Consider the following 72,089-nt stretch of genomic DNA (forward strand, 5'->3'; position numbering starts at 1 on the left):
CAAATGTCATGACTTATCTTATGGCTGTATCCTTACAAATTACAAACAGTGTCTATTTGTCCCTTTGTTTGCCTACGTGTAAATGTACCTGCCCGTCTCTCTCTCTCTCTCTCTCTCTCTCTCTAGTATAAAAGTGTGTGACATAAAGTAACATCTTTTCTGTTTACCAAAACACTTGAATAAAATGAGAGAGAGAGAGAGAGAAAGAGAGAGAAAGAGAGAGACTTGGATAGATCGTAGAGCATGTTACATATCGAAAGAAGACACGTCTGTAGTTGTTCATTGGGAAATAAATCTAGACTGAGTGAGTGGTCTAAGGTGCGGCCTAATTAGTGTAGAACGGTTGCCGTGGAGCCATGCTGGGTCGTTTTTGTATTAGCATAAACAGGTCGGTCCGCGCTATAGAATTGTTTCAGATGTTTACAAGCTTTGCATTTCGAGGATACAAACAACGTATTTGGTTACTGCATGTAAATCATGGATGACGAGGAGAAAAATCCTAAGTCAAAGGTACGTTTTTAAATTGTTGAAGTTAAAATATAAGGAGAAAATAGACTACTTTGAATACAAATTTTACGTCACGAATATTTTGCTTTTTTTCGAACCAATAAAAACGTAATCCTAAGAATTCCCTACATTTATACTAACGATGTGGACGCTGAAAAAATGGGTTAAGGAACAGACGATTGTGAAGTTTCTCTTTTGGATAGCGGGTCATGCCGAGAACAATCCGATTGTGTCAGAACATTGGAAGGCTTCAAAAACCTATCATGCCTGTTGGCAAATAACTCTATAGTTAAATTTGGAATTTCTATTTCATGCAGTGCATTTTTAGGAAAAAATATCTCAATAACATTGGTGGTAATCTCGGCATTTCTATCGGCGATTTGTCAAATACGTCTGCATTGACCATGTTAAGACACTGTCAAATTATTCTAATGTTCCTTTTTTCCGTTTAGAAGACTCTTACAAAGCCTCCTCCGTTATGTGCCGTGATTTTCTCGAACACCACGTAAAAGGCTACACGCTCGGACTCGGAAGTTGCTGTGATCATATTCCTACGTTTGAATCAGATGTCACAATACTAATATTCAAGCGCCCGTTAATGAATCTACTGGCTGAAAGGATCCATTCAAAAGCATTACCCGAAGGTAAGTTGTCATACACTAAACGTTTATAAATATATCCTTTTATATAGTAAAGATTATGTTTATAGTCTTCCTTTAAATACCGGTATTTATAATGATATATTTGCTTCTAAGATTATAACACATGTTTTGATGTTGATGTCTTTTACGGTAGATTGCTTTGCTTATATTTATGAAAGAAATGAATTGCAAATATTATTTGCAATATTTGTTTTTCATATTTTGATTCATAAAACATGGATCTCGAATCAAACTTTAAAATGCCCCCCCCCCCCTCCCCCACAAATTAAGTGTCTTGTTTACATAACAAAAACATGTACATGTAGTTGGGATAAAGACAAAACCGTTGTATGGATTAAGTGAAAATAGCTCTTTCTATTTACGTATGACCACTGTTCTCTATCATTTAAATAGTATTGCCATACAGAAAAATTTTATTCATGTAAAGTTTATATACAAAAAACTGCATTTATGTATAAATCTCAACGTCACGTAGGATCCCATATTCTACAATAATGTATGACAGATAATGATCACATGTTAAATAATTCAAGGTCACTTGAAGTATTAATGAAATTTAGAATTGAACAACATGAATGTACAATCTCCCAGAGCTCTGATGCAAAACAGAGTACTGATTTTGTATGCATCATACTGATCAAGTTTTGTGCGCAGCGATATTCATTTTTTTTCTGTAAAAATACGAAATATACAAGGCAAATCCCTGTTGAAAATCAAATAAATGAAATAACATATGTTCAATTATATGAAAGTTGCAATAAAAAAATATTTTAGAACTTGTAGTATACAATGTCCTTATAGTAAGTAAAAAGTAAAAAAAAAATAAAATAAAATAACTACTTGTCTATTAACTAAATTAATATTCTGTCGAAATGAGAAATTAATTTTTGTCATCCAAACAAATATCGGACTTTTATCTTATCCTTATTCGTGTTATTTACGTGCCTTGCCAAGCTCAGCCGAGATACGCACTGCGCATTATCTCATTATTTCATCTAAATTCAAGTTGATGTTGAACATTGATTTAGATACTTCTTAATATTAACTTAAGTCACAAACTTAAATTAGAATCATTAAGATTAGCTGGACTAGAAAAGAAATAATATTATTTATGCAGACGACCAATTTGAACTTCATAACGATTGTTAATTGTTGAAATTTGTGCTGGGGGATAATCACGACAATAATGTATATCTGGTCATTTTTGCGATAATCAAATACTCGCTTTTTCGCAACAATTATATTCAAATTCGAATGCTACTGCCTAGTTTTTTTTAATCGCAGAAAATGGCTGACGATTATACAAGAAGTTACAAAATGTTCATATTTTTTGCAAATTTTGTGACATACGAAAAAGGTTGGGATATAAGGTATAAATATAGCTTCGAAAAAATCTCCAATTTCACAGCATGGCTAAAGTTACTCATATAATCGTTTAGGTCGTGTGGCCTCTTGTGAATAAAAACGTTGTTTCCCCAGCTTAGTTTTTTTTATAACAGAAAATAAATATGACGTGTACACAAAACAATGAAATTTCATTTCAAATTGCTTTTTATGAATCAAACTTTGCGACATTTTGATGTATAAAGTTAAACGCTAAATTTTAATTAATGCATCAGCTGTTTGTAAAAGTTTTTACATTATAAAATTGTGTCCTATTCAAGATTTGATTTTCATCGAAAAATTGATAACAACTGATAAAGAATCTGTTTGTGCTATATTAATTAGGTTTATGCTGATTTGCGTTAGTTAAGGAAAAAATATTCTTGACAGTCTCTATGTATTCTGATTATTTAAGTCATATGTATCCAAATTGACCGCAGTTGAATTGAAAGTCAGATTTTATTGATTTACCCAAAATATCTTAATTATTCAATTAACAACAACTTCTTTTATAAATAGTAAAATGAATTCACAGGCAGTTAACATGTAAATTATGGGATGGAAGTAGTAAAATAAAATCCATGTTTAACAAATGATATGTATTTGATATACTAGATGATAAACATTAAGGGGATTTGTGTGTTCATCAACATTTTTTTGTACGTTATTCTATTCCGAATTTTTCCTTATTTCTTTTCCTTGACTTATGGTTTAAAAATAGAATGAAGTAGCAACTGGTGTGATATTCTGAGGAGTTGACAATGCTTAAAACTTAACTGAAATTGATCATATATAATTGTATTTAGCTGATGTACATGTATGTTGCTTAGATTTTTTTTGTTGCATCTGACGGGAAAAATACAAACTTTTCCGGCTTTCCACTGTTCAATATGCAGTTTAATGATGCAGCTGAAAATATTACCGTTTTTGCAATATCTATTGTATCAAATATGAACCCATTATCGCATAAATACAGCTGTACATGCATTAGGACATTGATTACAGACGGGGAAGGGGATGATTAGTGGGACGTATCTCTTCTAGATTTTGTTCTTTAGGTTAAATGTCGCTATTGAGTTTTATCACTGTCCCAAATTAAATGTATCAGATAAAAGACTGTTTTCGAGAAGAAGAAAAAATCCCCCACACCCCTGGTGCCCGTTGAAGGTGTAAACAGTTACTTCATTATTTTATTGGCAAAATGTATTCATTTGTAAGGATAGAAATGCATCATCACTTTTGATATAGGAAACATAGATTTTTTGCCTTTATCGAAGATCTAATTAAAAAGATTGAAAAAAATATGTATTTTCAGGTGCCATTTTCTTGTGTACATGAGGATGTATGATTCAGCAACGAGGCTAAAAAACTGAGGAGTAAATGATGCCGGAACGTTCTATGATCCCATTGAGCTACTTCTTAACGTCAACATGATTATTAATTTAATTATGACATTAACACCCTGGTGCAAAATAGTATGTGTGAATTGAGAAAATTTACTCGTCCACTTCACTACAAGATTACAAACAACGGTTAGATAGTGAAAACGTTCTATATAAGGATGGATGACTCTCCTACATGTAACAAGAAACCCAAAGGAGGTAAACAAACATAGTTAAAGTGTCGCAAAATTCGTAGCATAAGAGGAATACCAAAACTTTTCCCATTTATCTTTAACTGCATTTTGGAAGAAAGAAGTTTAATCCACTTGACTGATTGGAAATGGTCAATAAGTTGTCATATTGATTACTACAAATCATCTGTGAAAAAAACTAAGCTATATAAGAACAGTAAGGAACAATGCTGTGAATAGATAGAGACATTGTTTCGCACATGCGCAGGAAATATGTCAAATGTTTTCTAATTAGTCAACTCTTCATGAAAAATGAAAAAGAGAAAATACGTGCAGACACAATACAAAACGTGATCATGGATGATGAAAAAGTTACAAGTAAACCCTTTGTTTAAAGCAAGTAATAAAATGTTTCACGACTGTAATTCAAAAATACTTCATGATATTTCAATATTCTTTGAAATTTCTTTCTACACTTTTTTCCCTTTTTGATGGCTTTGTAAATCCAAAGGCAATTATGAGTTATGATGATATGTTGATCTTTCTGGTGGATTCACAAACTTTCTGATCTTTTATGTAAACTGAACATAGCATTCATATTGGTGGGCCCACCAATTATGTATTCAACAGCAGCAATAAACTAATTGTTACCGGCCGGGGGTTTCTTTGGTGAGTCCACCAACTTTGTAATCTGTTTTTTTAATAATTCGTATAACTTGATATCTGGTGGATCCACAAAGTAGGGGTATTTTGAATTTTGTCAATCTTTTTGGTGGCTTCACCAACTTTCTTGTTTTGTATATAAACTGACATGTATTGTGGTGTTTCTGTTTATTTAGTCGATGAATGTTTAGAAACTTTTGGTGAATGCACCAACTTTGTACTCTTTATTTATTTGTATAATTTCATTTTGGTGGATCCACCAAATATTTGGATAAGGAAAGTCTGAGTTCACCAAATTTAATCAGTAAAGTATAAGACAAAACGATTATTGCATATTTGTATTTAGGTGGAATCACCAATTAAGGTTTCATTAAAACGGAAATGTTTGATAACATGTGTTGCTATCATTGCTCTGTTGGTGGGTTCACCAAATCTTTGAATGAAATACAAAACTGTATGCAGACAAATTCACAATTGAATTTTGGCGGAACCACCAGGGCCCTTTGTGAATGAGATATTTAATGCTGTTTAAAAAATAGAATCGCCAATATTTTATCATTGGTGGACCCACCAAGTTTATTTGTAAGTGAGATATTCGATGAAATAAGTTGGTGGAGTCACCAATGTTTTGACTGTTATTGTGGAATATGAAGGTTTAAAGGTACTGTAAAATGTGCTTTTGTGTGAAAAAGATGGTGGGTTCACCAATTTATGTTGTATTCAACGACCAAAATGAATAAAATTCATGTTCATTTCTGTTATTGCATTGCGTTCATTTTTCATTTTGCACTGAAAAAAAGAGGACACGAATAGAAAATCCTCTTTCTTAATAGAAACAGTTAGTTATACTTACAAGGTTAGCTACAGCCAGTGGAATACTAATTTTAGGTCAACAATGATTACCCAATCTATTAAAATACAAGATAAATAGAAAAGGCAAATATTGCTTGTGACATGTACGTAGTTTTTTGATATATCTTTATGATAAAGCAGAGAAAGGCAAAAAACAAAAAACAAAAAAAAACAAAAACAAAAAAAAACCCACAAAAAACAAACATGGAACTTACATCAAATTTACTTCATGTACAAGTTACCAAAAATCCGACCGAATATGCGCCTTTGTCACATTTAATTAAATTAACTGGAAATAAAAACCGTAACACCATTATATTTCGCTTATTTTTATTGAAGTTTCTCCCTTTTTTTTAAATACATACGTAAACTTTCTCCGAGAGAATAACTGTTGATCCGATAAAGGAGAAAAAAATGACCTAAAAATAGGGATTTTGAATATTATTGCATCGTAGAAAGAAGTAATATTTATTTCTGTAAATAATGTTATTAAATTGTACGTTACATAGCGGTGTCTGTATATCAGGAGTAAAATTTAGACGCTCACTTATGCATAAATTCTCCCGATGATCTCTGATAGCTGATTATTATTTTAAATGTTCAAGTCTACTCGTATTATCAAATAATATCAGCCCTGAATCAATTTTCATAGATGCCATCAATTTTGGCTATTTACCAAATTTTGACAGCACGAAACAAATTCAAACTTGCACATAGTCTTAAAAAAATTAGAAAGATTTATTTACAGAAGTTCCGTGTTTTTTATGCACGTTTTTACGTACATTTCCAGACATGAATCATGAGTACATGTTATATATAACTATCCATGCTACCCTGAAAAATTTAACTCGCCATTAAACTTCTCATTGTTTAAACCCATGTCACACTCGAGCTGCGTCCTCACAGCGATCCCGCTGCGTAATTGAATAATGTAAAAGGCCATGGTAAACGAACTAGAGTCTTCTACAGCGCCGTAACAACTCAACGGCATCTTCGTTCGCCGCGGTGGGATATCCTTGCGTAGAACATTTTAGAACGCCATGCGACGGCGCGCACTTTGAACATGCACAAAGTACGCACCGTGGCTCTGCGTTCCGATAAACACGCTGTAGAAGTGGAGTAAGGTCGCCATGACAGCGCCGTAAAGACTCCAACAGCGCATGTGCACGCAGTCAGCGCGCAGAGCACGCAGTGGAAGCGCGGTAAAAACTCCTAGCACGTCATGAGTACTCGGCGGATACCCAGCGAGAGGGCAGTCAATCGCCAAGTAGAACTCTGTGGAAACGTAGTTGGGAGCTCTGTAAGAACGCCTTTCTGAATTTTCCTTGCAATCCTACGGCGATTCCATGAATTTTACAACGCCGTGAACACGCCCTGGGAACGCAACTTCGTGTGACAGGGCCTTAAAGAGTTTTCAAAACAATTACACAAACTGTGTTCGACAAATAGTTTTCCTAAAACATTTTCTTCCTGTCTTTATACAGGCTTTCAATCACAGCACGTTTTTATAACAAAAGCAGAAGTGAAATTTTAGTCATTAGTCATTATAATCGTTTGACACCAAATCACATAAATTTTCATCTCGCAGCAACAACGGAAGACCTACTCGTGGCTTTGCCACGAGCTCTGCTCTAGTTAATTCTATATTTATTTATTTTTTATTTGGTTTATATTAATTTATTTTTTTTACATAGGGATGACACTGTATTTGGGTAAGTTTACATTTAAGGTTGAAAATAAGATAGATATAATGGGAATATTATTGTCACGAATATATATATATATATATATATATATATATATATATATATATATATATATATATATATATATATATATATATATATATATATAAGACTGATGAAACAATGGCTAAGATATTTGAAAAACAAAAATTTATAAACAGCAAAAGACAGCCGAAGAATCTTCGACGCATCCTTACTAAATCCAATTTCAAAGAAAAATCGGAGTTTAAAGTTACTAAATGCCAGGATTCGCGATGTGGCACTTCTCCCTATATCAAACAAGGACATCATTTTAATTTTGGTGGGAAACAGTTTATCGTTAACAACAACATGTCGTGTCAAACAAGAAATCTATTATATGTTATCACGTGCTCAGGTTGCGGGGAACTATATATTGGAGAAACGGGAAGTACCTTACGGGAAAGAATCCGAATTCACAAACAGCACAACCAACCGGAATACCGCAAACTTAAAGTTAGTGAACACCTGGACCGACCTGTGCAGAAAAAAATCATTTACTGTTTCTCCGTTCTATAAAATGTACAATTCTAACACTGTTGAAAGGCGTGATAAAGAAAAACATTTTATAAGAACTTTTAAACCTAAATTGAATAGCAGCATGTAACCTCAGAGTATTCTAAATATTTTATTCATGTTTTAACCGTGTTATATAATCTGTTATTATTAGTATTGTGATATCTAAACATACGGGAAAATATGACGTCATTCAAAGACTTGAAGACGCCGTTAAACTATTATGACGTCATAACAAACGCTACCATGTTAGTATTTTAAAACATCTGAAGAAAATGAAAGCGCTTATGTTTTACTCGATCTTTGTGTTTTCATTTATTTAAGTTTTATTTAAGGAATGAATTCAATATTTATTTGTTTTATACGATATAAAATGGTTTGGGGCAGTTTACGCTTTATAAACCGCGAAGCGTAAACTGTTACAAACCATTTTATATCGTATAAAATTAATAAATAATGAATTCATTGCTTATAATTTAATTTTTTTACTCTTCATTGTAGATAAAAACGGTCATTTTACCTTTAAAATGACGTAATATTGTAGAAAATTCAAACGTAACGTCAGGCGTATTGATACGTTTTTTGACGTTAGTCTTACTATGACGTGGGCAACATTCTTTATACGATATAAACCAATTTTTTAGCCAATCAGAAAGCGTGTTACAACCAGAATTAAATTATATATATTTCACCGACCACTGAGGTTTTTCTTGGATTTATATATATATATATATATATATATGTTAATGAATTAGATAAAAATTTCTCTAACTTAATGATTAGGTTTGTGTACAATGAATTTCAGATCGCTTGAGGGAAATACAAGCATGGCCTCGGCCAGCACCTCCACCGCGGCGATGGAGCCCGAGGAGCCCGAGAAATGATTGGAAAAGTAAGTCTATGTTGATGATTGAAAATAAAATTTTTTTTGTCATGAATTCAAAAGTATTCTCTTTGATTAAATGTCTTAGATAAAATTAACAAACAAAAAAAATTAAATATAACTTCAAAAAAAAAATGTATTTTATTTTGTCATGACTTTAACAGTGTTTTGTTTGAATAAACAAACAAATATTTCAAAGACATGAATGAAAAAAAAAACAAATAAATAAAATGTATTTTTTTCCCTATGAATTTAGTAATATTTTGTTTGATATAATTTCAGATTAACAGAGGTCCCCTTCCCCCCAGACAGGAGGAGAAAATAGACATGTTTTAAAATTAATAAATATTTTTTAAAAGTGTTTGCATTGTTAGTTGTGTATATTGCAATTGAATTGCTTGAAAGAAAAAAAAAACTGGTATCTATAGTTCCAGAAATCTGGAGACTGAGCAATGGATTGATTAATTAAAAAAAATTTCTGCTTTGGGGTGATGACTCATATTTCCAAGCACATTTAAAGCCACCTATGTAGTAAGTCTTGTGTCTTCTCATTATTACGATGTGTGGCCAATGCATAACACTCGTTTTCTAGTCATATATGATTTTTTAACTGTCATATTGAGTCGATGAGAATTTGGCGCGGTTTTGTCTGTCTTTGTTTTGGTCGTTCATTTTGTTTGCAGCAATTGATTGATTATTGCATCTGCAAACATGCTAGGGATACACTTTTAGCAAAACAGAGGAAATTCGGACTAAATTTTTCAGATGTTGTTTTCCACCTAAATATTTTTGGTAGTACTGTAATATTTAAAGTTAAGATTTTATTTGTTAGTCAACATAATTTTGCATATTTTTTGTTGGTTTTATCTTGCTTTTTCGTTTAGATAATCGTAAGGCACACACTACAAAAATATTGAAAAATGCCTAAAAATGATAAAAGACACCATATCTCAAAATTTTGATCATTGACCTTATATAAATTTTATGCCAGCAGAGAAAGGTCAATAAAATTCGTTTAATACTATAAATGTTTTAGCATTATCATCATTCAGTTTTTCGTTATATTGAATCAAAAATGGGTAGTAATTTGAAAACTGATAGAGGAAATTCGGACAAGAATATCTATAAAAATTGTGAATGAAAACTTTATGCATTGTACATGTATCTATTTAATGACACTACCATTCATAAACTGTATTTCATTTGTTAAAGAGTTAGGCAATTTGTATTATTTTCACAGTTAAAAAAATCTCAATCATAGTGTAAAATTTTTATGGGTTTTTCTTAAATTTTCAAAAAAATATTCAACGGCCATTAACTAAAAAAGTAGGTCATTGACCTACTTTTTTGAAAGTGAAGATTAACACTACCATGTAAGGTCTATAACACACAATAGTTGGTTTTTCATTATCATCAGTGGAATTTTTTTTCATTCTGAGTAAACGTCATCCTTAACTCATGGAAATGATTTCGATGGAATAAGCTGTTCTTTGAGATGTGTTAAAATTTAAAACCATGGAAACCCACTCTTGTCATATTTTTTTGGGGTCTGTTTCATATTGAGATTGTTTACATTTTGTATTCTTTGTTTGTAGTTTTTTACCCTCTCCGGAGAATTTCGTTTTCTTTTTATGCAAAATTTGTAATCGAAACATTTCTTAAGGTAGTCCTATACTCGGCACTAAATGGGCTCAATCATTAAAAGCTTAGCTTTAAATAATAAATATACATTCTAGCAATACATATACAAAAGAAAATATGTATGTTTACATGCTAGTTTGTTTGTTATCACCTCTCAGACGGGTGTACCCCCTTGCGAAAATTATTGACAATTATGACATTTGCCAGACGTCCGTTTTTCCTAAAAATAATTACCAATTTTGGGAAAATTAGAACTGAACATACAAAATAGAGTATAAATATTTATTTAAGCCATATATCATCAATAATTTTGTGCAAATTTTTGTAAGTAAGTACGCTTTATGGACCTGATGTATCAAAATAGAATACAAAAAATGCAATGCTAGAATCGCGTTTGGTAATTTTTTTTTACTATTTTATGGACTCAAACTTCAATTCATGGTGTTTATTCTATAGATTGACATCTTAGAAAAAAGATTTGGTAAAATAAATTATATGTTGACGGATTACTTTTCACGCTATAAGCTCTAACCCAAGTAGACCCTGACGAAAAAAGTTAAGTACAACATTGAAAACTCGTCAAAAACACATACGCATAGCCGACTTGTCACCCGCCGGATGGAAAACCGTCAACAAATATCAGTGCAATGAAATCGCAGACAACTTTGATAATGAAAAGAATATTCGCAGCGCTGAAAACAGGGCACTTAGACACCAAAAACAGAATAAGACATTTCAGTCATACGGGACACGCAAAACACCTCCAGCGGAGACAGCGGGATCCCCAGCTCAACTGTCTTTTCCTGGTGTTTCTAATTCTTTTCAGCCCTTTCCTGCGTTTTAACAGCAGCAACAACAGCCATTTCTCTACGGCCAGGGCAGAAACAAACAGTCAAGGAGGCAGCCTATGCCGTATGACGTCTGTTTCAACTGCTTCGCAACAGGGTACTGGAAGTCCAACTGTCCAAAGGGAATGGCCACACAAAGTCAATGATAAGGATACAGGTTGTTCAAATGGCGCTGAGGGAGAAAGTAAAACGGAATGTAGTATAAAACATAGTTTACAAAGGCATTGCAAAAAATGGGAAGACATTGGGGCTTTTTAATATATATTGAAAGTCATTTATTCTGGTTATGAAATTCCTTTTGTCTCTATTCCACCGCCGATGCCTGTTCGAAACAATAAATCTGCAACAAACAACGCCAACTTCGTCACATCATAAATATCTCAATTAAATAAGACAGGCTGTGTTGTAGAAGTTACACATAGACCATATATTGTAAGTCCTCTCAGCGTAACAGAGAACAGATCGAAAAAGAGGTTGATACTAGATTTGACTTAATAATTATGTGAAATATGAAAAAATTAAGTTTAAAGAATGGAAAACAGCTATGGATTATTTTGAAAAAAGATTGTTACATGTATTGCCTAAAATTCGATCTCAAATCATATAGATATTTCCGAAAGTTTTCAGAAGTACCTTGGGTTTTCATGGAATGACAAGTATTATTGTTATACTGTCCTGCCATTCGGCTTATTTTTACGAAATATCTTAGACCTATTGTCAAATTTTGGAGAAAGAGGGGTATAAAGATAGTACTTTACCTAGATGATGGTTTTGTATTTGCTCCATCAAAACATGAATGTTTGTCAGTTTCTGAATTTATACAAAACAGCTCATCAGAATTCGGACTACTCATCAATTTTAAAAAATCTATATTTTACCCAACGCAGAATTTAGAAAGGTTAGGAATTTTGTGGGATTCAAAGTCTTTTTTTCTATGTCAGTGCCCACAACACGGATTGATGACACAGTTGGTTTATTGCAGAAACTAGTAAAGAGTTTTCCTAGAGTGACGGCTAGAGAGTTAGCGAGAGTGGTTGGAAAGATTATCTCAATGTCATCGATTATAGGTAACATATGTAGCATAATGACAAGATTCTCTTCAATTGCGATAGCATCTAGAAATTCATGGGTCGATATTATTGTATTGAGGTTCTGAACGAATGTAATTTTTGGCTACAATGCATATCTTCTGCAAAACACGGTATCTAAAAACACCGACTAAGAAAGGTGTCATAGTTTACTCAGATGCGAGTAGTTTAGCGTCAGGAGCTTACACTGTCCAAGTTGATTCAAAATGTTATCATTTAATGTGGAAAGAGTCTGAAAAGAGTATGAGCTCTACTTGGAGAGAGCTGCGAGACATCAAACTAGCGTTAGCTTCTTTTAAAGATAGTTTGGTGAACAAAGATGTAAAAATAGTTTGGTGAACCAGGCACGTAGCATCGTTTTTGAAAGTGGGGGGGCCAGACTCATCCAAAAAATCTTGACAAGCAAAAAAAAAAAAAAAAAAAAAAAAAAAAAAAAAAGGAAAAAGTTACGTTTCCCAAAATCTTCAAAATCCTAATCCGTGGGGGGGGGGGGGGGGGGGGGGGGGGGGGGGGGGGGCTGGGGGGGGGGGGGGCTGGCTTACTATGCTTACTATATAACTTCACTTTCACTACTCATTTCCTTCTTTTCATATCAATTTTTTACATACTCCCAAAAAAGTGGGGGGGCCAACTCAATGATAATTCCATTTTCTATATGTAAATTTTAAAAAATTGGTTGCTGCGAGAAAAAGTGGGGGGGCCAGGCCCCCCCTGGCCCCCCCTGATGCTACGTGCCTGTGAACAAAGATGTAAAATGGTTCACTGATAACCAGAGTTGCGGTAAAATTGTACAGTCGGGTAGTATGAAACATCACTTACAATCTCTTGCCTATAATATTTTTAAGATGTGTGTAGAACAAAAAAATTTTTAACAGTTACAAATTCATAATCCTCACCCCCCTTTTTTGTAACTATCCCCCCCCCCCTTTTTTTGTAAATATTTTTTTACATAAAAAATATGATATCTTTGAATAAATATTATCAAAAAAATACCTTGACACGGCATCCGTGTATAGATGGTGGTGCTCTGCTGATGAATAATTAGCCTCTCTGAAGCAAATATTCTGTGGGTGGCCCGACCAATATCCACAATGGCTTTGTCCGCCACCCCGCATAAAAAGATACAGGAGCATGGCTCCCTCTTCAAGGCGCAATCAAACCCACGAGCGGTTTCCCGACAACAACGGTTCACATTATTACAATGTTGGGCCGACAGTCCAACAAACCCGAACAGGAGAAAAACAGCAAATTGCATTTTTACAATTCAACACGTAACAAGTGAAAAGCTGTCAATGTGACAGCAAACCGGGTTTTCTTTTATGTGAACTTTATCCATAATCCATGTCAACCCATATCCAGTGAAATGGTGTACCCCTATATGCAATATTTTGCCAAAAAGTGACTAAGTTCAAAAGCTAGTATTTTTTTCATAAATTATCAGAAATCAAAATCCTAGCGATATGCACACCTCTGATATACCCTATGTACAATTGATCTGCAAAACAACAACTTTTTATCTTGAAATCTGTAGGAGGAGTTATACATACAATGAGGGTACCCTATAAGCAATATTTTGCCAAAAGTGACTAAGTACAAAAGCTAGTATTTTTTTCATAAATTATCGGAAATCAAAATCCTAGCAATATGCACACCTCTGATATATGTACAATTTATCTGCAAAACAACAACTTCCTATCTTGAAAACTGTAGGAGGAGTTATCCGTACAATGAGGATACCCTTTTGGCAGCCGCCCGCCCGCCATTTTAATAACCGGATTTTTCAACGGAATATTTACATAACGGAAAAACCAAGTTAATAAAAGATACTCGGTGTGAAATGAAGACAAAGTGCGGTACTGATAAAGTTTTTACCTTTACTTATATAGTTTAATTGTGACCCTCATAACATTAGAGGGTCAAAAAAGATAATGGAAAATCGGGTGTAGCAATTGATCCTATAATTGAAGAACCCCCAAAGTTTCAAAACTTGAAGAGAGCTGACCTATACATGATGACACAAAATGTGCCCTTTTTGAGCAACAGTTCATTGTATTAAGTGAAGTGTAGTAAATCTGTGTTAAAATAAATTGAACCAGCACAATTATTTGTCAACAGAAATCACTAATACAAAAATATTGAATAAAAGTAGAAATTAACTTGACCCATAAGGTCAAAAAAGTTTCTAATCGAGCTGATTTTATTGTAAATGCAATTACTTTTATGGTAAATGCAATTACTTTTATTAGGTCAAACCTTTCCAAAAGAAGTGAAAAATACAAAGTCAGCAGCTTTGTGCCCTTTTACCAGAGTCAAAACATATCACATCCATGGGGTGATTCATTCTTACAAATAATTGCAAAAAAAGGGGGGGGGGGGGGTGAGGTGTAATTTGCACTTATCAATCAATAAGGTCATCCTATTTGAAAAGTTTAGTTTCGGTTGACGTTCCAATTTAGTTTAGGATATTCATCAATTTCATCTGATCAGTGTTTGTCAAATACTAACATATATGTATCTCTAGCAGATTTTGAAAGTATTAAATGCACATGGATTTTAAAATGTGATAAATATCATAAATTTACTATACTGTTTGGCTCATTTATTTAATACTATTTTAGTTACTGAATTTGGATCATGAGAACTCTATGCTTATGTTTGTCTGTTGGTATGAAATTGAATGAATGAGGTATTGGGTTTATAAATGTACTTGTAGGTATGAATGTGTTCATGTATATGTTAACATACCAACAAATTAACTTATAATTTATATATGACAAAGTCAAGATTATTATATAATATCCAATTATCCCCTGTCTCTTAAAAATATCAATTACAATTTTTAACTCTGTAAACTGGTAATGCTGTATTCTATAGATTGTTTTGTGTCACCGCTGCTTGACTTTGTGCTTTGGAAAAGGGTTTGCATAGGCTTTGCCTGTTGCCCAATTGCAATCCATTTGATTATTCAATATAATATGTTTAAAATAAATTATAAATTTACTTTTTATATAGAATTTGGGAAGAAAGAAATAAGGTTCCAGGCCAACAAATTTGAAGCATTTTTTTATTGTGATTTGGAGGATATGTTTCAGGAATGGACCCTATTGAAGGCAATGTATGAAGGTATGTATTATGCTTCTCTTTAATAGAAATGCAGCAAATAATATAACTTGTAACTTAGTCTATAGAGTGTTGAACAAGGTTTTTGTTTTCCCTAAGGTACCAGAGCAGGATTTCTTTGACCTGGCCTACAGTTCATACCCAGTTAGCTAACTATGGTGTTCGGAACGTGTTTAGGCTTTTGGACTTGATTCTTTGTTTTCCCCCAACATATGTTGCCAATGAGTGTACATTTTCAGAAATGAAATTCTGCAAGGGCAAGCGAAGACGAAGGATGAAGACAACCACACTGAATGACTTGCTGACCATTCAGCTTCAGTCCAAATATGTTCCGGAATTTGATCTTGACAAAGCAATTAAACTGTGGATGGTAAGTTTATTTTCTGACTCTTGAGATCTTTTGATTAATCATATACATGTATATCAAATGGAATTGGTTAATTGTTACTCTCATACCTACGCCGACTCGATATATCACATTAACCAGTATAGCATGGGAGGTGGTGTAAACTAAGGACTAATGATTTAAGAAAACAGTAGAATTTGCAGTGGGGTGCTTACCTGAAGACAATAACATTAAAAAGTGGACATTTTAAAGACAATCTGAAAATTGGAATACAGATACACATGCAGCAATAGCACTGAGAAAATTGAATGAAGCTAATCTAATGAAAGTTTCAGTAAGATTCAGAAATGCACATGCAGTTGCCAAATTAGACAAATTGTTCAAAGACTATGTATGGTTGTACAAACTTGATAAAGCAAAAGGGTTAGGCATAGGTACAGTATATGATAATGATAAAGCAGGGCGAGTATTTAAGAATTACATAGGCAGAAACCACTAAAACAGTGCTTTTTGTTGGAAATGCTAAATTTTACTCATTTATTATAGATGGGGCAAAAGATTCTGGAGTGATGGAGCAGGAGTCTTTATATATTCATACTTGTGTTGAGGTAGAGAGAAAACAACGGTTTTTGCTGTTCCTGAATCCTAAATCAATATCGTCACAATATATTTTTATACCCCCGCTCCGAAGGAGAGGGGGTATACTGTTTTACCCTTGTGTGTCTTCTGTCTGTCTGTCCGTCCGTCTGTCTGTCCGTCCGTAACAAAAATTTCTGTCCCATTTATCTCAGCAACTGTTTATCGCAGATGCTTGAAATTTTTACACAGTGTTTGTTAAGGCATGCCATATCGTGGGATATATTTTTGTACCAATCGGACATCAACTTCTTGTTTATTGAGTAATTTGTTTATTTTTAGCCAAAATTTTCAAACAAATTTTCGTCAAAGATTTCTCGGCAACTATTTATAGCAGATGCTTGAAATTTTTCAGTGTATGTTTTGGCATGCCATATCGTGAGATATATTTTTGTACCAATCTGACGTCAACTTCCTGTTTAATGAGTACTTTGGTTTTTTTTAGCCAACATTTTAAAACAAATTTTCGTCAAAGATTTCTCGGTAGCTATTCATCGCAGATGCTTGAATGCTCAATGATGTTGCTATCTTGGATAGCCAGCTTGGAAAAAGTATATGCTTAAAACTTTCAGAGAACGAATAATTTCATGAACGGGTGCACAACTTTGTTAGGGAGCTCTCCAAAGGGAGACAACAATTCATCAACCTTAGTTTTGTTTACATTATACCTGCATTTGTGTGGGAATAGAGTAGGATCTATTCGTTGCAGGTCTACATGTGGCATCAACGGCATCAATAAGTTCTAAAAGAACTCTCCTCGGAAATCTATACCGTGAGATCAAATCCACGTCATCCAGAGCGTTTAGCGGCTGACTCCTATCGCGGAAAACCCTTTCTCTTCTAAGTGCAAGTTGCAACAGTAGGTACGTCGCGGTTTTTATTACGCTGCGTACATTCCTACGTCTGCTGCACGTGACCCGTAGATTTTGACGTAAATCTACGCCAAAAAGTAAGATACGACCTTCAGTAAAACGCAAAATCAGCCTAAGTTACGTCTACGTTTCGAGTTACGACCTTTAGTAAAACTGGCTCCTGGACGAATCCCTTCCGAGTGTAAAATCTAAATTTAAGGGGGGGGGGGGGACACATTATAATTTGCAAAATGAAAATAGAAAATATTCCGCCATGAGCGTATCCAGAATTTTTTTTTCAGAAGGGGGGGGGGTGTTCCGAAGGATAATTGTTTACCGGGGGTGGGGGGTGCGAGGCATAACTTCACTATATAAATCTAATTATTTTTCATTAATCAAGGAGAATGGGGGTTGGTTGGTTGGGACCCAACCCACTCCCTTTAGATCTGCGCATGTTCGACAATAATCAATTGCACTCTTCTCTACTCACACGAACAGAGGAGTGTATACACAACACCAAGAATAAAAAGTTGTCCATAAGTTTTTATTACTTTACTTTTTCAATCTCTAAATTAAAAATATTTCATTTTTACACCTGTCCTTGTGTGCGCTCGATCGAAATCATCGAACGTGTGGGGAAAAAATAACTGTAATGCAATGTTAGTTTTCCCACGACAACGATAACAGAAATCTAAAACTTAATCGCCCAGTTTATGGTATTAATCAAAAAGAAGATACAATGACAAAAGAAGAGATTACTCACGCTACTCGCTGTTGATCTGCAAGACTGGTCTCATCGTCGTGATCAAATCTTCAGATAATGCTTGATCATGTAGAAGCCTTAGTACCTCTGGTCGTAGGCAATGTGGAAGGACAAGTTGTCTAATAAGCCCCTCGTTTGGATCATTTACTTGTCGAAAGAGTACATTATCCATCAGCTTCATACGATCCATTGTCGCAACATGTCCAGTACTGGTGGAGATTCCTTCTGTCGCTCTGATCCTTTTGGCTTAGATGCAGACTTGAAATATGAGAGAAACCGACCAATGACAGAATATTCTTGCTGCATACTTTGGATATCCTCGGTGCTATACTTCGGTAAGGTGTAGATTGCATTACAATCCACAGTCATGTTGCTGTGTTCATTTGAAGTCTGCATAGCTTCTTCTAACATGATCATAAAAAACCTTCGCTGGAATCTCTGTTCCTTGTCTGGGTAATCTTGACAGTGCGGTGGCAGCTTGGTTGGTTTTTCCTGTTCTGTATTTGATTTCAAAGTTGTACATAGCTAGTTGAGCAGCTCATCTCTGTTCCACTGCACCCAGTTTTGATGTACTTTGAAGGTAGCACAGGGGGTTGTTGTCTGTCAAGATTTCGAATTTGGCACCATAGAGGTAGTCTTTAAACTTCTCCGTAACTGCTCACTTAACAGCTAAACGTTCCAGTTTGGCAGAGCTGTAGTTGGCATCATTACGCTCAGATCCATGAAGAGTTCTACTAGCATACGCAATGATTCGTCGACCATATTCTTGATCCTGCATAAGAACAGTACCTAATCCCTGTAAGCTTGCATCAGCTTAAGGGGTTACTTTTCATTCAGAATCTTGTTTCTTGATATTTCATATGACATTCATTACATTGCTTTGATACCAGCTATTGTTGCTTAGGCTAGCGATGTGACCCATGGACCTCTAACTAAGTAAAAATTTGAATGATAGCAAAAACCAATCCATCAAAGTATCTTTCCATCATAAGCTTATGGATTTTTTATTACAGGAACGTCTATAGAGGATTTCAAGGAGAAGTTCCAAAAAGCTATGAATTCCAGTGATGGAAAAAAATCTTATTAACAGACAAGGTCTTAGGTAACTACTACACATTCATTATAATTTTATGTTGTTTAACTGGAACAGATATGTTGAATGATAATTGAAATATGATCCTTTCCAAAACCAAACAATTTTCAGAAGTTTAATTTTAAAAAGTAACTAAAGATCAGCACAATTAACTGATTATAATTAAAAAAGGAGCTGTTAATGCATGTCATATATTCATTTTTTTACCCAGTTGTCAAATGTCTAAAAAATATTTTAAATTTTTTTCTTATAATTGTAAGATTTTTAATGTGGGCAATTGCAGCATCAGTCGCCACACCCCTAGTCATTTTGAGTAAATGGCTCTCTAAAAAATGCTGCAATAATATAGACGGAAAGAGTGATGAAGACATCCAACAAAGACCACCTATTCCAAACCCCAAATTTTCACCAGGACAACTGAGCTTGGTCCTACTGATGGTGATGCACACCCCACCATCTTTCATCACTAGTACAGCAGAAATTGAAGACCAGGAGAAGGAGGAGCCAGTAGGGCACAGAACGAGACATTCATGTGCCAAGAAGCTCAACTTGTCCAAGACCAGTGTAGTGTATGAACGGTATTTTTTCACCCTGTGTTTTTTTTTTGTTCATAATTAGTTTAAAAAATCAATCATGAATATTGTGGGTCAAAATAAAAATTATTAGATACTAGTAATCAGATTGATTAAAATTAACATTTGTTCAAAACTACCAGAACATGTACAAGTACATATTTATCACTTATATTGTCTTTCTTATTTTGAGATATAATCTTATCTTTATTCAATTTGTGTCCTCTTGAAAAATTGAACAACCCACAAACTTATACTTCTCGAAACTTACTTATCGGTAGGTCCTTTAACAACAATTTTATCTCCTTTCCTCTTCCAATTGATTTGTTTCGCAAGGTCATTTTTTATCATATATGTTAGTAATATTCTAACTGTTGCCTTCAGGGTTTCTTCTCCGATTCCACTCAGTATCTTGATCTAAAAATGTAAATAATAAATATGTAAACATGTATTTGATGACAAAATAACCATAAGTTAATAAAACAAATTGTTTTAGTAAATCATTTAGATGTATACACATATATCTTTATTAGTTAAATTAATTGAAATAGATAAATATTTAGACAATGATGATGATGGTGATAATGATGATGAGCCTATGACTCTCAGCGAATCAGAATTTGATGAGCGTTAGAGGAAAGGTAATGGTTGTTTTTTTTTTTGGAAATAGATAATTAGTCATAAATTAAGAAATAGATGCTGGTGCGATATATTCATCTATATTAAATAATTAAGGTGGAAAAAAACATCAACATAATGGCTGCTCAATTAATTCAAATAATGAATATCTGTATGACACCTTGTGTGCGATGAGGCATGGATAAGTGTGATTACTTCACATTGTGCTGAATTATTACCATGCAATATCAATCATCATGTTAACTAACCAAAACTGTTTTTTTTTTGTCGTTCCATTTAAGAATTTAGTAGCTATATGGTAACATATAAACAGTTATTCATAGACCCAAACTTTTAGAACTTTGGCTGCATTTGTGCAAAAAGAGCAACATGTTTAAGAGTGATTTTTTATGAATTGTTTTCAGATCACTCAGTTCAAAGTTGAAAATTATTGCTGCGCTTGTTTGCGACTTTTAGTACAAATGCCCATTTAATACAAGAGTATGATTGAGTAGCTAAATAAACCTACTTCAGGTAGGTAAATAAAGCTATGTAGGTAAATCAAGCTACGTAGCCAAATTCTAGTGATTGTACTGGATCTGTTAACAATAAAATACTAAGTTACTGACTTTCCCATAGAATTTTCTATGTATTCTTTTATTTAGATAATTTGAATTTAACAATTGCTAAATATATATGGAGTACTGACATATTTTTGTTGGATCTATAAATATTGGAACAATTAAGAGGCCCCGTACAAATGCTGTACAAATGTAACTACAATGACTAGATTTAGTGACCAGGTTAGTCTATGTTTACAATTTGATGTTGCTTGTGTTTTCTTGACATTAGTGAATACAAGTGTATCATTCCCAGTCGTTAACAGTAATGAACATACCTTGCGGTCATCGATATCCGTGTCTTGGTAATTCTGGCCTTGGTAAGACAATCCCTCGTCGGAGACAGCAATTCTACAGTTATGAAGATGTTTCTCGGTATTATTGTGTTTCTGTAGATGACTACTGACAGTCATTGAAAAGTTGCATAGCTTACAAAAAAGGAGCTCTTCCGCTCGTCTCTTCATTGTTTACAAGATACTCTCGTCTGTCAGATTGAAATACCGCGCGAAAATAATCAAACGGACATTCAGAATTGAGACAATTGAAAAATGAAAGATAAATTATTTGTTAAATTTTCATCCCTATTATTTTTGATTATGTTGTTTTGTAATGATAATAATCACTGAAATTAGGCGAGAAAAGGTTTAAATAATATCTGATCAATTTTTAACATAGAGATAGTTCTTAAAATACGCTTCCCTTTGGTTCTCACTTTTGACATTTGCACGCGGTATCTGACGTCACAGATCATCTGTTCGTGAGAGATTACAGTAAGTAGAAAATTATTATGTAAATATTGTTGAAAACTTATTTATATTTTAAGTCTTATTATAATTAACACAACTTATATAATTTGCATAGCTTGTATTCATCAGACAGCTGCAAGAGTTTTCTTGCAGATGATGATCTTTGTAGTGTTCGTAAAGAACTCAAGGAGTGCAGGGGTGAAGTTACAAAACTTAAAGAAAGCGTCAACACCTTGTAAAATATGAGAACAGGATCCACTAGTAACTTCCAACATGTTCCAAATAGAAGGATCTAATGTGAAGGTAATTAAAAATTTTTTTTACAATAAACGTGAAGTTGAAATTAAATATAAATGTTGATCGCATGTTTGTATTAATATGTTCTTACTTTTCAGTAATTATTTTAAGTAACTTTACCAAGTGAATTTAAAAAAAACCCAGTAGTTGAATTATCTAGGAAAGGGGAGGTTTTGATCCCCCCTCTAGATAAGTGCATAAATAAATAATTAATTCATATCTTTGACATACGCCTCTAATTGCTTTCCTAAAGAGATTATTTCTGCAATGTCTATGGCTATGTGAATCTGACGAAGATATGAAGGTAATGCTTTAAAATAGCCAAATTCTTTTGGACTCTTGTAATTTTTTCTTCATGTCTTTACAAATATCGAAACTTCTCATCCATCTTGGAGCAGTGTGGTTGGGAGGTAAATGATAGCATGTTGATTACATGCTTCCCATTTGCCTCCCACTCCTTCACAAATTGGAGGAACCAAGTAAGGCAGAAGGTAAAACAAGAGATGTTTGTGAAACACTTATGCCCCCCTCCTATGGAAACATCCACAAAGAAAATAACGTAAACTTCAAATAACTTGAGATTTTCTAAGTCCAAGGGCCATAACTCTGTCGAAAATTGCTCTATTATACCCAAAATCAAACTTGACCTAGATATTATCATGATAAACCTGTATACTAAATTTCATTTCAATATGTTCATCCTCTGCGAAGAAAATAAGCAGAAACTGCAAACAAGAGGCCTAGGGGCCACATCGCTCACCTGAGCAACAATTGCCTTAATTCTGATCAAATTAGCATTACAGTATCAAAATATCTTGACAACTGAGTACAGTAGATCCTGCTAAAAAAATTGAAAATCTGCCAATTTTTATCCACCTCATATTTGTTGGTAAATACCAAGCCCCTTTTGTTGTTGTACCTGTAAGAAGATTTTTCTCTATTCCTATAACCCCCCCCCCCCTCCCCATTTCTTGGCCCCACTATTCTCTAGGGAATCATGGTTTCATCAAACTTAAATCTACCTTTAATCTTATAACCTGTGCTTTCACACAAAGTACTGAGTTTTGGACCGAAAACTTTCCAAGAATATTTTTAAAGATTGTAAAACTTGATCCCCTTATTGTGGCCTCACCCTACCCCCGGGAACAATGATTTGAACAAACTTGAATCAACACTTCCTGAGGATGCTTCCATTTTAATTTGAGTTTTTCTGGTTTAATAGTTTTTGAGAAGAAAATTTTTAAAGATTTTCTCTATATATTCCTATGTAAAACTTGATCCCCCAACTGTGACCCCACCCTCCCCCCGGGGGGGGGGGGGGGGAGGACAACAACCAAAAACATTTCCACGTTCAAGAAAACGCTTATCGAGTCCCTGAAGCCGGGAAGGCATTATAGGCTCGTAAATGCCACGTGCCACCCTACCTTCGGCATCGAACTTAAGGCTGACTCAATCGTAGGTTGCTTTTTTTTGGTTTTGTTTTTAATTTACGTCCTTATAGTTTAAATTAAAAACATATCAAAAGAAACACAAATACACACTCCCACTATGTATATCTATATGACTTATAGGAATATTGTGTAGTTTTTTTGAATATTTTTTTGTAGATCATGGACACCCTGTTTGAGTTGACAGAAGATGAGAAGAAAATGAGGACAAATTTCTTTTCTCCTCCTACATTCACTATGGCTGAAGCATCCTCGTTGGCTTACTGCACGAGACTCTGCCTTGGCCCGGTCAAAGTGAAAAGTGTAAGTGTATAAATAATGTACATCGATGTCTTTTTGAGTATGTACAAGCGTACATAATATATTCATATTTGATTTCAAATTCAGATTGGTGAGACCGGTGTAGTTTCTACCGGGTCAAGGCGGAGAGAGGTGCAGTTGGCAATGGAGGGCAGATCTGCTCTCCTTACCCTCTGGGGTAAGGACACAGATCTTGAAGTCGTTACTGGGGAGCTGTACATCGTACAGAATATAGTCCCCAGTAACGACTTTAACAAACAGCGTTGTTATCCTTCTACACCCCTAACAAAGTTTGAGGTAAAATGGATATAAACTATCTCATTGCAATATCTTATCATTTTTTTTGGTAAAATCAATGCATTTAGACAAACATTACTTGAAAATCAAATAAATTATATATTTCTAAAAGCATGAAATTGAAATATTGTAAAAAAAAAAATCTTCATAAGACAAATGTTATTTAGAATTTTGAGCACACTGTTATAGCTATTGGTATTGGTCTATAATTTCAGACTTACGAAAGCGCAGATTTGATGGAACATTTTGAAGGGGTGGTGCAATCGGTATCGTTTACCAGGTCCCAGATAGCAAGCTTACGTTGGCCCAACGTTGGCTTATGGTTGTAAGGTTGGCTAAATATCGCTGTTGGTAGAACGACGTTGGACCAACATTGGACCAACCTTGTATTTATCACTGTTGGTGCATTGGCATCGCTCCAATATTAGATCAACGTAGTTCATCCAACGTTGGAACATAAACATTGTGCCAACATTGGGCCAATATCAAATTGATCTCGGTGGGCGCGAATACACTGCACCGATGTCGGGCCGACGGACTAAAATGTGTGAAATGTGTAAAATATAACGGTTACTATAAATATAAATGTAACTATTCAAATTAATTTCAGATTTAGAATTTTAGTTGTTTATTTTTTTTAAATGTACATGACTATATTATGTGTGTCCACCATGAATCATTTTACTTGTCTACACTTTGAATGAAATGCAGTATCAATGCATAGTAACTTTTCTGCACCCGTGAATGAAACATTACCGCCAAAAGAACTGTCATGTCATTTTTGACAAATCCATCAGAGTAACTTGATCTTATGCTATCATCATGGCTGCCTGTAGGAATAATGCAAGTATGCAGATGTTCTTTTACAGATTTTTATTATATATGGGTGATTATTATACAATAATGTTCTCAATACTTTTAAATGAAAATTTGAAAGCAAATTAAAGGCAAGTTTTTTGTACAGACATCCTCCTGCTGATGTTCAAACTCGGTGACATGGCTGTCTCCTATATTATTTGTGAAGATGAATAGAACCATGCAGTTTATCGGCTCAAGTTAAGGAGCATCTAAGGTAAATGAATTTAATATTATGATAATATTCAATATTTAGGGTAGGAATTAAAGGCACAATTTTATCAATGATGTGAGATGATCAGAATATGTCATGGCAAAATGATATAATTATCCTCAATGCAGCTTTATTAAATACTTCTCTCGTATGTATTGTTTGTATGATAAATCATCGGCATGATATGCTGAGAATATTAGATCAGAAGCTGTGGGTCTTGCACGGATCTAAAGAAGGTCGGATATATCCAGACACACCCCCCCCCCCCCCCTGCGCCCCTGGCCTCCTCCCCGGAAATTTCAAATTGACTTATTCACAGTAAAAAAGCAGTAATATTGAAAAAAAAAATCTGATACACATATTAGAACTGTGCACAGTAAAATAGACCCCCTTCCCGCAAACAAATTTTATTGTCTTAAGGTGGCTCTATACACCCACAGTTTATTCAAATTTTCAATAGAAGACCACAAAACATATACTTATCAAATATCAAAATGACGATAGTGATACTATAGGTATTTTTAAAGAATTTTTTAATGTTTTTTCGTGTTTTTGTAAAATATTTTTTTAAAAAGACAGCTATCAACAAATTGAGAGAAATTATTTTGTCATATGATGGATATTTCCTTCGGACACATAAAAAAAAAAATATAACACTTCTTAACATTCAAAAATGTTATTATTGCAATTTTTTTTAGTATTTCCCCAAAACATATTTTTTCATATTTTCTTACTCTGATGACAAATCATCTGAAAAAGTTGCTTGATGTTATAAGAAAATGTATTTTAATAAATGTGAAATAAAAAATTGAATGAAAACAATTGCAAATAAACACAAAAATATTTAAAATTTTATTTGGTATGAAAGTTCCTCATGTAAGGGTTATCGTTCCTAAGTCCCAAGGCCCAAACACCTTGGGGACTTTTCATTTCTGAGTTGAAGAAAATTTCCTAAATATAATGTTGGAATGATGAATACATGCATATTTCATTATAGACTTTGCCCTGTATAAGTGAATATATTCGCTTTAGTGCAAAACTAAGTCAAATAAATAAAGGGGAACATTGACTAGGCTAATAGGATTTATGTATCCCAACCTGAGAGAAATTCAAAGCAACCCTCTCATCCCCGTTAGGTGTCGATATTAATGTGCATTAAAGTATATTATAATTGAAATATTTTCACCTGTTTAGAATTTTCTTTCACGGTATTCAACCAAAAAATACGTTTTAGAAATTTTTGGAAAGTTAAAAAATTTATTGTTTTCAACGGGAATCGAACTCATGACCTACTGGTTTGTAGTGAACCCACTAACCCACTGCGCTACGGTGTAACATATCGATGATGCTAAAGAAACTCTTTAAAAATTTATACTTGATTTTATTGTTTATTTCGATAAATAATACCACACAACGTGAAGGTGTCACATACCACATTACTTGTAAGTAATGAATTTTCCAATTATCAAATTAAATCTATTCATTTAACACATTTTTCAAAATAGCGGTTCCCATACAATTCACCTCAGTTTAAATCAGCCAGTACCGGAAATGCATGTTTCCAGATTTACTTTTTTGCGTACTGCGTCATCAAAAAGTGGTGTACCACCTTAAATATTGAGGATTTTTTCTGCATTATTACTTTTATAATGTAAATGCAATTCTATTTATATCAATTTATTTTTTCCATTTTATATGATTATTTTTTTTTAATTTACAGCAGCATTTTGCGAAAACGGGCTTTTGAAGTTATCAACGAGGTCAGAACTAGTAAACTAAACTGGAACTGAACTAAACATAGTGACCAAACGCATTTACTGTGATTCGTTATTCATCTGATTGGGAAAGGGGATGAAAATAGGAGTAAAGAAAACAAAGGGATGTGGAAGTATATAGATCGACTATAAAAACCATTTGAAAATTTGAATATTGATTATATTTCTGTGAGAAAACAATAAAGATTAGACTTACTGTTAATCTTTGTGAGTTTGTTTTATAAGGACAAAGTTTGGGGAATATTGGTTGGATTAATTCGTTGCCCCAACATTGGGCCAACATCAAAACTGTCAATCTACTGACAATGGGCCAACGTCACGCCAGCGTGTTGGTTCAATGCTGCGCCGATGAGCAAAATTACATTGGGCCGATGTTATTTTCCATCATCGGGCCAACATAAATGATAACATCGGGCCAACGCTGGGCCAATATAAGCTTGCTATCTGGGGTATTACTTACAGTTTTTTCTTTCGTTTTATTTATTTTTAAATTGCATTTCCCGTTCTTATAGACTATAAGAATACTGCTGGTGTTTAGTGCATTAATTAGTTTTATTCTTTTGCTTATATTATAACTATTATCATCATTATTATCATTTTTATTATTGTCTGATTTTTAAGGTTACATATATTGACGTAATTTTTTTATAGTTTAAACTTTTACTGTCAACATTGACGTTCAAAATTACCAATTTATTGTCGCAATCTGATCAAAATCCAGGATAACATGTTAACAATATCCAATAACAACCTGGCGAAGATTTTCCCTGAGGGAAAATTCAAGTGCGTAGAGGTGGTGGGGAAGAAAAACAGCAGTGAAATTGATTGCTTTGAGTACATACCAACATTGGAAGTATTAAACAATTCAAAATCAGCAACTGTTAGTTACAATGCTTCTTTGCAATAAAATATTACACACATATTCTAACACATTTTTGTTGTATACACCTTTGAAATGCATAGTAAATATGTCGTGAATGTCGTTATGCGCTATGACCAGATTTTTTACTTTCCAAATCTGGTCATGACCAGATTTTTACATGTTGAAGGTTGGCAAGTATGCTGGCATAAAAAATTCAAGTGACCTCGAATCTTTACAAAAGTGGGAAAATCAGGCAGTTTACACGTTGCTTTTTATCTCATAAAAAACTACAGTTCCTGTCGCTGGCGGAAAACCCCTAAAAACGAAGAGAAATTCGGGAATTATTTTCTTCGGAAAAATAGTGTTGTAAGACCATAAATGTATGTCGCTTAAGGGCTAAGGATGTTAAAAATGTGTGAATTACCTTTTATTTTTTCAGGATAGAAATGTTTCTATGGGCGAAGATAAGAGGGGTGCCCAATCAAATGAGATGGCCTGTAATTAATTAATAGTTCTAGTAGAATCTATTCTAAGTAATTAACAATGATTATTGATTTAATAATGGTAAATGGATATTTTAGTTTGTAATAAATCCATTTCTATATTGCATTAACATACATATAGCTCTATTCTCTAATATGATTCTGTGTGTCTTCATTTGTGAAATGTGCAATATATTACATGTATTTTGACTTCATTTGGGCAAAACCAGCAGGCATTTCATGTTTGCTTTATTTGCAATGATGTCCACCTCTCTGAATATTTTTATATTCCGGTTTCTTAAGAGGAGATTCTCCTATATAATGATATATAAAAAAAAAATAAATTATTTTGGCTAAATTAAGGTGATTATTGTAATTCATATGACTTGTCACTGTAGATTTTCTCTCAAGAGAGGTGATGTAGAACCATTTGAAAATATCCCGAAATGGGAAGAAAAGGCAAAAAGTATATAATACAATTCAAGGGTTGAATTTGTATTATAATTTAAAGAGAAAGGAAAGTCAAACATATATTTTATTTATATCAATAAAGTAGTTTAAATTATCACATGTAGTAAAGCTGTTTTGAAAATAAACTAAATAGTTAAGCTTTAATGCATGTTTGAAATTAGAGAAATCGTAATTAATGGAAGCTGACATGATGTAGAACTCTTTTGTATTAAAAACCAAAAAATTGATTATTTTAACGTCACACCATCTATTCTGGTTTGGTTTACATATACAATGTACAAAGTGCTCTGAATAAAAATGCTTACTTGTGCATTTCTGTTATTCAAGTAATCGACTGAAGAAAATTGAAGATGTTTAGGTTCACACGTCAATCTAAAGAATAAGTACAAGTATGCATAAATATATGCATTTTTATCAAATAAATGACAGCTGTTAATCTCCTATCATTCAAGGTTGAAACCGGCCTTGAGTAAATTTTTATCCCAAGTCAAATTCTTCGCTGTAAGTATGTTATAATTGTAATTGGGCTGTTTAAATATTTTCTCTAAAGTCGGAATTACCATGTCGAAATAACGACGGCAGGCATTTTCTACAATACTTGTCATCTACGTGGAGATTTCCTTTGTCTCCAACACTTAACTTATTCAACGAACATGCTGTTTGAGGTTGGTTTGTAATTTAGTGGAAAGTCAAAGGTAAAAGAATGGTATCAAGTCGATATTGTTTCAGAGTTTCCAGAACTTGTTATTTAGAGTGAATATCATGATTTACTAATACTGATGCTATGTTGATAAAACAAACCTGAATAGATGGTGGGACGTCATAGATTAAAGTTCAATGGCAGCTCCCATAGTGGCGGGAAATTTAAATAAAGCGATCGGTTTTCTTTATTTTTTCTTTGTTCCGAGGGTTCTTAATAAAAATAAATACAATTTACAACTAGAAAACTGACCAGTCAGGAAGGGCCCCGTTATGACAATTAATATAGAGAAGTGAAAAAAACTTTGAATTCCATCCTCTTTATATTAACAATGATGAGAAATAAATGCCCAGCATAAGATGTAAAGAACTGCAATATATAGGATCTCGTGATTTGTAGTTGGATATGATTTTCATCCAACAATTAAAGTGTTTTTTTATTGAGCCTTAGTGAGGGGATAAAACACACAAGTTGGATAAAAATCATATTATACTACAAATCATATGAGATTCTATTTATCCCATGTTTTATACACCACAATCAATGTTTACACTGTTTATTAAACTCCACATTATTTTACTTCATTATGCCTACGCAAATCCCGTTGTAAAGTCACAACTGTGGGATATCCAAAAAATATCCAATGAGTCATATATCCATGGGATAAAGGAGGTTAACATGGGATGAAATAAAATTTGTTAGAAAAACAAAGAATTGATACCAATGCAATGATACCTAGACTTTGCCTCAACTTCAAACAAACCACTTGCATACACATGTGTACGGTAATACATATAACAGATAAAGACAGACCTTAGATTTTCTGAAACAGGCAAGATAATTAATCTCAGGGGATTAATTATCCTGCTCTCATACATTTATTGAATTTAATCAGGGCTTACAGAAGGAACATTTTCAGGTACTATTCTTAAGTTTCCTTTAATATAAACATAGCAACCAAAAACAACAACACCAAAACATCTATTAAAAAGAAAAAAAAAAGAATCAAAAAACTGATATCTAAGGCCTAAGAAAAAAAAGTGTTTGTTTCCTCTTTCCCGACCGACCCTAGCTTTCACCCCCCGACTCAAAATTTTTTTTTAAGGATTTTTGATGGAAAATCGTTTATTTTCGTTTTTATCCGATTTGGAAAAAAAATTACTCAAAATTTTGGTCACAAAAATGCTTGAAGCAGTTACTCTTCTCAAATCAGTGTAACTCAAACGTTTTGTTTCAAAATGGCTGTATGTTTCCATGTGTTGTAGATTTTAATAATGCTCTCATCGTTGGCAGAGAAAGTATCTGACATATAATATCATTTTTGTGTTTTCTTAAGACCAGCTGAATAGTCAGGAATGATATTAAAAGTATTTCTCATTTTATACCATTCAGCAGTGTCAGTATCTAACCGGCATGTATGGATACTGCAATATTAAAGGGAAAAAAAATATTTGAAAAAAAAAAAAATTCCGACCGACCGACCCTACTTTTTTTCAGCATGAAAGCGGAAACAAACCATTTTTTTGTTAGGCCTAATAAAAAATTTTTTTTTTAAATTTATTGTAATTCATATATTTTTTTTTATTTTACAGAATATAAGTATTTGGACTAGAATGAAATATATTCATTATCAAATACCATCCTTTAAACTGAGGGGTAAAAATATTAGGATTATATTATCATGGAATGAGAGTTTAATTTGCTTCAAAACAAACATCAGTGCAGACAAAGGTGTTCATTAATCTCGATATGACAGATAGAGATAAGCCTCTAAATTTTCTGCAGCAGGCAAGATAATTAATCCCAGGGGATAAATTGTTCTGCTCTCTCATCCTTTTCTTCTAAATTTAAAATTAAGATTTTTTTTTTCAGAAATGACAGAATGGGGTTATAATCTGATTACCTGTTAAGATTAACAGCATTAAGGCAGAAAAAATGAAATAAATAATTAAAAAATAAAATAGTGTGGAAGGTTAATTAATCCCAAAGGACAAATATTGCACAGCCTTCAATGTATACAATGGTAACATTCTCAGCAGTTATCTCTCTTTGCCCATTCATTCTTATGCATAGTTAGGAATCTACCCCACCACCCCAGCTCCAAACCAGAAGACATAGAGAACCAAACTTAGCATCAAAATATGTATTTCTGCCTACTGAACTACCATACCAAATTTGAACTTGATTGGGCAACCATAAAAAAAGTTATTAGAAAAAAACACGAAATGTGTGGACGGAAGAGTGACAGACGGACGGACAGAAGGACGGACGGACAGAGTGATTACTATAGGGCACCCGCAAATCCTTGCGGGGCCCTAATTATAGTAGATGAATATAAATTGATTTAATATACAACATATTTTGAGTTTCCTTCCCCTTTGACAACAAAATGCTGTCCAGAGTTTTACGAAAGAATGTACGAATGTTACGAAGATTTAGAAACTTGTCGACTGAACGAATTTTATTTTTGTGTGATTATACAAACGTAATATCAAATAACTTAATATCTTTTTAATTAATAACATTAAAATCACAATTCCATCAATGTAAAGAATACTAAAAAAAATTGCAAAAGAAAATGTTGGTCTGGGTCATAAGTTTCTCTGAAAAACATGGACCAGGTATATTAAGTTTATTATGTGTTTTCAAATGTTTATATTTAAAAGAGTATACAACTCGACAGCAAAGCAGTTTTAGTGTAATTTTTAATCGGTTGCCAAAAACAAAACAATCGCAAGGTGTGTAAACATCTTACGAAAAAACACATACAAAGGATTTGGGTTATCCTTCTTTGACTTTTGATTTTCCAGGGATCAGAAACGTACCTCTTCACCCTCCCGAAATCTTCCAGATTTCGAAGAGGAATGTCTGCAAATAGGTCGTGACTTTTCAGTCATTTTTGATTCGGGGTAATTTTGTCATCTTAAAATTAGTCGCTTGTTAAAAAAATCAACCTTTTCACAAATTGAAGAGACATTTTTCAAAGGATAACTGCTTACCAAGACTGATGATAAATACATATTCATTGTTTTGTCATGTACAATCTTTAATTTTCTTTACTAAAAAGAGTATTCATAAAACATTCTCTTTAAATAAAAATTGCCCAGTTGGGTGACTCAGGTGACCTAAAAAGGGAAATTTGCCTTTGTGTTAGAGAAGAGAGCAGACAAACGTTTTCTCTGTGATGTGTTTGCACAAACGTCTTTGGAAAACCTGTTCGAAAACCCATGCTCCTCTTTGGTGAATATTCAAAAATTACAAAATATGCGCAGACCAGCCAGGCGAATGTTGCTCAAGTATGATGAGTTAAAGAGGAAAGCAGCTTGTCTACCAGATGGTACGGGGTATGTTATGACCCCCCTGCGCCATGAGATGGAAAGATGGTGATAGAGGTGGAGAATATGACATGTTTCTGATCGAATACTGCATATTTCTGGCATGATTAGTCTAATGTCAATAAAGTTACTCAGCTATGTCAATGTATTTTATTTGCACCAGCATGTCAATGCAGTTAAGTGCACTTGCCAATCTTACTTAATATTTGATAGCTGAGTGAACATGCTAGTTTAGTATTTAATTTCGGATGTAAACAAAGCATTTCATGGTTGAATTAATTAAATGTAAAGATATCTCATCTTTTTTTATTGCTTTTTTCAGGTGTTCATAAATGGCGGGGCGCAAAAAATGGTCATTGCGGTTTTGGAGAGGATACCAGGAAGATAAATTGGTCATCCCTTCTTGGATTGAAGGTAAATTTATTCGATGGGCCGACAGCAGTAATGCAGTAGCTGCACTCAACGAGATGTGAAAGCCCGAGAAGACATGCCTTAAGTTCAACCTGATAAAGGTAAAATTTTCCTTTGGTATGTTATGTATAGAACCACTCACTGTCACTCAGTGTAAACAAAATTTAATTTATATGTATGTTTTTAGACAATCTGTAAGTTAATTTGACTCAAGCTGAATTTTACTTTTAGATAGCAAGAAAGAATGTGAGCAATATGATTACACCACAACTGGTAAAACAACTGAGGAAGAAAGTGGTATTGAGGAGGAAATTATGCCTAAGAGAAAACCCAAAAAGAGGATCTTTTCTGACTTCATACTAGATTAAATACACTGCTTATCAAACAATTATTTGTTTTGCATATGGAAGTTGGCATATGTTTAATTAATTACACAAAAACAAATGTATATTTTTGATTTTGATATTTGATTATGTTTTTGATAATCTTACATGCTCATGTAACATAACAAACAAATTAACATAAACGCACTGATTTGGGTACATGTTTATTAAGGTCTTCCGTTTCCAACGGAAGACCTTATTGTTATTGCTTTGTTTCTTTTTCCCTATTCTTATTATTAAGGTCTTCCGTTTCCAACGGAAGACCTTATTGTTTTTCTTAGGTTTCTTTTTCCCTATTATTATTATTTTTTTTTTTCTTACCGATTTTGTGCACGCGATTTCTCGGAAACGGCTCAACCGATTTACGTCAAATTTTCAGTTCTGATAGGCATTGATCTGAACCTTGTTGGAAATTTTTTTTGTTGATGACGTCACTTCCTGTCTCGAGATATCGTGGATTTATCAGTTTTTATAGGGGTATTTTGTACCGAGAACTCCTCTTTTACCATTGAAGATATGATGTTGAACTTTTCAGGGCTGATAGACGAAAGACTGAAATAGTGTCTAATGGTCATTAATCATCTTTATCTCAAAGAGCGCCGAAGCTCGCCCGAGCTTGAAAATTAAGATAAAAAAGGCGTCATGATTTTTCTTGGTTTTCTTTGAATATCTCTTTTCTTCAAAGCATTTTGTTAAAACATGTAGAACAAAAAAACCTAATTAAATCAAGAGCTTTAATTTCAGATCATGAAAAAGGGGCTAGCCCTTCAAATTAGGGGCTGAGGGGGCTCTAAAGTCTTTTAACGATAACTTTTTACCGTGAAATATTTTGTGATGCGTTATAGAAGCAATTATGTTTATTCTTAGGTTATTAACCTAATCATGGCAATCATTTACTCCTATGTTACGTAATTAGGGATTTTAAGGGGCCAGAAGTCCAAAACTTTGATGTTCTATATCTCAAAATTAAGAAACATTTGGATAAGCAATATTTAACAAAAGATGCTCGAAATATTGAGCTTAACAATCTGAAACCATAATTTCCTTGTTATGCGGTCCCTAAAAGGAGTTACAGGGTCGGCCCCTAAAACGACCCTCTCAAGATATCTCGAGAACGGTACAAAATTTGTAAACACTTTTTGTACAAAATGTGTTTGAATTGACAAGAGCTTTCATTTGAAATCATGAAAAAGGGGCTGGCCCTTCAAATAAGGGGCTGAAGGGGCTCTAAAGTCTTTTAATGATAACCTTTTACCGTGAAATATTTTGTGATGCGTTATATAAGCAATTATGTTCATTCTTAGGTTATTTACCTATACATGGCAATCATTTACACCTATGTTACGTAATTATGGATTTTAAGGGGCCAAAAGTCCAAAACTTTGATGCTTAATACCTCAAAATGAAGAAACATTTGGATAAGCAATATTGAACAAAAGATGCTCAAATTATTGAGCTTAACAAAAATCAACCATAATTTATTTGTTATGCAGTCCTTAAAGGGAGTTACAGGATCGGCCCCTAAAACGACCCTCTCAAGTAATCTCGAGAAGGTACAAAATTTGTAATTACTTTTTGAAGAAAAAGTGTTTGAATTGACATGAGCTTTCATTTGAAATCATGAAAAAGGGGCTGATCCTTCAAATAAGGGGCTGAGGGGGCTCTAAAGTCTTTTGATGATAACTTTTTACTGTGAAAGATTTTGTGATACGTTATAGAAGCAATTATGTTCATTCTAATGTTATTTACCTATACATGCCAATCATTTACTCTTATGTTACATAATTAGGGATTTTAAGGGGCCAGAAGTCTACAACTTTGATGCTCAATATCTCAAAATGGAGGAAAACTTTGGAAAGCAATATTGAACAAAAGATGCTCAAAATATTGAGCTTAACAATGTACAACCATATATTGTTTGTTATCTGGACCCTAAAAGGAGTTTTAGGACCGGATATCAAAACGATTTTTCCCAGATATCTCAAAAACGGTAACCAATTTCTAAACACTTATTAGTGGTACACAAAAATACCTTTTGACTAGACTGAATGAAAAGGAGCTGATCCCTCAAATAAGGGACACCAAAGGGATAGATAGTCTTTCACCCATTACTCATAGATCCCGCCTCATTTTCCGGATCATTCCGTTGGCGAAGATCAAGCGTAAGGTCATTCCATATTCTAAAAATCGGACGGAAGACCTCCTCGTTGCTCGCAACGAGATCGTGTCTAGTTATTATTTTTTTTTTCTTCCTATTTTTGTGCACGCGATTTCTCAGAAACGGCTCGGCCGATCTCAATGAAAGTTTCAGATATGATAGATATTGGTCTAAACCTGATTAAAAAAAAATTGTGTTGATGACGTCACATCCGTTTTTGAGATATTGAGATTTTTCTAATTTTTATATGGGTATTTTGTCTTCTGTTGTTCTCCTAAACTATAAGAGATATTAAGCTCAAATTTTTACGGTAGGTAAAGGAAAGATTGAAGTTTTGCATGATTGTTGTTTTGTATGTTTAGCACTACTGGCGCCAAAGCTCGCTAGGGCTCGAAAATTGACATTAAAAAAGCGTCGTGAATTTTTGTGCTTTTCTCTCTTTATCTCTTTTCTGGAAAATATTTTGTTAAAACATGTAATGTAAAAAAAGTTTATATTTCCAAGACCTTTCAGCTGATATCAAGAAAAAGGGGCTGGCCCCTCCAATAAGGGACCTAGAGGGCTCTAAAGTCTTTTAACCATAACTCTTTACCGAGGGATATTTTGTAATAAATTATAGAAGCAAATATGTTTATTATACAGTTATGAAGCCAAGCAGTATAAGGATTTTCTCATATGTTACGTAATTAGGGGTTTTTAGGGGCCAAAAGTCCAAAATTTCGATCACCCATGGCTCACAAAGGAAAAATATTTTGTAATGCAGTACAGAAGAAAAGTTGTTCAAAATTATGTTCCTAACAAAATGCAACCGTCAAAATTTCGTTAAACGGCCCCTAAAAGGAGAAAAGGGACCGGCCCCTAAAACCTTCTTTCTCATATATCTCCAAAACGGTAACGAATTTCTAAACACTTGTTGAACAAAATTTGTGTAGAATTAAATGACCTTTTATTTGATATCAAGAAAAAGGGGCTGGCCCCTCAAATTAGGGGACCAAAGGGCTCTAAAATCTTTAATCTGTAGCCCTTTACTGAAAGATATTTTGTGAAATATTATAGAAGCAAATGTGTTTATCTTATAGTTCTGTATTCAAGCAATGTAATTATTTTATCATGTGTTACGTAATTAAGGGTTTTTAGGGGCCAAAAGTCAAAAAATTTGATCACCCTTATCTCAGAAAGGAAAAATATTTTGTAATGCAGTATAAAAGAAAAGTTGTTCAAAATGATGTTCTCAACAAATTGCAACCGTCAGAATTTCGTTGAACGGCCCCTAAAAGAAGATAAGGGACCGGCCCCTAAAACCTTCTTTCTCATATATCTCCAAAACGGTAACGAAATTCTAAACACTTGTTGAACAAAGGACTATATATGATAAGGGCCTAAAATGGCCCCCTAAAATGAACATCATAATTTTACTATCATTCTTTGTTTTCTTAGTACAGATATGTATGTGATGTGTTTACATAATATTCATTTTGGTTCAAGTGCCCACAATTTAGAAATATGACATTGTAAAGACAACCTTTTCCCGCCATTTTTGCATTTTTAGCTTAAAACAGCTTGTTTTCAAGCAGTTTTTCCGTCCGAAAACATAGAGCGCATTCTTGAACAAATAAAATAATTTAATCAGAGATGTATCTAGCCAAGACCAATAAGTGACAAAAAAATTTTCCTTGTTCAAGCATGCGCTCTATATTTCCCATTCGTAAATAGATAAGAAAAATGTCAATTTTTGGCTGATTTTGTTTGAATTATAGAAATGGCGTCACTTCTGACGTCATGTACTGCCAGTGAGTGCAAATAAATCAAATGAATATGTGAAAAATATATTTTATATTAACTCCTCTAAAAAATAAGTTAACATTTTATTGTACCCGAAACACTTAAAAAATGGTGAATTTTGGGGGCAAAATTTAACTCTTATCATATATAGTTCTTTGTGTAGAATTAAATGACCTTTTATTTGATATCAAGAAAAAGGGGCTGGCCCCTCAAATTAGGGGACCAAAGGGCTCTAAAATCTTTAATCTGTAGCCCTTTACTGAAAGATATTTTGTGAAATATTATAGAAGCAAATGTGTTTATCTTATAGTTCTGTATTCAAGCAATGTAATTATTTTATCATGTGTTACGTAATTAAGGGTTTTTAGGGGCCAAAAGTCAAAAAATTTGATCACCCATATCTCAGAAAGGAAAAATATTTTGTAATGCAGTATAAAAGAAAAGTTGTTCAAAATGATGTTCTCAACAAATTGCAACCGTCAGAATTTCGTTGAACGGCCCCTAAAAGAAGATAAGGGACCGGCCCCTAAAACCTTCTTTCTCATATATCTCCAAAACGGTAACGAAATTCTAAACACTTGTTGAACAAAATTTGTGTAGAATTAAATGACCTTTTATTTGATATCAAGAAAAAGGGGCTGGCCCCTCAAATTAGGGGACCAAAGGGCTCTAAAATCTTTAATCTGTAGCCCTTTACTGAGAGATATTTTGTGAAATATTATAGAAGCAAATGTGTTTATGTTATAGTTCTGTATTCAAGCAATGTAATTATTTTATCATGTGTTACGTAATTAAGGGTTTTGAGGGGCCAAAAGTCAAAAAATTTGATCACCCTTATCTCAGAAAGGAAAAATATTTTGTAATGCAGTATAAAAGAAAAGTTGTTCAAAATGATGTTCTCAACAAATTGCAACCGTCAGAATTTCGTTGAACGGCCCCTAAAAGTAGATAAGGGACCGGCCCCTAAAACCTTCTTTCTCATCTATCTCCAAAATGGTAACGAATTACTAAACATGTGTTGAACAAAATTTGTTTAGAATTTAATGACCTTTCATTCCATGTCAAGAAAAAGGGGCTGGCCCCTAATAAAAGGGGACCAAAGGGCTCTAAAGTCTTTAATCTGTAGCCCTTTACTGAGAAATATTTTGTGAAATGTTATAGAAGCAAATGTGTTTATCTTATAGTTATATATTCAAGCAATGTAATGATTTTATCATGTGTTACGTAATTAAGGGTTTTTAGGGGCCAAAAATTTTCTAACACTTGCTGACAAACTGTGTTCAGAATTAAATGTCTTTTCATTTGAATCCAAGAAAAAGGGACTTGCCCCTTAAAATAGGGGATCAAAGAGCTCCAAAATCTTTTATCTATAGCCCTATAATGAGATCCATTTTGTGAAAGGTTATTAAAGCTAGATTAGGTTAAAAAAGCAAGAGAACTTATACAAAAACAATACAATAAAGCATTAGTACTTCACTCCTTTTCCATAACATGTTTGCTGTCGAAAATCAAACTCGATGATGTCATATTTCATTCTAAAAATCGAACGGAAGACCTCCTCGTTGCTCGCAACGAGATCGTGTCTAGTTTATTATATATTATTCAATTCCAAAAGGTGTTGAAAGCACTGAGGAGGAATCGCGTGGGGCAGGTACATTTATACATGTATAGTCTTAGAACAAACAAATGCAGATCAGATCATAACAGTTGTTGTAGTCCACTTCAGGTACATAATTACTTGACCGTCTAAAACGCTATCAAGCAAAGAAAACGCACGGAAAATGAGTTCCATCTTTATTGAATATGGTTTACTACAAAACACTCAATGATACAAAGGAAATGAATTTGAGGGCGATTTTGAAAACCTTAGTCAGAGATATGATAGAAGTCAAACGAGGAAGACCATGCCATCCTTAAAGCCAGAGTACAAGTGACAAATCTCACAGGTCACTGAGAAGAAAAATATACGGTTAATGGCATAAAAAACCCAATTAACTGGGTCAAGTGTCTATCACAAGATCAATTGTATTTTTATAGTGTATATTTTAAACATACATTTGACACATATTTAAAAAAAATGCAGAATATTATAATTATGTATATTGACATGTACATGTATATCCTGTAAAGATAACTAGTTTTTAAATTATATGCGTGTAGGGTAGATATTATTCTATTAATGCACACATATTATTCTTTGTACAAACTGCAGTGAAGAACATCCATGATTGACAGAAAAATTGAATGGGTGAAAATAAGACGTGTATTAGTGATGCCTTGGCTACAGTATTACATACATGCTCAGAGTAAGAGGGGAATAATGACGACCACTCTTTCATCATAGTTTAACCTCTGCCATGGAGATCTAGTGGAATCATGAGAGCTGGACTCAAGTTCAGGAGGACCAAGTCAAGTCCTTTTCGGGGACACAAAAAAGAGTAAAGGACAGTAACACCTCTGATTAGCCAACGCTAACTCTAAAAGTATAGTAAAACGAGGTTATAAAAGTTTTCATTATAAATTTACCAGATATACATTATTACAGTTAAAATGAATCATTACCATTCTAGGAAGTCTGCTATAATTCTGTTCTCTTTTAACAGGATAGTCCACATAAATCAAAACCAAACTGCATGAAAACAAGGCTTCATCAATTTAATATGTGTCGGTGTACATAAACCTTAATATATAACGCGTCATCCGTGGACCCTGTCTCTGTGTACATGAACTCGGCATAAATAACGCGTCATCAGTGGACCCTGTTTCTGTGTACGTGAAATCTGCATAAGGAACGCGTCATCAATAGACCCTGTTTCTGTGTACGTGAAATCTGCATAAATAACGCGTCATCAATAGACCCTGTTTCTGTGTAAATGAACTCTGCTTAAATAACGCGTCATCAGTGGACCTTGTTTCTGTTACATGAACTCTGCATAAATAACGCGTCATCAGTGGACCCTGTTTCTGTGTTCATAAACTCTGCATAAATAACGCGTCATCAGTGGACCCTGTTTCTGTGTACGTGAAATCTGCATAAATAACGCGTCATCAGTGGACCCTGTTTCTGTGTACGTAAACTCTGCATAAATAACCCCCATCAATGGACTGTGTTTTTGTGAACTTTATATATAAAGTATCATCACCTGGATGCAAAATAATTTAATACTGTGCTACATGTAGAACAACAAGCTCAGATCCTGGGAAGTCTTAAATGATTTGAAAAAAGGAGAGAATGAAAGACTTAAAAAAAGATGAGATTAATGTGCCTCCTAGTTTTGGGGTACGCATGCATATCAATGTATTTAAACTCTTTTGTCCCAAACCGGTTTTATCGGAGGGATCTATAGTTTTCCTCTGCGTCCGTCAGTATGTCTGTCCCGCTTCAGTTTTTACATTTTTTTCGTTGTGCGTTTGATAAATAATAAAATAGTATGATACTTACTAAACAGCCTCTAAATGTCAAACAACAGATTGAGTTGACACTTTTGTGGCGTCTGGTAAACACTTTTTGAGAAAATTAATTTTTTAATGTTCGGGTTTGTTATCAGGATCGTTGTGTATTAAATAAACGAGGCCAGTATGTGGTCAGCAATATGCGTTGCTTGTATCATTACCTGTATAATTCTTAACAAATTAGTTCTGTAAAATTGTGGGAAGTATTATGTTGCGAGTTGGGCTTTTCTACTGTTTAGTGTGTATTGAATAAACGAGGAAATTGTGTATATCGTGCATTACTTGTACCATTACTTTTTTTCTTTCTAACAAACAAAAACGTTCTGGAAAACAGTGTCAAGCGTTGCGTTGTTAATTTAATCGACAGGTTTTTAGTATTATTACAGTCAGGTTCGTTATCGGGTTGGTCTGTTGATTTGTGGTACAGAAGACTGTAAGAAATGATATTGTACATATTTGTATAAAATATGACAATATGTATTTTTATATTAATAATATACAGTATATATACATACTTATATAGTGGTACATGCAGATAGCTTAAAACCGTTCAAGACAAGCGTTCCAGGAGATTTATATCGAGACGATGATAATAACAACATGACGGGTGGTGAAGAATTACACGGCGACGGCGAGACAAGCCAGAAGTTACGGATCAAACAGTACCCGATGACCAATCAGAACGAGCTCTTAGCAACGAAATTGGTATTGACAACGCGCAAATTCCCGTTTTCAAGACAACGCGCATAGGACGTCAAATACGACCGAAAAAGTATTTTAAATTGTTATTCACTCTTTTATAACGCAGAAAACAGGCAAGATGTAAATACATGGATTATTATATATGCGAATATTGTGGAATTAAAAATTCTGCGACGAAATAATTTAGATATACATAATTTGCTAATGACTTTTTTTTCTTCTATGTGTTTAATACTATGTCGATATTAACCTATATGGAATATGTAAATAATTGCTTCTGATGTAACATGTTTTAATTTGAGATGTGTTTTTGTTTTTCTTGAAATAAAAATGCATTTTCAAATGTCATATTATATGTTTAAATAGTTCATTGAACAATTTTTGTTTTGCATTGTCAGCATATAACATGTGATTTTTTTTTTTTTTTAATTGCGTGTTATTCGTATAAATGTTGCTAGTTTTAAAGATTTTGTTACGCGCTATCTTTATATTTGAACGGAGTCAAATCTTAATGCAAGGGGGGGGGGGGGGGTTGTAACGGTTTAATATGTTATATCCATTAAAGTCATTCTTCATTAATTATTTGTTCACACATAATCTACACTAAGGCTATAAATCTTATCTGTGTCTTAATCGCCCATCTTATCTCACCCCCTGCTGACTCCACATTGACCATTGTGTTCAATGTATTAAAGGAAGTGAACATAAAAAATTTATCAAGGGCTCAAATTTGTCAGTTTGATGTATATAATGATTTTGTAAAGCCAATTAGACATAGCGTTCCTCAGTAAGAAGATATTCCATTAAAAGTAACTAATTCTTGCAATCCATGGGAGCCGCCATATTGATAAAATCATTACCTCCCTGCTGGGTTATCTCTAAGCATCTAAGAGAGGGCAGCACTGATGCCGACGTCAGCGAGACACATTGCATTTTGGCACATTGGTTAATCAACACTCAGTTACGCAGTTAAAAGGTCATCGTCAGAAAGTGAATTAAACAATGAAATTGAAGTTGAGGGCTATCATTTTGAACCAGAGTTTACAGAGGAAGAAATTGAAGCCCTGAATGATGCCCCTCCACCTGCAATTAATGTGAATGTGATAGGAGCATCATTGGATTGGTGTACTTGTGAAAACTGTACAATTCTACCTACATTTAAGGAATGTCTTTGTTGCTATGAATTTGAACATTATGTGGCGGACTACATTACCGAGCACATAAAGTACATATCCCAGCACCCAGATTTTGATACAGTGTGTCTTAGTCCTGTCATCCTCGAGACAGCTTATATTATCTATCTAAGATATACCGGTAAAAGCCAGAGAGGAAGAGCCCCAGAGCACTTAAATAACAAGTAAGACTCCCAAAGAATGATTTCAAATACAATCAATATTTATTTGAAATATTTCAACAACATCTCATTTGTGTATAATCACTTGCACACACATATGATACAATCTAATTCTGTATTTTAATTCTGCTCTTAAATCCTTCTAACTCCATTGTAGAAGATGACCCCGTTTCACTTACTTGAACAACATTAAAATCTAAAATTGCAGAAGTCATGGCCTCCATGACTGTATATGTACAATATTTAGCATTGAAACCTGGAGAATCACATCTACCATCTCAACAAATTACTAGGGCTTTTCTTTTCATTTTTTTAAGAATATCATTTTGTTGTTCTCTGTAGTACATATCTATGACAGGTAACACTAATGTTCTGCTGTTATTGGTAAAAGTTGTTCTAGATATTATTTGTAAATTCATGCACTTAGCAAAGTTTGAAATGCCTGAGAAAGATAATCCACTAAAATATGTGGCTGCTGATAACATAATGTTACCAATGGGTTGTTTCCCTACAAAGGGTTGTGATTTCCAAGTAAATTTATGGTTGTACATGCAATCATGTCCCATTGACATAATGGTTTGTAGCATTGACACATCAAACGGTTGTTTGCAAACTTGGCACATTAACATACAGAAAAAAGATTTGATACATGACCAAAAGACAATAAATTTTGAATCCTCAGTAGTACTAACATCTTGCTCTTTATCACTTGATAAATTTGATAACTCATTTGTTGACTCATCTGAGGGAATGAAAGAGAAATCTGGGTCAGCTTTGGTAGTAATTGATTTGACAGGTGATAATTCATCCGATTCAAACGTGTGCGAGAAGCACTGTGCAGATTTCACAGGTGTAGAGGAGAGAAAAATAGTGTCAGTTTCTGATGTTGAAGGAATATCCGTGATCAGATGTTGCTAGACCAGGGTTTTCTCTTGATCTACAGTTGACATAGAAATCTGTTGATTTTTCAGTTCTTATGTCACATTGTGTTCCCATATCTTTCATAGTTCTTTCATCCATGTATTCAAACTGAATTCCAACATCAACAGTGTTCTTTGAATTCTACAAAACAGTATGATTTTAAATGTAAAATGCCTTTGCTTTTACTTTACAAAATAGATATATACATTTAACTTTTAAATTTCTTACCTTTGTTTTTTTTTATTTTCCCACCGGAATTGTTTCTCCTTTCCTTTTCTGTCCCGATCTCCCAGTATCATAAGAACAGCCTGGCTCATCTATATTGTCATCATCTTCAGCATTGACAAGAATATTTTCAAGTAGCTGTGAATTCAAGAATGATACAAATTAAGGCTTTTATTTAATGTACAGATTCATTGTTCATGAATTTGACTGTATCAATGTTAGTTATTAAAATTACCCTGTACTCACTTCCACTTTTTCCTTCTCTTTTATTCTTTTTTCACTTTTTTCCCTTTTCTTTGGAGTTTTGCTGTCAAGGAAAATAGTAGGAACTGCCCCCTTTCTCATTTTTTTTCTTGGTTTGAAATTCATCAGGCGTGCCTTTATTAAAGAAATATGCTATTGTTTTAAGATTGTTTATCAAAATATTTATATTTTATCTGTATTTGAAAATCATTCGTATATCAAATGCATATTTAACTTAAATTGAAAACATTAAAGCCAATTCCTACCTCAAGATCATCTTCAAAGTAATCCTCTTCAAAGTGTTTTTCACACACAATTTTATGATATGCAAACACAAAAGTCTTTATGTTTAATTTCTCATTCCCCAAATTATGAATCCATCTTTTGCACAATTCATAGTCACGCTTAGGGTCAGGAATAGAAAATGTATAAAATCCTTGTCCCCTTCTGACAGTGCAAAATTTTGCTTGACATTCAGGCATGTTTTTCCCGTAGTGCAATCAGTTTGTAACACTGACCCAGTCAGCAGCAGCAATGTGTCTCATCTACGTCAGAGCACAGATGCATGCTGGGAAATAATGGATTGCCTCCATAAGCCTTTCACTGAGAGTGTTTAATTGATAAAATCTCTCAAAATAAATAAATTTAATAGCTACAACTTTCATTATCAAGTTTCAGAGGACTTTTCAAGTTAATTGCAAAAGAGTTATTTTTTTCATGTTCACTTCCTTTAACTCCCTATTGTAAGGATCTTAAAATGTGCTCCTATTCATCAGGAGCGGATCTTTGGTATATATAGCGCAACAATAGCTAGTTACACGGCCACTTACTTAGACAAATAGTCAGAACTTAATTTAAGTTAGATATGACTTACTTAGCACTTGGATTATTAATTTCGCCTATGATTTTTGATAAACGTGTATATGTGATTAATGCGTTTATTTGGATTTTATAGTGTGGATTATTTGTTAGAAATGTTTATATTTGTTATTTGTAAATAAACAGTAGACTTGAAATTCGGCATCTTTTTTCAAAATGTAAGGAACAAATATCATGGAAACTGAAATCATGAAAGGTTGTTGTAAGACCGCTCGGTGCGGCGCTACATTTGCCTTGCCAATGGACGGATATGAAAAACTTCGTCAGTACTGTGTTACTTTAGTTTTGTTACTTCTGATGACTGTGGGACATACTGCCATAACACTTAGATTCAGTTTAAGGCCGATTGTGCTTCACGCCAGAAACAGGTACAACCTCTGTGTCGTATTGGATTATATTTAAATTAAGGTATGAGTTAACAAAATATGCCTACAGAGCCTAAGGTTAAACTGAACGAACAATGACTCGTTATCACACTGGGATAATTTTCTAAGTTAAACACCAAATGAATGTCTATAATGTTTCATTAATATATATATATATATATATATATATATATATATATATATATATATATATATATATATATATAGCCGGTGTTTTATAAAGGAAAACAAGTCCGGTTGTGGGTTATCTCACTTTATTGCCTGACCCCAGGACTATATTATATTTGGGATCAGCCCTACAATAATGAACATAAATATTAATATACAATATGACACACAATAATTTCATTTGCACGCTAACATGTATTTGTTATATAAGTAAAACACACAGTCCCACAGCCTCTAACATTGGTAATAAAATAATTACGTTTATGTTATTGAACTTGATAATTTAAAATGGATATCAGCAACTTTATACTCAGTTACTTGCTATAATTGGCTATAAAATAGTACTCTAGAATTACATATAATATAAATGTAATAATTTGCATATCTAAGGATATCGTACCGATTTATGGAATCGAGCTGAATCTAATCTAACTATATCTGGGCAATGTAGCTGTCACATATACCTGGAACAGTGCCGTATTTCAATTAAATAGTACATGAAATATTAGAGCATAGAATACAGCGTTACAAGTAAACTTCAACATTACGTTTTCATTATTTATAAAGTAAAATTATCAGAATACTAAATTAATATATACGTCTGGCAGACTATAAAAATATTCATCATTCACTCATTCAAAAGAGGAAATATTAGTAGGAGATAAAAACTACTTACTGTGCGTTCTGTATGTAACTATTTATATGTACGTAGTGGCTAGAATATGCTCTGCCTACGCCCTGAGCCGTAACTGGTCACTTGAGTTGCTGCCTGAAAAGGGGTTTTACCGACTGCGCTGAATGTTGAATTGTTGTATCTTGCGTCCCCCTCCGCTCGTATAGTTGAGTTTGCAGGAAGCCCGCATTTTGTAGTGTGTTCTTGAATTTTTTGACGAATGCCTCTCATACTTTGTTGATTTGTTTCCAGTATTTTTTCCCCGACCGATGCTACTGGCTGACCCTGGGTGGATATTGGCTGAGAGGAGCATTCCGCGCATCCCCTCGGTCGTCAGACAGGTGCCCATACGACCCACCGACATGGCTAAGTTGAGGCGTGCCGCTTTCCTCCCTGGACCTGGGGACTTTACCTCCTCATACAGCTTACGTGGAGGACTCTGGTACCAGCAGTTGTCGCAGCGGAGAGATGTTATCCATGCCAGACCTCGTTTTTGGTCGCGAGAGTAGTTCCAATCTAGACACCCCTCACAGGTTGGTTTCAGGGATCGATGATCCTTAAATGAATCGTTCCATAACTCGGAAGTCTTTTTATTGTGTAAAAGTCTATAAGTTTCACTTTCTGGGCTTCCTGCAGCTTCACTGTAACCATATAAATCAATGGTCCTGGGCTCTCTCCCCCGGGGTCTTAGAATCATCATGTTGCTGTCCCTGCCCTCTGCGTCATTAACAGTCATTAACTGGCCATTGTTAGTAATTGTAACCAATTCATCATATAGCTCACTACTTAGCCTAACTGTCTGTGGTTTCTTCGATTCAGGATAATTGCTCCCTTGAGATTTCTTTCCCTTGTTGTGTGGCACACTCCCTTTTCTGAATTGAAAATTGGACAGCCATTTAAGTTTTTTTTTACCCATTTTACATGTACTGTGAACAGTTATATCGATAATTGCAGTATGATTCTATGAACATTTAATTCTGAATGCTACTCACCTAGACTCAGGTCTTATTTATTTGTTTTAACCAGCATTTGACCTTTTCAAACGACCAGACCTGGCTTTGAAGACAACACAAGGAACAACACCCCTAGCCGATAAAGAAGCCATTATCTTAATCACTAATAGCAAGTGGGTCCCGTCCGTGGTCAAACTGTAAAATGTAATTGATGGGTTTTATTTTGGCACCAAATTTACCAAATGCAGATTCTATTAACACATTCAAATTTCATTTTTTTTGTTAAAAATTCATGTTTCACGATACGTTTTTTCGAAGCAATTAGCAATATATTAATTTTTCTGATTCAATTCAGAATCAGTTTTTTATTGAAATTATCGGAACAAATATCGGTCTAACTAATGTAGGTAATTTCAGTAAATATATCCCACCGTTACCAAATTATGACAGTTTAACTTGTACCACTAATTGGTCATATTTTACTAAGAAATGGAGAGCAATGCAAGCTATTCCCCAAGGGAGATCAATCCTCATATTCTCCGGCTTATCTGCTCCTATTCGTAATTGCTAGTGATATGATGTTCATTATTAATTAGCAGACCTGCTGTGCTAATTTGGCATTGATTAAAGACATATTAGTTGTCTTCAAGGTATCACACCGGTAATCGGCCAATGAAAATGAACTTAGTCAATTGTAGTTCCATACATTTATAAGGAATATTTTTTTCTTTTGCCCGCATTTTGCATTTTCCCATATTCGATTTTAATAAAATGGATATCTATGATTAGGGAAATTTCTGTACTTTGTAAATTTGATTTCACTTTTAACGGGAACTATTTCTTAAAGGGCATATAGGCCGACTTCCTGGGGTGCGCGCAGTCTGTTTACAAACAGCTTGAAAACACGTGGTTTTTGGGGTAGGCATGTTCGCAGCTAGAAAACTTGAGAAAATGCAGTATCGCATGCCCATTTTCTGATGTTAGATAATGAGTAAGGTATCATAGAACATTGCTATGTATTTTATTTCTCACAAAAAAAATATTTCGATTTTTTACGATTTTTTTCCTTACATAGAATTATATAGCGAAAACAATTACCGGTGTGATACCTTGAATTTAATAAAAACGCATATACCTGTGAAATAAGTGCAATTGAAATAGTTGAAAGGGATAATTTCCAAGATAATTTCATTGACACATTATCATCTTTCACTCGGAAAGATTCACAGGAACGAAAAAAGATTCCTTACAGAGTTTTATAATGGAGAATGTTTACATCTTTTCTCCACTCGGAATGCATCGCGCAATTTTACAACGTTATCATCCGGGCTTATTGCAATACAAATTCCCCGTAGACATCACATTTTTAGCATTGTATTGAAACCTGATAAGCTAACAGCGGCGTTTCGACTGAAAAAATCTTGGAAATGTTTCATAGTTTTGAATGAACATCGTTTGAACCCTGAGGTATTTATAAATGTCATGCAATTAAGCAAAATGTAAATCCAGGCTATCTTGGGACAGAGTATAGAAAGTTATCCGCCATATACTAAAGCGGCAATGTCATAAGAACTACTCTTAATTAAGGTCGCTACTTCAAACATTGAAATATTTTGTGATAAAGATATGTTTTCTTTCATAATATTCTTTCTGTTGATACCAAACAATCAATTATAGACATGCGTTTTACACAATTTGCAACTCAATTGTAAAAAGAGACACGGAGTACCCCATATGACTGTCTATGTAGTTTTCCCCTTCATCATATAATTATCCATTGAATCAGCTTCCAATTGGTTTTGGACCAGCAATTTTTCCTAATCCATTTGGTTTTATATTTAAGGTAAATGGACAAAAATGTAATAGTCAATTCATCTAATCTAATCATTTTATTTTTTATCAGACTTTTTAAATATATCATTATCTTTATTTTATCAAACGAAAAAAATTGCTGATAGTTATAAGTTATCAGACCTAAGACACAACAAAATATCTGTATCTTTCTTGTACTGATAAAACACAGGTAAAAATCCAGGTAAAATCTTTGACCGAAAGCAGACTATAATTGCTATCACAACACAATTCACACCTATTGTTCTATACCCAATTATCAAACGTGTGCAAAACGGGAACACACCCCCATTTCAACATTAATTTCAATGAAACCATAAATAAAGAAAGAGGTCGAACTCTGACCCAGATAGAAAACTACCAGCTCGCTTCAAAATCCTAAAAAATCAATTAATCTTTAAAACACTCGCAACGTGCATGTATTTTTCATAAAAGTAATGTCTGAGATACACTCCTGCCGAATTTTAAGTTGATGGGTCTTACAATAGCGGAGATATACGCATTATTCTCTCGAAGTCGCCAGTTTATTTTTACTCGGACATTTACCGGTCCAGAGCTCACGATGGGATTTTGCCTATGACAACAGCAGTATTGCAACAAGTCGAGAAACATTTGCAATAATCTTTTAAAATCTTACATCAAACGCAATTTATGGATTAACTTTTTACTTTTAAAGTTTTCAGAAATAAAATATATAAAATACCATAACATTTACATGCTAAACACTACATATGTATGATGAGAGAGAGAGAGAGAGATTAATCAGAAATCGATTTGATCAGAGACATAAATAACATTTACGTCTCTGATTTGATAAAGAAATTTATAATTGTTTTATCTGCTTTTTCATATGTATTATATTTCTTTTTGTCTCAAGTTTTTCTTTGCCGACAATAACTGCATAATAAAAAATTCTGGTAAGTCAGCAAATAAAATAACCTACATCATTAGAAATATAGTATGATTATTTATTCCCCATTTTCCCGAATCCAAACGATACCCAAGGGTTATGTCTAAATGACCAATGTTAAGCATTCAGTTGATAATAAAAATCGTTTTTTTTTAATCCCAGAAAGTCAATAGATTTGTTATTAAATCATTGAACAGTGAATTTCAAAAAATAACATCCGTAGACAATATCCCGTAACTAGAAAAAAATACGTATTTACTTTTTTTGACGTCAAATGTACATTAGCCTCTAGCCTCATTACTCCATGTTACTTGTAGTAGATCTTTTTGAGAGAGAGAGAGAGAGAGAGAGAGAGAGAGAGAGAGAGAGAGAGGAGAGAGAGAGAGAGGAGAGAGAGAGAGAGAGAGAGAGATTTTAGTGTTCAGGAATTCAATATAAACGCAACATTTGTCATTAACGCATGTATACATGCATACATGTACATATCTAAATGTTTGAATAAATACAAAACAACCTTTCTTTTTAAGCCATGTGAAATACTAAAAACGTTGGTACATTGCTAAATGTCGTGTGTATACAATCATTGAAATGGCGGCATTTCTTTGATGCCGGCAAAGCGATCCAGTGAACTCTAATGCGGTCGAACTGCAGGGGTGCTTCGGCGGCATGTCTTTGATGCCGGCAATGCGACAATCGTCCGAATTAAGCGAGCAGTTGACAGAAAAGAGCTCTATATTTGTACTGAAAAAAAGCCGCTATTATTTTTATTTATGACAAAAAGAAAACGGAAAACATTCAAATCCATCATTATAAAGATAAAATCGTTAAACAAAACACCGTTAAGCAAGAACAAATAATCGGCACTCGGGGACTGAACCCCGGTCGCCTGGACACAAGTCCACCACTCTAACGACTGAGCTACGCGGACTCTCGCTTCAGAACTTTGGAGCCCAAAATCTCGAGAATGCATGGATCGATTTTAAAACAGATTTCATATTCAGAGGTTTTTAGAGTGTCTCTATCGAATAGTAACATAAAAAAAATTCAAGTTCAAAAAGTTGAAAAATTAAGGTTTTTCATTTCCTTCCGCTGACGACCGGAAGTGACGGCAGACGTTCGGATATGCGTAGTACACTGCGGCCGTTCACTGTCTACGATCTCTGAAAATTTGAAAGTTCTATCTTAAATACTTTTGGAAAAAACTTGTGAACAAGCAAAAACATAAAATCTTTTATATCTCGGGACCAGAAGTGACGACCAAAAAAATCCCATGTACTTTTCTTACAAATGTTGTCATAAACAAGATCTGAAAGTTTTATCAAAATCGACTGAAGCGTTTTCGAGAAAACGTGGGAGAAAAAAAAAAGAACTAGACACGATCTCGTTGCGAGCAACGAGGAGGTCTTCCGTCCGCTGAAGACGGAAGACCCTAATAATAAAAGACTGTTTTTGTCTAAATCTTAATTAAAGAGTGTTTTTCAACTTGTACTACAGTCCAACACCCTTTTATGTTGAATATTTTAGTTAGAAAATTAGATAAAAAGGAGAGAAAGAAATGGAGAGAAAGAACAAATCTTTGCTCCGGCGAGATTAGAACACACAGTCTTTGCAGGTGTCTCAAAACATGGCTGAAGCGAAATAATTCCCGAATTTGTCTTTGAATTTTGGGAGTTTTGAGGTGTGGATCTCGGATTCGGTTAACAACAATTAGGGAAGTCCTAAAACAATGACTGATGCATTTTACCCATGTATTTCAGTGTTGAGAATGTTTTTTCGTGTCATTTACTATTATGTTTGACTGTTTTATTTCAGCAGGATTGATAAAATCTTTATAAATGTAGAAATAACGAAATCAGTAACACGTAAATTTATTGGGTAAAAATTTGATGACAATAATTTCCACAGTTCAAACATTCATAAGTAGTTCACACGCTATCGTAGATACAGACTAAACGGAAAAAAAGAAATATATAGCAACAGAAATATTACGCGGCTGCTTACATCCCTTGTACTGTGTAAATTATAAGTCCTCGTACATGTTATACTCGCCGTTTGATCTCAGGAATTTCTTCTTAATTGTTCAATCCGCTGCATATTTCACAGACAATAAGAATGGGGTCCGAGGTACATTTACACAAAATTTCATTAGGATTGAATAAGGGGCTCGGGAGTTAGAATTTTTTTCTACAGTACATGTCAAGCACGCCAATCGAAACTCGAATGCCCAAAAATTCATATCTCTCTTAAAAATAGGTCTGGTCTTTAGTAGAGTAATCTAGAAAATAAAGGTTCAAGATGACAGATCTTGTAAAATCAGGCCAGGAAAACTAAATGGTTTTGTGAATAGGAAGAGGCGGGGGGGGGGGGGGGGTCGGTGCGTGTACTGTGTAAATTTATTTCCAGGTATAGGCAATAAGCGCCGTTTAATTTCAGGAATTTTGTCTTAATTGTTCAATCTGCTGCATATTTCACAGACAATAAGAATGGGGTCCGAGGTTCATTTTCACAAATTTTCATTAGGATTGAGTGAAGGGCTTGGGAGTTAGAATTTTTTTTATAGTACATGTCAAACACGACAATTGAAACTCAAATGCCAAAAACTTCATAACTTTGTTATTAATGAACGAATTGGTCTGGTAATTAGTACAGTAATCTAGAATGGTAATTAGTTAAAATTAAAGGCCCAAGATCAAAGATCAAGTAAAATCGGGCCAGAAAAACTAAATGATTTTATGAATTGGGAGGGGGGGGGGTCGGTCGTTGACTGCTATATTAAACGTAGAATATTAAATTCTAAATATCACATATTACACAATTTCTAAATAAAATACATATGTTAGAACAATATATAAGCGTTGTTTGAAAGATGTAACTATTGATTTTTTTACATCTATTTATTCTTAGGCTCAAACACTCACAAATGGGTGGTCAGTTTTTAAACCTTGTCGCAGTTACCCGTTCGTTTGTATAGTTACGTGTATAAACTTCGGAGGCTTTTCTTAATCCCGACAGGCAACAGATTTGTATCAGTATATAGACATGCACAAAAAAAGGAAAAAGTACACCATCTTTAATAAAAATGACTTTTTAGCGTTGACTTCCAATCAGTAAGAAGACAATCATTTAACAATGAATTTCAAATTATTTGAATCCTTAGACATTATCCCGTAACTTGATATAAAATATGTATAATTTTTGGACGCCAATGTACATTTAGCTTCTATCCAATTTACTCCACGTTACCTGTACTAGTTCTTATTCAAATGCTAAAACATTTGTACGAGAGAGAGAGAGAGAGAGAGAGAGAGAGAGGGAGAGAGATATTACATAGCGTGTTATAATGTTCAGGAAATCAATATATAAGCAACCTATGTCAATAAACGCATGTATACATGCATGTGTGTATCTATATATGGGATTTAATACTAAGCAGTCCTCCTTTTTAAGCCGAGTAGAATAACGTGGTTGCATTGCTGAATGTTGTGTGCATACAGTCATTGAGATGGCGGCATTTCTTTGATGCCGGCAAAGCGACCCAGCGAACTCTAATGCGGTCGAACTGCAGGGGCACTTCGGCGGCATGTCTTTGATGTCGGCGATGCGACGAGCGTCGTAATTTAGAGAGCTGCTGACAGAAAAGAGCTCTATATTTGTACTAAAAAAAGCCGCTATTTTTTTTTTTATTTATGACAAAAATAAAACGGAAAACATTCAAATCCATCATTTTAAAGATAAACCCATTAATCAAAACACAAATAAGAGAGAAAAAAGATTCGGCACTCAGGGACTGAACCTGGGTCGCCTGGGCACAAGTCCACCACTCTAACGACTGAGCTACGCAGACCCTCGCTTCAGAACTTTGGAGTCCAAAATCTCAAGAATGCGTGGATTGATTTTAAAACGAATTTCATATTCTGAAGTTTTGAGAGCGTCTCTATCGAATGAAAAAATAAAAAAAATTCAAATCCAAAAAATAAAAAAATTAAGGTTTTTCATTTCCTTCCGGTGACGACCGGAAGTGACGGCGGACATTTGGATATGCGAAGGGCACTGCGGCCGTTCACTGTCTACCTTCTCAGAAAATTTGAAAGTCATATCTTGAATACTTTTTGAGAAAAATTGTGAACAAGCAAAAACATAAAATCTTTAATATCTCGGTACCGGAAGTGACGACCAAAAAAATCTCGTGTAATTTTCTTACAAATTTTGTCATAAATAAGATCTGAAAGTTTCACGAAAATCGGCTGAAGCGTTTTTGAGAAAACGTGACAGAAAAAAAAATAATAATAACTAGACACGATCTCGTTGCGAGCAACGAGGAGGTCTTCCGTCCGATTTTTAGAAGAGGAAATGACCTTGCCTTTTATCTTCATCAACGAAACATATCAGGAAATGCAGATGTGATCTAAAAGAGCGATGGATGAAGGATTATACACCCCGTTGGATCCCTAATTTAAAGGACCAGCCCCATTTTATTTCATATCAAATTAGGTCTTCTGACCTAATAACAGGTCTAATGACCTGTAATAAAAAGAAACCGAAGAAAAAAAAGAGGGTCTGCCTTTGTAAACGGAAATCCCTAATAACAATAAGAATAGAAAGGTCGTCCGCTTAAGACGGAAGACCCTAATAATAAAAGACTGTTTTTGTCTAAATCTTAATTGAAGAGTGTTTTTCAACTTGTACTACAGTCCAACAACCCTTTTATGTTGAATATTTTAGTTAGAAAATTAAATAAAAAGGAGAGAAAGAAATAGAGAGATAGAACAAATCTTGGCTCCGGGGAGATTAGAACACACAGCCTTTGCAGGTGTCTCAAAACATGGCTGACGCAAAATAATTCCCGTATTTGTCTTTGAATTTGGGACGTTTCCGCCCGGGAGAGGGGCTGAATTTTAGTATAAGATGAAAAACAACGTGTAAGATGTCTGACTATTCAGGTTTGGTAACAGTGCGAGGTCATTTAAAATGTTGATGCGTGTTTGTGTCTGGAGGGGGGTGAAAAGACCCAAGCTTGATTTTCGTCTTTAATAAATTCGAAAATAAAATTTTGAGGTGTGGATCTCGGATTCGGTTAACAACAATTAGGGGAAGTCCTAAAACAATGACTGATGCATTTTACCCATGTATTACGTGTATAAACTTCGGAGGTTTTTCTTAATCCCGACAGGCAACAGATTTATATCAGTATATAGACATGCACAAAAATAAGAAAAAAAGTATACCATCTTTCATAACAATGACTTTTTAGCGTTGACTTCCAATCAGTAAGAAGACAATCATTAAACAATGCATTCAAAATTATTTGAATCCATAGACATTATCCGGTAACTTGATATAAAATATGTCATTTTTTTGGACGCCAATGTACATTTAGCTTCTATCCACTTTACTCCGTGTTACCTGTACTAGTTCTTATTCAAATGCTAAAACATTTGTACTTTAGAGAGAGAGAGAGAGAGAGAGAGAGAGAGAGAGAGAGAGAGAGAGAGAGAGAGAGAGAGAGAGAGAGAGAGAGAGAGATTACAGTGTTTTATAATGTTCAGGAAATCAATATATAAGCAACCTAGGTCAATAAACGCATGTATACATGCATGTGTGTATCTATATATGGGATTAAATACTAAGCAGTCCTCCTTTTTAAGCCGAGTAGAATAACGTGGGTGCATTGCTAAATGTTGTGAGCATACAGTCATTGAGATGGCGGCATTTCTTTGATGCCGGCAAAGCGACCCAGCGAACTCTAATGCGGTCGAACTGCATGGGCACTTCGGCGGCATGTCTTTGATGTCGGCGATGCAAAGAGCGTCGTAATTTAGAGAGCTGCTGACAGAAAAGAGCTAGATATTTGTCCTGATAACAATGCCGCTGTTTTTTTTTTATTTATGACAAAATTAAAACGGAAAACATTCGAATTCATCATTTTAAAGATAAAACCATTAATCAAAACTCAAATTAGAGAGAAAAAAGATTCGGCACTCAGGGACTGAACCCGGGTCGCCTTGGCACAAGTCCACCACTCTAACGACTGAGCTACGCGGACCCTCGCTTCAGAACTTTGGAGTCCAAAATCTCAAGAATGCGTTGATCGATTTTAAAACGAATTTCATATTCAGAAGTTTTGAGAGCGTCTCTATTGAATGAAAAAATAAAAAAAATTCAAATCCAAAAAATTAAAAAATTAAGGTTTTTCATTTCCTTCCGGTGGCAACCGGAAGTGACGGCAGACGTTCGGATATGCGAAGGGCACTGCGGCCGTTTACTCTCTACCTTCTCTGAAAATTTCAAAGTCCTATCTTGAATACTTTTTGAGAAAAATCGTGAACAAGCAAAGACATAAAAATTTTAATATCTCGGTACCGGAAGTGACGACTAAAAAAATCTCGTGTAATTTTCTTACAAATTTTGTCATGAATAAGATCTGAAAGTTTCATGAAAATCGGCTGAAGCGTTTTTGAGTAAACGTGACAGAAAAAAAAAATAATAATAATAATAACTAGACACGATCTCGTTGCGAGCAACGAGGAGGTCTTCCGTGCGATTTTTTGAAGGTTATATGACCTTGACTTTGATATTTGACCCTTTATCTCCTTATCGGGGCAACAATAAAAAAAATTGATGGTTGAATTTTGTTAGGAACATCATTCTCAGCATTTTATTCTATATTTGTTATGTTTGAGGTATGTTATCAACGTTTTGTACTTCTGGCCCCTTAAAACCCATTAAAAACCCCTTAATACGGAGCACATGATAAAATAATTATAATATATTGTTAAATAAATGTGAGATGAATATATTGCTTCCTTAAACATATAACAAAATATTTTTCAGTAAAGTGCTATGGAAGAAAGACTTTAGAGCCCTTTTGGTCCCTAAATTGAAGGGCCAGCCCCTTTTTCTTGGCATCATACGAAAGTTCTTTTGATATTAAACATATTTTGTTCAACAAGTGTTTAGAAATTCTTTGCCGTTTTTGAGCTATCTTGGATAGGACGTTTTAGGGGCCGACCCCTAATCTCCTTATTGGGGCCAGATAACGAAACTTTAATGATTGAATATTGTTTAAAACATCATTCTAAGCATCTTTTATTCTATATTGCTTTTCAAAATATTTGTCCTCTTTGAGATATATTTGATCGAAGTTTTGGACTTCTGGCCCCTAAAAACCCCTTATTACGTAACGCATGATACAAATTTTATAATGTATAGTTTTATTAGTGAAAGATGAACATTTTTGCTTCTTAAACATATTACAAAACATTTCTCAGTAAAGTGCTATGGAAGAAAGACTTTAGAGCCCTTTTGGCCCCTAAATTGAAGGGCTAGCCCCTTTTTCTTGGTATTATACGAAAGTTCTTTTGATATTAAACATCTTTTGTTCAACAAGTGTTTAGAAATTCTTTGCCGTTTTTGAGCTATCTGGGATAGGACGTTTTAGGGGCCGACCCCTAATCTCCTTAATTGGGCCAGATAACGAAACATTTTATGATTGAATATTGTTTAAAACATCATTCTAAGGATCTTTTATTCTATATTGCTTTTCAAAATATTTGTCTTTTTTGAGATATATTTGATCGAAGTTTTGGACTTCTGGCCCCTTGAAACCCCTTATTACGTAACGCATGATACAAATTTTATAATGTGTAGTTTTTTTAGTGAAAGATGAACATTTTTGCTTCTTAAACATATTACAAAATATTTCTAAGTAAAGTGCTATGAAAGAAAGACTTTAGAGCCCTTTTGGCCCCTAAATTGAAGTGCCAGCCCCTTTTTCTTGGCATCATACGAAAGTTCTTTTGATATTAAACATATTTTGTTCAACAAGTGTTAAGAAATTCTTTGCCGTTTTAGAGCTATCTGGGATAGGACATTTTAGGGGCCGACCCCTAATCTCCTTATTGGGGCCAGATAACGAAACTTTTATGATTGAATATGGTTTAAAACATCATTCTAAGCATCTTTTATTCTATATTGCTTTTCAAAATATTTGTCCTTTTTGAGATATATTCGATCGAAGTTTTGGACTTCTAGCCCCTTACAACCCCTAATTACGTAACGCAGAATTAAAATTTTATAATGTATAGTTTTATTAGTGAAAGATGAACATTTTTGCTTCTTTATCATATTACAAAATATTTCTCAGTAAAGTGCTATGGAAGAAAGACTTTAGAGCCCTTTTGGCCCCTAAATTGACAGACCAGCCCCTTTTTCTTGTTATCAAACGAAAGCTCTTGTCAATATAAATTTTATTTGCTCTATATGTTATAGTAAAATATTTTCAGGAAAGGAGATAAAGAACGAAAACCATTAAAAATTACGTCGTTTTTTCAAACTCGATTTTCGGGTCCAGGCGAGCTTCGACGCCTTTGAAGCCAGACAACCATAAATGCCTTTAAACACATCTACAATCTTTTGTCTACAATCCCTGAAAATTTAAATTCAATATCTTTTTTCGTTTAGGAGGAGATAGCAGGACAAAATGACCCTCTAAAAATCACTAAAACGTCAATATCTCCCGAACGGAAATGACGTCATTAAAATAAAAAATTATATATAAGGGTTTTATCAATATCTACAAGATCTGAATTTTTCACGAAAATCGGTCAAGCCGTTTTCAAGAAATCGCTTGTACAAAAAAGCGTAAGAAAAAAAAAAATAATAAAAGGGAAAAAGAAACAAAGCAATAACAATAAGGTCTTCCGTTGGAAACGGAAGACCTTAATAATAGGGAAAAAGAAACAAAGCAATAACAATAAGGTCTTCCGTTGGAAACGGAAGACCTTAATAATAGGGAAAAAGAAACCGAAGAATAACAAGAAGGTCTTCCGTTGGAAACGGAAGACCTTAATTATTCAACAATAGTACATTATATTTAGTACATGTATTTCGTTTCATGTGATTTGTAAATCATATGATTCTAAAAACAAAACAATGCAAGTTTAAATTGATATACTAAGTATAATGGATTCAGCTTTAAGGACACACAAGATGTTCCTATATTTTTTATAATTTTCCATGATATATTAATCCATTTAAAACCGGTTACGGTAATTCTAAAAAATTCTGAGTACATTACCAGGCTCTTGTCAGAGCTAGAATATTTAGAATGTTCCTTAAAATAGCAAGCAAAATGCATTTGAATGCTTGTAAATAGTCATATTATATACTTTCAATCAAACACTTTATATCTAAATAAAGAAAGTATCATTACATGAAAATATAATTATGGAATTACTTAATGGAAATATTCACATTTTGGAGATAGGAAATAATAGAGAAAGGGAAGATGTAAGCCGCGTCTGACCTTCAGTTAATCCTAAAAACGACAAACTTTATTTTTCATCTTTAAAAAAGTGACTTTGAATGAGTGATTAAGGGAAGTGCATGGCTAACTCTGTGCTAAAGGTGAAAGGTTTTGAAATGCTGTTTAGTTGGCTTCCAGTGATGTGCTGCATATCAGCTTGTTAGTGTTGTTACATCAGATGGGTTATCCTGAAATACATAATTATAAATATTCAGATTGAATTAACATATCGATGTTGCACTTATTAAATAAATAATGTATTAACAGTCAATGTATAAGGCTAAGCAAGGAAATATTTACTTATATAAATAATACATTTTATTACTTAAAGGTACTACATGTATTATATATTATAGCTACTACATGTATATAGCTATAGGTAAAAAATTCAAAAGCGTGATATAAATAGTGAAATGACTTCTGAATCATGAAGCAGAACAGATGCTTTCAATTGTGATATATAAGATAGCAGAGAAGAATGATCAACAACAGCTGATATAAAGGAAAAAAAATTGAATATGATACAATGAGCCTATGGTTCATTAATTCATAATACTTCTTGTTTTTGTATTTTTTTTGGTAAAAAAAAAAACAAGTTAGAAAAGACAAATGTATAACTTCTACCAGATTTTAAATGCGATTTAAATATTGTTTGCAATTCAGTTTACTAAATATATATGAAATTTTCTACCCCATGAGGACTGAGAGAGAGAGGAGTAGAGACTTATATCATTTTTATTAAGAAAAGATATATATTAAATAATTTTGCATATACTCTTGTTGAAATATGTCAAAAGTACATATAGTTATTTATTCAAAACTACCAAACAATAACACCATATATAAATATTGTAAAATGACACTTTGTCATTAAAATTGTGCCATTAGAGTTAAAAGCATCTGAAGTGCATTGATCAATATAAATGCATGGTATATTGACCATTATTATATTGTCCACATATTTTAATCATGCACCTAATTATAACATTACAATGTTACACCGGCTACGACTGTCTACTTGAATTAAATGTAATAAAATTTGTTTTACAAATCACATTCAGACAAGGGCATATGTGAAAATTGAAACACTGGAAAACACAATAAAGAATGTAGAATTGGTTTGTTCTAAAATTTAACTACCGGTAACTGTCTTTTTATACATGAGGAAACTTCCCTCAAAATGACTGTCCTTTTTTTGAAAGATGGACACCATCATGACATAAATCAGACATTTTAAATTTTCTAGTTGAGCAAAAAAAGATATTGTGACTATGTTCACATGAAAAGTACAATTGCTTATTTAAAAAAGATTTAATTTTACAATAATCATTAGATTCTATAAACCTTGGATTACTCCTAGGAAAAATGCCACCAACAAAAACTGAAAATGGACCTAGATTTTTTATATAATAAATGGTTTCCATTAAATCAAATAAAATTAATGAGGGATTAGTATTTCTTTTAATGTCATTACCTCCAATTTGAACAAAAACATAATCGGGGGTATATACATTAATATAATAGGGAGCCATTTCCCGCATATCCGTAATTTTTCCTCCCGGCTTTCCAACACTGAAAATTTCCCAGTGACTAGGAAAAAAACTTTCGAGAACTGATCTGTCTATCCTTGACACAAAACTATGTCCTATAATTAATACTCTTGGGCTAAGAGGACCTACAAATTTTTCATCTGAAATAATAAAATGTTGCTTGAATAATTCAGCATTGCATGAATGAATTTTTTGTTAGTAAATTAATGTAACCTTAATTTTTCTAAATGATATCACCTCTTTTTATTACCTTTCGATTATTACATGTATAAGAAAATTTTGTTAACAGTGGCTGACTACTCCTTGGAAACGTTTCTCAAACCAGAATAACTTGATTATGATAAATATCATGAGGGGTAAGAAGTATATACCGGTATGTCTAACAGGTGAAAAAGAATTTAATTTTGATCAAAAAGATATATTTCCCAAAATTTTATTCAGTAAATGTGAACAAAAGCCTCAGGGAGGCTTTAACTGCTGAGCTATGGCCATATTTAACCTAATTGATTGATAAGAAAAGTTGAAAAAAAAAATTTGAATCACCATCTCGTGATGTAGTGTCTTAAAAAGTACAAGTCTAGGTGTGGTGAAGTACCTTAAATTAAACATTAGCTTAATAATATGACTGGGATATGTACAGTTATGTTTTAATTACCAAAGTCCTTTAATGTATTATTATATTTTGCAGATTAATTTATTTATTAGTACATAATGTATCCGATATATTCTTTTAACCGCATCCAATGTTCGAGAATAATGATAATTGATACTTAGATCAGAGGCAACAAATGCAGGTTGCAAAGACATCACACAGTTTTGTTTGGCTATGATAAGCATGAAACAAATATTTAAATATCATCACTTATGAACATTTAAAACCTTTATATACATGTACTCCATGCAAGCTCAAATACTGTCCTTGTCATCAAACGATGTTACTTCAAGGATGTGTATTTTTACTTGTGAATTAAAAACCAACAAGGGGGGACAATTAACATAGGAAACAATGAACCACCAATATCAAAACGCATTCATGAATTAGAAATACACACATATACACATACAACAAAGCATACTATGAAGCTTTATTATATGTCAGTATTGACAATATGAGAAGAGTATAAATGAAATAAAATGTATTCTAGATGTAGTTAAATTCTGGAAAAATAATGAAGTCGGTCAACTTGCAATCAAATACTGTTCTTGTCATCAAACGATGTTACTTCAAGGATTTGTATTTGTGAATTAAAAACCAACAATGGGGGAAAGCAATGTACCATCTATATCAAAACGCATTCATGAATTAGAAATACACATATATACACATACAACAAAGCATACTATGAAGCTTTATTATATGTCAGTATTGACAATATGAGGAGAGAAAAGAATTAAAATGTACCATTCTAGATACCAGATAACCAAGTTCTGAAAAGGAAAATGGAGACGGTCAACTTCAATCAAATACGTACCGTCCTTGTCATCAACCGATGTTACTTCAAGGATGTACATGTATTTGATAGATACATGTTAAATATATAATGGACCCTCCTCCAAGCATCCTTTAGGATGTAAAGGATGAGGGTCATTCTATGTAATGAGCCTGAGGCTCAAGAGGGTATCATGTAGCATTATCTCCGAGTGCAGCGAGGCGTTACTCAATTCAAAGAAGTTAAAAAATGACCTGTGTGACGTAAACACACCTGTGGTCAGTGGTATATAAAGCACAGCTCCACGTGCCGAAATCATTCTTGAAAGCTTGTTTGTGACAACCAAAATATAAATTGGGAGGGTAATTTTCCTCAAAGTTTTATCAATTCGGGTTGGGTACATGATACCCTCTTGAGCCTCAGGCTCATTACATAGAATGACCCTCATCCTTTACATCCTAAAGGATGCTTGGAGGAGGGTCCATTCTATTACATATCGCCTTTCGGCTCTACGAGGGTATCATGTAGCATATTTAAAGAGTTGGTCACAAACAAAAAATTTAGAATAAAGACATTATTCCAAAAATTCAATAATTTTTTAAACATAAAATAAAAAAGTCGAAATAAACCACATTTTAATCAATATCAAAATTCATACATATCATAACATTACAATAAGTAATTTTTTATTACAATTTTAATTGATTTTATCAACAATGTAAAAATAGTACATCATCATCAAACAGTCAATTGTTTATCTATTTAACACTGTATTCGCAAAATGTCCATCAGAATCACATCCAGCTATATTCACTTCTTTATAGTAAAACTTAAAGAATGTCTTTGATGAGGACCAATTTGCTGCATCCATAATTTCTTTTATCGATACGCCTGACGAATAAGCCACCGAAGCGGAAGTTCCACGGAAGGAATGTGCAGTAAAGTTCCTGATTCCTGACAGTTCTAGGACATTTTTCAGCCATCTTGCTAACGTACATGTTGAAACAGGATTGAATGTTTTGTAGGAAACAAATAATGTAGATGATTTTCTATTGTTTTTGGTTCTTTTTAGATATTCATGTAACGTGGAAACCACACAAAGTCTGTTATCAGAAAATTTATGTAAAACAACTCTATGTACAGGAGTCCCAGGTTTACATGTCTTCAATAACTTCTGAATTTGAAAAATAACCTTATCGGCAAACACTGACATATATCTCAAATCAAGAGCCAAAAGTGTCTGGGCCCTTGAAGCTGTTGTAAGCGCAATAAGAGCTATTAATTTAAAAGTTAACAGACGTAAAGATATTTCATGTACTGGTATTAAATTGCGCAAAAAACACAAAACCTTTGATACATCCCATGATGTTCTCACTTTTGGTCTACTTGGATTCAAATTAAAATATCCTTTCATTAATTTTGGAAGTAATAATGGTTCCTTAACCCATAAAACACCAAAATATGGCAAAGTGTTAATCAACATTGATTTATGAGTATTCACAACAGAATATGAAACTTTATTACTCATCAAAGAAATAAAAAATTTTACAACTATTTCTTCAGAGGCTGAAAAGGGATTGGTTTTCCATTTAGAACACCAAAGTATCCATTTTTGCCAGCAACATTGGTATTGTTTGTTTGTGGCCGGACGTAAGGAAGCAAGGATGATGTCACTATCGAATCTTGCCAGTCCTTTGTCATAGAGGGATCTCCTGATACAAGACAGGCGGTTAGAGTTATCTTGCGGAGTGGATGTAGCTCTCCTGAGTGTGGCATCACTAAGAGATCCTTGTGTCGAGGAATTCTAACAGGAATAGAAATCAAAACAGACATAAGTTGCGGAAACCAAGTTTGAGTTTTCCATAACGGAGCAATAATTATTGCCTGTCTAACTCTATCTTCTAAAATCTTATTAATTATCCTACCAATTAATTTAAAAGGTGGAAAAATATATGGACATAAGTTTGACCAAGATAAAGTGAAAGCATCAATATGAAAAGCGTCAGGATCAAAACTCCAGGAAACAAACTTTCTCATTTGTCTATTTATACGAGAAGCAAAAAGATCTATGTCTGGAGTAAAAAATTGTTTACAAATTCTCACGAAAATATCGTGTTTTAACATCCATTCCGTAGAATCAGCAAATTGCCTAGAAAGTAAATCAGCATAAATATTTTCACATCCGGGCAAATATTGGGCAGAAATGAAGAGTTCTCTTTTTATGCACCAATTCCATATTTTTACTGAAAGATCATCAAGTTGTTTTGAATGCATGCCACCCTTTGCGTTAATGTAAGAAACAACTGTTGTATTGTCCGTTTTGAAACAAATATGTATTGAACTGTATTCTTTGAAAAATGATTTTAGTGCAAAATACACGGCCATTAATTCTAAAAAATTGATATGATATGATGATTCCGAATATGTCCATCTACCTCCTGTCATTTTATTTTCAAATCTAGCACCCCAACCTTGCAAGGATGCATCAGTTTCAACCCAAAAATCAATTGGTCTTGATCTAATATCTTTTCCATTTAGAGATTGTATATTTCTACACCACCATTTTATCTCAATAATACTTTCAACAGAACAAGACATGAAAGAATTATAATCATCACCATTCAGTTTTAGATTTTGATCTTTATCTCTTTCTAAAGTCCTGTAATGCAAAGGTCCTTCGAAAACTGCATTACAAGCATGAACCAATAAACCTATCAATGAGGCCAATTGCCAGATTTGAATTCTTGGATTAGACAAAATTAATTGACTTTGTCTTAAAATCTTTTCAACTTTTTCATCTGTCAAATAAACTTTGAATTCAACTGAATCAATTATAACTCCAAAGAAAACAATTCTCTGTGAAGGAATGGTTATAGATTTTTTATCATTTATTGTGAAGCCAAGATTGTTTAATTCTGACATAACTATATTTGTTTGTTCTTGACATGTAGAAAATGTTTGATTCATGATCAGGGAATCATCAATATAATAGCAACATCTTATGCCATTTTCCCTAAAAAATGCATATACAGGTTTCAATATCTTTGTAAATATTCTCGGACATGATGTTAATCCGAAAGGTAGTACTACAAATCTATAAAATTTTCCATTCCAAGAAAAAGTTAGAAATTTCTTGTAGTCTGGGTGAACACTGACACTAAAATATGCATCCTTTAAATCAACTGAAGTAAGATAATCATTTTTCTGAATCAGTTCTAAAGCATATGTCAAATTTTCTTGTTTGAAATGATAATATTCAACAAATTCATTTAAATATTTTAGGTTTATGATTGGCCTGAGATTACCATCTTTTTTAGGTACAAGGAAAATATTTGAAATAAAAGCATCCGAAATATCTTTTACTTCTTCAATTGCACCTTTATCAACCAACTGTTTTACTTCTTTTGATACCATTTCAGATTCTACTGCATTAAACTGAATTTGTTTCGGAAAGAATGTTTGAAGAGGTTGTTGAAAGAATTCAATTTTATAACCTGGTTCAATTATATTTAATATCCATTGGTCTTTTGTAAATTTTTTCCAGTAAGGTTTATTCAGTTTTCTCACCTTTACTTGTTGTAACTGTACTGCTTTTTCATTGCACTTCTGTACTGGAATTGTCCCCTTTGACCTCTGCCTCTCTGGGAAGGGTATGATGAATACTGGCGGTTTTTGCCTCTGTATGGGTTTTGGATGGGTTGATACCCTTGGTTTGACATGTAGTTTTTTGCTTGAGTTGTATTTTTAAATTTTGTATCATAGTTCGATTTCATTCCAATTGGTTGCTTAGTAATATCACCCATTTCTTTGAGTTTAGAGACACAATTGTCTCCAAACAAGTGATCAGTAACTGGGATTTCAGAAGAAGCAATTTTGCGATATCGAAAATTCAAAACATTTTTTATTTCATTTCTTCTTTTCATAGAGACATTGTAGAATGCATTGCCAAGCATACTTATTGAATCAGCCAACATCTTTTTACAAACGTGAGGCTCAAGTTCTTTTTTATTTACAAGCATATCAGCCATCTGTACTAAAGGTATCATACCCGTGGCTAAAGATTTTTGAATTACTTGCAAAGTGAGATCATCTGAATGGGCCTGCTTATTCATGGCATCCCATATTTCTTTATTGACACGGGGAACTTTCAATAAATTACAGTTTTCTGGTCTGTCATATTTTTTCTCTAAATCAACCATGCTTTCTTTGCTACTTTTAATAGAGATGGCTGCATTTACAGCTTTTCCAAGTGCTTCATTTACTTTTGGACCAGTTTTTTCATTTGCATTTAATTGTGGGATATCCCAATCATTGTTATCAATTGTTATCTGAATTGATTCATCATTTAAAATCCCCTTAAAACTTTCTTGAGGGTCAACACCTTCAATAGAGGGAGAAACTTGATCATTCAAATAAGAAAAATCAAAGTCAAAATCATCAGGGGTTTCGTCAAAAGTCTGTCGTGAATCATAATCAGGTATGTTTACCAAATTTCTTAGCGGTCTATTGGGTACATTTTGTGTGAAATTACCGGGAGAATTATTACCCGAAGTGCGCACCGTAGTTTCGGTGGACCGCATGTCATTTACATTGCACGTATTACGTGCCATACTATTGGAACTACCCAACTGTTTTACAGTGTCAGTGAGTGAGGAAATAGATTGTAAGATTTTATCTATTCCTAATTGATTTTTTAGCTCGTCAACATTAAATTCTTGAACACATTCAGACTGAGTTTTTGACTTTTTAGATTGTTTTGTCACCCGTGGTGGCGGTGCACTTGCACTCGCTGAACATGAGGTCTGCGCTTTGCGCTTCATTCCTCTAGTTCTTTTATTTGTTGCATTTGTTATTGTGTCCTCCGTAACACTTCGTGTCCGGGGTTTATCGCCAAACAATTCATCTATGTCTGAGTAATTCTCATGGTCGCTTCCCATGAACGACAGGACATCGTCCTGATTTTCCGTCATTACGGTAAAGTACCCAACTTTGTAATAACTTACCTTACCAGTATATTGTTACATAAAATTAAATAAGGTAGCTGTTTTACAGCAGAAAACAAGACAAGAAACCTGAACAACGTTCTAAGTTTTAATACACACCGTTATAAGATGTTCACCTGTTGTACAGGTATAAACACACGCCGCTCAGAGAAAAAGAATGATTTCGGCACGTGGAGCTGTGCTTTATATACCACTGACCACAGGTGTGTTTACGTCACACAGGTCATTTTTTAACTTCTTTGAATTGAGTAACGCCTCGCTGCACTCGGAGATAATGCTACATGATACCCTCGTAGAGCCGAAAGGCGATATGTAATAGAATTATGTGTTATTTACATTAAACTCATATAGATAAATCAACTTCCTAATTAGTATTTGATTCATTCTCTGGGTACCCCATTCTTTCACATAATGTAAAAGACATTTCATTTGTTTTGTACAACTTCCTTATACCAGGAACACCTTTTGGAGGAGCCCACCAGTTAGATATTGTTTGAACTTTTTTGGTGCTTTTTCGTTCTCTTTTGTCAAAAGCATGATCTTTAATTTCTATTTTATCTATAAATAATGGAAGAGATAAATTATGACAACCTTGTCCATGCAATGTTTCAGAGAGATAATTAACGTGAGAATACACAGGTTTTTTTGCATGTCTAATCGGAAAATTCATGGTGGGATCATTCAAAATTGCTGAAATTTCAATGGTTTTGGACTTCACAATTTCTAGTTGTTTGACACTGGGGACACCTCCAAAAGGTTTCAACATTGCCTCCTCTAACCCATGCAATGTTTCATTATCATTGGTACTTATGGCTCTTACATTGTAAGAGCCTGATGGAATCAGTGAATGAAGCTGCAAATATGAGTCAGAAGAAGAAATGAGTGCCTCAAACAATTGAAATGGCATACCCATTACATTATCTCCAGGGGGTGGAAATGAAAATACATTTATCCACTGCAATAAATAGCTTCTTAAATCAAATCTAAGCCTGTGTCTATCCATTGCAGAAATCCCAGGCATGTCATTAGCCTCCATAAAACCTCGCACCAGCTGACAAAACTGTGCCTCTTTAATGAAACCATCTTTTTTCAAGAGCATTTGTACAGGTGGAGAGAACATGAGAGCTGCAAAAGATTCACTCTGAGGATCTACACCATTAAGGACAGGAATTGGCAAAGGTGAATCAGGGAGTTGGCTTACATGCCTCCAACCTTCTAATGAAACAAACTGTAATTTACCCTTGATCAGACACATTCTTATTCTAATATGAAGGTGATGGTAGTCAATAAAATGCAAAACTAATGCATTTGATTTGTGGTGCAGTTCTGGAACTGAACACCAGAAATTGTTGGGTAATTCTGCAATTTGAAAGGACACAGGACTATCCGACTTCCATTGGTCATACATATCATGCATCATATGGTGAGCAGCTATCACATTCAAAAAGGCCTTCTTTTGCTTTTTCAATTTTTTCAAACATATACAGTAAAGAGAATTTGGATTTTTCAATTTTTGTCGTTTTTCTGGTTCAATGGACAGTTCAGAGGCACAGAGAATAGTGGACAATTTTGAAACAATGTCATGTTTTCTACCAGAGAGTTTTAAGTCTTTAACAACTTCTATGTCTCGATAAATTGTTTTCAACCATTTGATGATGTTTTTGAGGTCAGCCATGCAAAGTTGCATTTGTGTAGAGCATGTCAGAATTTTGCAATAATTCACATAATTGTTTACAACTCAAAGATTGAAGTTTAGAATTTTGGTGTAGAAAAACTTGTAATGAAGAAACATTATCTGTGGTCAATGAAATGTCGCTGACAAGAACTGAATTTGAATTAAGATCATTCTCTACTACCTCATCAACTTTGTCACTCTCAACATCATCAACTGGTTGAATTAACTCATCTGATAAATCCATCAAGTCTACTGCAGCAGGAGTGACATTGTTATCAAATACAGATTCTTCACTTAAATTTTCCTCTTCATTTTATGAAAAATCAGCATCAGCACATACTGGTGCACTACTGAATAAAGATTTGTCACACTTCAAGTTTGAAGAAACAAGATCTGGACAACTTAATTACTTGAAACACAGTTGGAGAGGTTGATTTTGTAACAGCTGTGTATTTGGAAAAAGATTTAATAATGTTTTCAATATAGGTAATAATTTCTGACTTTGACATATTCTTAACAGATTCCCAACAATGTTTTTGCAACTGAAAAATAGTCAGAGGTTTTCCTTCATTAGAAACAGCAAGAAGTCTATGAAATTGTCCATCAAATGCAACAGCTAGTACATTACCACCTCTCTGCAATGTTTCTATGTAAAATTTATCTACCACTGCTCTTGCATCTCTCTCAGGAAAGCTTGAACCAGACAAAAAATAGCCAATTTGAATACCATAGCCTCTCTCATTTGTAGCTAGTCGATCTGTATTGGAAAGCATATACGTAACACTCTCCGTGGCTCTAACTCTTTGAATTTGTCTTGTATTATTCAGAATTTCAATACACTGAAGTAAGAGTGCTTTGATGTCATTAGCTGTGAATAATTTACAACCAAAAAAAGATAAATCTTCAACATGACCTTTGTACATAGATTCAGGTTGGTCAGTTTCATTTGTTGATTGTGTTACATGTATACTTTTGACTTCTGTTAGAAATTCACATGTTTCTATGATAGATTTTGTGGAGGATTTTATTTCACAACACTGGGAAGACTTTAGTTTTCTACTTCCCTCAATAAATGTATCTTGAATGTGATGCATTAGATCATCAAAGTACTCTTCATTTTTTTTGCATACAAACACATGTACGAGACAAACAAAGAGATAGGTGCATTTGACACAGCCATACTAGCCTGAATTTGTGGAATGTATCTAACAGGGACTTCCATATGACATTCTTTTTTAAAATATGGACATTTCACTTCTGTTGACATACAAATTTGATTTATATCCAAACATTTCAAACACTCAGTATGAGGTATGAAAACTCCATCTAAGGAGAACAGTGAAAATTCATGTTGAGAATCAGAATAAGAACATTTGTTCTCAACATGGCAATGGCATGTTTTGGCTTTAGGAAAACGAAAGATACCTACCTCAACATAATCTAAATGTGGAAAATAGACAGGCAAGACATTTGTACATATCGTGGCTATAGCATTAATTTCATTTTCTGAGCCATGCTTCATGGCCTTGCAAACCTGTTCATTTGGACTTTTTTCTTTAATAGAGAAATGCACCTTATCATACAATGATAGTCTGTTTTGCAAGCCATCCAGGCCTGCAGCCTGGTACAAAGTACTGCCTGTTACATATGCCTCATTTCTTATTGTATGCCATTTTTCAGTACGTTGTTTTACAGGTACGTGAATGTCATTGGTAGATATATGATCTATATTATCATTCAGTAACCAGCAATTCCTAATTGAATCTAAAGGAACAAAGGGCATATCAGTCCAGAATTCATTCGAATTTTGTAACTTGCATAAAACTGAGGACAGAGAATCTCGTACACTCAAAGATTTTTCAAGAACTTCATTACTTTTCCGTATGAGAGCAGTCAAGTATGAAATTATTTTCTTGTATTTGGAGTGAATCCAGTCTTTCCCAGCTAATTTCATCTTTTCAGTAAGGGACTTTTGCATTGATGCTCTTTTTTCTTTTAAAATAAATGATGACCTATTCATTATTTCCAAAACTGTCTTAATTGAATTTATCAATGAAATGGTATCATTCAGATCAGTAATTTTTTCACAGCAGGTCTTAATAATATCTAATATTTCAAAATGTTTTTTTAATTTGTTCTACCAAGGAGAGACTGGATTCACATCCAGCCAAATCAACATCACCAACTTCATCATCTTCAAAACCTGGTCGAATCCTTCTGCCATCAAACTTTAATACTAATGATGAAGATGATGGCGTTGATTTAACTGCAATGTCAATAAAGTCAGGGTACACCCCTGGTTTGAGTCTCTTTGGGATATCAAACTGAAGAGGTTGAAACTGGTCAAGAACTCTTTCAGAAGGCACAGGGAGTAAAGCTTGACACTCTGCAGGACTAAAATACCCACGTTTTGCTGTACAACTAAGTACCTGCATTTCATGTTTCCATCCGCTCAAAAATCGGAGGGTTGCTCCTCCGAAGAGACCTTTAGCAACTTTAAAAATACATTTTGTAGACTCTGAGTATCGCATTGCACAGGTATTTTCTAAGTTATAAAACCTTATGAAATCAAAAAGCAAATTAAAAGATGGACTTCCAATACATGGAACATTTTTTACAATGTTTTGTGCAAACATACCAATAATTTTTTCACACTGAGAATCTTGAACTTTGTCAAATGCTTCACATACAATAAGCAAAGTATCTAATAACTTCTTTTTGTTTGAAGATGTTTTGGTATTGAAGATATTTAACAGTTTTGAAACATTCTTGTCATGACCAGTTTCAGTCTCTCCAGTTTGACTACCAATGTTCCTTGAAACATTAGAAGTCTGAACTGATATTGTGGCTTGCAACGGTGAACATTGTATGGATTTTGAAGATGAAACCCATCGA

General features: G+C 33.8%; 3 protein-coding genes, 1 long non-coding RNA gene and 1 pseudogene across 4 annotated transcripts; 3 read left to right on the forward strand and 2 right to left on the reverse strand.

Moving 5' to 3' along the window:
* Positions 1–282: 282 nt before the first annotated feature.
* Positions 283–5,627, forward strand: LOC128172837 (uncharacterized). The gene is made up of 3 exons (XR_008242346.1): positions 283–510; positions 960–1,151; positions 3,868–5,627. It is a non-coding gene; the product is annotated as an uncharacterized LOC128172837 (long non-coding RNA).
* A 7,843-nt stretch (positions 5,628–13,470) lies between these two features.
* Positions 13,471–16,694, forward strand: LOC128174674 (uncharacterized). Its single transcript, XM_052840168.1, has 3 exons — positions 13,471–13,565; positions 15,581–15,869; positions 16,392–16,694. Exons 1-3 carry the CDS (start codon positions 13,471–13,473, stop codon positions 16,413–16,415), a joined length of 408 nt encoding a protein of 135 aa, XP_052696128.1. The 3' UTR covers positions 16,416–16,694.
* A 6,762-nt stretch (positions 16,695–23,456) lies between these two features.
* On the forward strand, positions 23,457–28,092 carry LOC128172736 (uncharacterized). Its single transcript, XM_052838489.1, has 4 exons — positions 23,457–23,792; positions 23,877–24,086; positions 24,302–24,365; positions 27,632–28,092. The coding sequence occupies exons 1-4, from the start codon at positions 23,652–23,654 to the stop codon at positions 27,835–27,837; spliced, it is 621 nt and encodes a 206-aa protein (XP_052694449.1). The 5' UTR covers positions 23,457–23,651; the 3' UTR covers positions 27,838–28,092.
* Positions 28,093–43,051: 14,959 nt separating this feature from the next.
* Positions 43,052–45,029, reverse strand: LOC128172726 (uncharacterized; annotated as a pseudogene).
* An 18,827-nt stretch (positions 45,030–63,856) lies between these two features.
* Positions 63,857–67,500, reverse strand: LOC128172652 (uncharacterized). Its single transcript, XM_052838428.1, has 2 exons — positions 66,084–67,500; positions 63,857–64,320 (listed from the first exon to the last, which is right to left on the reverse strand). The coding sequence occupies exon 1, from the start codon at positions 67,484–67,486 to the stop codon at positions 66,086–66,088; it is 1,401 nt and encodes a 466-aa protein (XP_052694388.1). The 5' UTR covers positions 67,487–67,500; the 3' UTR covers positions 63,857–64,320; positions 66,084–66,085.
* Positions 67,501–72,089: the final 4,589 nt, after the last annotated feature.

The sequence above is a fragment of the Crassostrea angulata genome, chromosome 2 (genome assembly GCF_025612915.1).
Source record: "Crassostrea angulata isolate pt1a10 chromosome 2, ASM2561291v2, whole genome shotgun sequence".
In the NCBI taxonomy this organism is placed as follows: Eukaryota; Metazoa; Mollusca; class Bivalvia; order Ostreida; family Ostreidae; genus Magallana; species Magallana angulata.

What these genes read in the sequence shown, in the direction of transcription:
- LOC128172736 (XM_052838489.1), top strand. Translation starts at nt 23,652, where the DNA reads ATGGACACCCTGTTTGAGTTGACAGAAGATGAGAAGAAAATGAGGACA. An exon ending in GCCCGGTCAAAGTGAAAAGT is followed by an intron (nt 23,793 to 23,876) that starts GTAAGTGTATAA and finishes TTTCAAATTCAG; the next exon opens with ATTGGTGAGACCGGTGTAGT. An exon ending in GCAATCGGTATCGTTTACCA is followed by an intron (nt 24,366 to 27,631) that starts GGTCCCAGATAG and finishes CAATTTATTGTC; the next exon opens with GCAATCTGATCAAAATCCAG.
- LOC128172652 (XM_052838428.1), bottom strand. Translation starts at nt 67,486, where the DNA reads ATGACGGAAAATCAGGACGATGTCCTGTCGTTCATGGGAAGCGACCAT.
- LOC128174674 (XM_052840168.1), top strand. Translation starts at nt 13,471, where the DNA reads ATGGCTTTGTCCGCCACCCCGCATAAAAAGATACAGGAGCATGGCTCC. An exon ending in GCGGTTTCCCGACAACAACG is followed by an intron (nt 13,566 to 15,580) that starts GTTCACATTATT and finishes GTGTTGAACAAG; the next exon opens with GTTTTTGTTTTCCCTAAGGT. An exon ending in AAGCAATTAAACTGTGGATG is followed by an intron (nt 15,870 to 16,391) that starts GTAAGTTTATTT and finishes CATTTATTATAG; the next exon opens with ATGGGGCAAAAGATTCTGGA.